At 35.2% G+C, this 57,023-nt stretch overlaps 1 protein-coding gene across 3 annotated transcripts; it reads right to left on the minus strand.

Moving 5' to 3' along the window:
- Window positions 1–11,310: 11,310 nt before the first annotated feature.
- Window positions 11,311–42,855, minus strand: LOC141667150 (uncharacterized). 3 transcript variants are annotated; one of them, XM_074473536.1, is made up of 14 exons: window positions 42,582–42,849; window positions 37,480–37,616; window positions 37,265–37,407; window positions 35,976–36,121; window positions 35,355–35,434; window positions 33,905–34,162; window positions 33,719–33,829; window positions 33,362–33,484; window positions 31,640–31,761; window positions 31,498–31,567; window positions 30,911–31,003; window positions 23,497–23,624; window positions 14,799–14,940; window positions 11,311–11,744 (listed from the first exon to the last, which is right to left on the minus strand). In XM_074473536.1, exons 1-14 carry the CDS (start codon window positions 42,703–42,705, stop codon window positions 11,610–11,612), a joined length of 1,812 nt encoding a protein of 603 aa, XP_074329637.1. In that variant the 5' UTR covers window positions 42,706–42,849; the 3' UTR covers window positions 11,311–11,609. The 3 variants fall into 3 exon arrangements, with proteins under 3 accessions (XP_074329637.1, XP_074329638.1, XP_074329639.1); XM_074473537.1 differs by lacking the exons at window positions 11,311–11,744; window positions 14,799–14,940 and adding an exon at window positions 21,417–22,074 and having other exon boundaries at window positions 42,582–42,855; XM_074473538.1 differs by lacking the exons at window positions 11,311–11,744; window positions 14,799–14,940; window positions 23,497–23,624 and adding an exon at window positions 29,107–29,558 and having other exon boundaries at window positions 42,582–42,855.
- Between the last annotated feature and the right edge of the window lie 14,168 nt (window positions 42,856–57,023).

Below are 57,023 nucleotides of genomic sequence, written 5' to 3' on the forward strand. Positions count from 1 at the left end.
TGGATTTAACATCAGAGTTTATGTTAACATTTTTCTTATCGGAATTTACAGTATCAGACTTTGCATCAGAACTTACACAAGAAGGAATAATGCTAACTTTCTTTAAAGAAGGTTTTATTTGATAATAATCATAGTACAAACTATGATATTCCTTACAAGTATAAATGGAATGCCATAAACTACCACAATGAAAACAAGGATTTTGTGGCTTAAACCTAACAGACTGACTCTTAACTCTTGACTTGGAAGGTAAGGAGTTTATATTCTTATTTTTCCTGCAAAAAAAAAAAGCCAAATGGTTAGAATTTCCACAGTTATATCATTTCTTTCTAGGAGCATTAGGAACAGGCATAAACTTATTGCTTTTATTCACACCTTCCTTTCCATTCCTATTATTCCTAGGTGGATTTACCTTGTTTACATCCTTAATTTCTTTCAGCTTGTACTTAAGCTGCTTATTTGTCATTAAGCCTATGTTAACTTCAATTGTCTTATCATGTTTCAATTTGTCAGAAGTTGACTCTGCCTTAACTTTTGTCTCAGTATCTTTCATCTTTTCAGAATCAAACTTTACAGATTTTGCTATAAACTTAACAGGATTTAACTTTGGCTTAGTAGTCTGTTTAACAATAATTGGCTTAATTTGTTCAGGTCCTGTTTCACTTTTATCATCTCCATAACCTAAGCCCTCTTTCCAGTTTCCACTACTTAGTAAATTTTGAGTTGTTCTGCCAGAGTTTATCCAAGTCCTGATAATCTCTCTTTCCTTTTCTAACTCAGTTTTTAGAGATTGATTCAATTTTAACACTTCATCTCTAACAAAAAAAGCATCATTTCTTTCTTTCTGAGTTTGATGGAACATAACTAACTCTTTTTCTAAATAGTCATTCCTTTTCTTAAAAGCCAGATTTTCAGAAGTTAACCTATCACAAGTTAAAGTCTGATCTCTATAACTAATTAATATAGTTTTAAGATAAGATCTCAACTCAGTAATATCATCAGTATAAAAAGCATAAGTTGTTTGAGGTACCTTTAACTCAGCAGCTTCAGAATTGCTATCAGCATTTGCCATCAAGGCATAGTTCACCTCATGTTCAGAATCTGAAGTGTCTGTCCAGCTTTTCTTCTTTGTGACAAGTGCCTTGCCTTTGTCACTTTTTCCTTTCTTGCAATCAGGAGATATGTGGCCTTTCTCACCACAATTATAGCATTTGAAATTTGAGTAATTTCCTTTGTCAGACTTTCCAGCTTTGCCTTCAGATTTTCTAAATCCTTTCTTATCAGAACTTCCACTTTTCCTGGAAAACTTCTTTCCCTTTCTGAATTTCCTGTAAGCTATCTTTGTGATGCCATTCACCATAAGAGCACACAATCTCATCATCTCTTCATCAGCATCCATCTCAGATAGACTTTCAGTTTCTGAATCCTCATCACTATCATAACCAGATGACTCAGTATCAGACTTTGTGATGAGAGCCTTTCCTTTGCTTTTCTTTGAGACAACCACTTTGGGGGATTCCTCCTCAGCCTTAAGAGCAACTATTCTTGACTTTCTCCCATGCCTCTTGCTTCTTTGATCCATCTCAAGTTCATGAGTTTTGAGCATACCACAAATTTCATCAAGAGTAGTTTTATCAAGAGCATAGTTGTCTCTTATAGTAGTTGCCTTCAAATCCCAACTTTCAGGAAGAGCTTAAAGGAATTTAAGATTAGTATCTTCAAGATCATATTCCTTATCCAACAGTGACAGATCATTCGAGAGTTTAACAAATCTGTCATATAAACCAGTTAATGACTCATCAGGTTTTGAGTCAAAGTGCTCATACTCTTGAGTGAGTATAGTCCTCCTATTCTTCTTAATTGAATCAGTTCCCTGGCATCTTGTCTCCAAGGCATCCCATATCTCCTTTGCAGTCTTGTAGTTAATTACCCTGTTTGACATGATATTATCAATGGCACTATGCAACAAATGCCTTACCTTTACATCCTTGGCAATAGATGAGATATTTTCAGCTGTATATTCACTTTTCTCCTTTGGTACATTCATTGCTGGCTGATCTGCAACTACAACAGAGAGCTTGGTTGGCTTATGTGGTCCTTCATTAATTCTGTCAAGGTATTCTGGATCTGTAGCTTCCAGAAACATAGTCATCCTCACTTTCCATATGGGATACTCAGAAGGTTTCAGTATGGGAACTCTAATAGTCTCATATCGATTATGGATTTGAGTCTTTGGAGTTTCTTCAGTTTTAGTGGGCATGGTTGGAGTTTTCTCTTCTTCAGACATGATTATTTTGGATCTTTACTGTGTATGTGTTAACAGACTGCTCTGATACCACTTGTTAGGTCACACACACTGTAGAAGGGGGTTGAATACAGTGTATACTACAATCAAATCGAATTAAGAACACAAGTATGAAACACAGAATAATCTTATTAATAAAACAGTATTACAATGGAACCGTTCTCTCTCAGTGATGAACAAATATCACGAGAGCTGCTAGGGTTACAATGGATAATATTCTCGATTAAGATAACACTTATAGTGTAAACCCTATGTTGTGTTTATATAGACACACAATTACAAGATAAACTTCTAATTGATATCGAATATAAGTTTGCATCCTAAAATATATCAACTAGTTATCTTTTCCTCCAAGTATTCTATTCTTCATAGAATTCTTCTCCATGCATATCTCTTCTTGTGTTTGTCTTAATCTTCTTTCCTTCAATCAACCCCCTTCTACAGTGTGTGTGACCTAACAGTAAGCTTCAAGCTTAAATCACCAAGGAGATTTTTTGTAAACGATCCTAATTATGACTTCAGTTACATTAATGTAAAGACATTCCCATACGTCAATGACCTCAAGGTGGATAATTCCAAGGCTATCGCTGCTAGGAGGATCGTCTTAGGACTTGGCCACCGGTATGTTCAGACCTCAGGCATGCTTGTTACAGCCAGAAGCATGGTAAGAGTCGTAGCTAAAGCATCTGGTGCTGTCGCGACTGAGGACATTGTTATTTCTGCGGATGATATTCCTTCCACCGTGGGTTCTCCTTTCCTGGACTATCTCCTCTCAACCCTTCGAGTATAAGGGTGTGCTTGCTAGACAGTCTACGTTTTCTGTTCTTCTTATGTGTTTACTTATGACTTTAATGATACTACGACTTTTAAAAAGGTGTGGGACTCTGTAAAATCATTGCAGCTTGTACAAACCTATTTGTTTATCGCATTTTACGTCTAGACTCCATATTGTGTACCTTGTTATTGTTATTTCACTTTTACCTTAAAACATTTTCCTTTTGAAAAAGTTAAACAACCAAAGAACTTGTAACTAGGATAAAGTGACTCGAAAATTTTTCCCTTGGGGGGAACCCTTCTTCGAGCGCACCCTAAGGAGTATATGGCTCCTTCGGGAGGCTTTGTTTCTTGTTTACTTGAACGATGTTTTTATTCTTTGCATGTTCAGAAATTATCTTCGACTTTTAAGCATTTTTTATTTGCACTTCAAGTCTTGAAATAAAATTAACAACGAGAATTGATCTTCATGTCTTGAAATAAAAAACTTCAAAATTTCCTCAATGATGCTCAACACACTTTAGCACACTTTAACTAATAGCTTAATGCGCTCTAGCGTTTGTACTACCCCTCTAGGCTAGGAGGAATTTTATTGCTACTAGTCTACCATTCAGGCTAAGCCCTACTTGAATCAACTATAATATACGTAAGCGAGAACGGGAGCTGAATTCGCGCCTTACATGAGGACTCCCTATTTCTCATTCATAGCTTCAACTTTACGTAAAACAAACGGTATGCATAAACTGATATCAAGCTTTTCTTCCATCTTTTCACCTTCAAGCTCTTGCGTAGATTCCTTATCTTTTTTACGGAACTTCCATTGTTTTACTTTGATTCCTCATCTTTCTTGACGCAACTTCCATTACTTTGCATTGATTCCTGATCTTTTTTATGGAACTTCCATTTGGTGAGGTCCTCTTCTAGTTTTAGAAACATCCAACTATGAGGTTCAACTGCAAAGGCCCAAGGCTCGTCCGTAATTGCAGGACTTCACGAATAAGCACCCTTTAGATAAGCATAATATTCTGCTACCATATATTTTCTTTGATTACAAATGCAGGTATAGCCATGGTTAACCGGAAGTATTAGACGCATCCTTAGCTTGTTAATGCACGGTGCAGAATTACTCCAAAGTTTTTCAAGATCAGGCATACTTCTGGAATTACCGTTGGAGGGAGCTTTCTCTATTAGAAAAGCGTCATACTTCGACAAGGGGAATCATCCTTGGAGGGTGCATCCTATGTAAGAAACGCGTCTACCTCGACAGGGGTATTCATCATATGAGGGTGTGTCATGTGTAAGAGACGTGTCTACCGCAACAAGAATATTCATCCTTGGAGGGCATCCTGTATAAGAGACGTGCCTACCTTGACAAGGGTATTCATCCTTGAAGGGTGCGTCATGAACAAGAGACGCGTCTACCTCGATAAGGGTATTCATCCTTGGAGGGTGCGTCATGTGTTGGAGATGCGTCTACCTAGACAAGGGTATTCATCATTGGAGGGTGCGTCCTGTATGAGAGACGCGTCTACCTTGAGAGGATGTTAATCCTTGGAGGGTGTGTCCTGTATCAGAGAAGCGTCTACTCGACAAGGGTATTCATCATTAGAGGGTGCGTCATGTATAAGAGACACGTCTACCTTGACAAGGGTATTCATCCTTGGAGGGTGCTGCCTGTATAAGAGACGCGTCTACCTCGACAAGGGCGTTTACAATTCAAAATGTTTGTCCTAGTGATTCTTCAAACGAGAAAATCCTTCCTGCTTCCTCTGGAGCTTCATATAGTTGAATTAAATTTTCCTTTTAAAGCATGCTCGCGCCTTTAATAGATTGGAGCATCTGATTGTCTTTGTAATCCTAGATATGATTCTTTAAATGCGAAAGTTTAAGTAAAAATAAAACTTTAAATGTTACCTGGAGAACATATCCTAGATATACGAACATATCCGATCAACGAACTCTTTTGAAAGTTGTTGGAAGTGATTTGAGCCCCAGATATCCTTCAAGAAGAAGGAAGAATATCGTAAATGAGCTAATTTTCATCCAACTTAGATACTTCATAGCCGTGGCCGCAATCTTCTGATTTTGTTCGACCCCCTGGATGAAGATCGTAATATGTGATCTCCGTCGTAGTCTCCCTAACCACAGAGGTGAATGACTACATTTTTTGTGCGGATGTTATGACCTTCCCATCTTCTAATTATGACAATAACTTTCTTAAATCATCCACTTTGACGTTTCCTATTCCAAGTATATTCTGAATATTGGGTTGCGATGAGACCGGAACCGCGGGTTTTGCTGCGATCTGAGTTTGAGTTTGCATCACAACCTGCGGTTGCGGTTCAGCAACAATTTGTGGCTGAGGCATGACTCCTTGCGGTTGCATGGGTGAAACATATTTCGGCTGCGGTGGCACTATTACTTGTGATTGTTGTCGTGTAGAATTCTGAGCATTGATCCTTTGTCGGCTAGCCGACTCTTGATATTTCTCTTGTGACCTTCTTCCACCATTAACTATTGGGGTGTGTGTATCTCTACCCCTCTATCGTTGTCGGTATGAGCCACTCTGAGTATAACCTCTACTTCCCTAATTATGGCTCCTACAGCCGACATCTTCAGGTTCTTTTGCTTTCATTCTATATTCAAAGCTTCTTTGCATTTTTCCGGATGAGGGTATTCACTATCGCGAAATCTTTCTTCCCTTGTGAGGGGCGTATATGTACGCCTAGGAAGCCCTACATCATGTTGGTCTCCATTCTTTTGTGTTTCCAGAATTATCGTCTTCAGATCTTCGTCGCTTAATTGGATGCCAATATGCTCCTTCAAACCAGATAACCTCCTTCGTTGTTTATCAATATCCTGATCATCGCGACAGATCTCTCTATCAATACGTCCTGAGTGATGTGCATGTGGGATTATCATTTTCTCTTGATTTGGCTTTGGTAGAAGCATTTGTTCATCATATAAGATTTCTATAATCGAAACATCTTTAGTGTACAGCAAGCGATGGTGTGTTACCTCCTGAAAGCATCTGTAGTAGGATACACGACCTTCCTTATTTTTCCCTTCATAGTTCTCCTTGGATTTTCCCCGAGCATAAGCTCTCTTATAGCGAAACTTGTGAGAATAGCGTTCATCCTTATTCTTCTCACTTTTTTCAATAGAGCTTAGTTTTTCTCCAAAGTGATTTAGCATATCACCCATGAAATAGAGTTGTTCCATTACATCGGTGTTGCTAATGAGTACTGGTGGCATTCCCCTAACTAGCAGAGTTCCGCGCATATCGTAAAGTATATTCTCATGTTCATGCTGCTGGTAACGTCCATCTTCATGTTCATGTTGCTGATAGCGTCCATCTTCATATTGATCTTGATAATACCGTCCATCTTCATGTTGTTTGAAGCGTCCATCTTCCTGTTGATCTTGATCTTAGCGTCCATCTCCATGTTGCTTGTTGCGTCCATCCGTGTTCTCACCCACGAGTTCAATTATCGGAGCAGTATCCTCAAAATAATTCCATCATCATGAAGTGATTAGTACATTTCTAACCTCAGCCTGTCCACCACCATCTGGAGCACCTCTCTCTACCATCGGAGCTTTCCTACGTGTCTGGCCAGATTGGGTTTTGCGGTGACCTCTTCTTGTCCTACTCTTCCAGTTAGTGCTCAATCTTGAATCAAAACTATTCAATGCATTTCCCATCGATTAAGTTAGTCCGTCAGATCCGCATTGCTGATGAGAACCGGCGAGGCTCTGCTAACTAACAGAGTTCTGCATTCTTCATCGCGTCCATCTTCATTATAGTTATGGTCGTTGTCACGAGAATTTCCATCATTGTTGGACATCTTTTCCTCCTAAGATTCGATTTGATTCAAGCCCCTCATTCTAGTGCCAATTTATTAACGGAGGAATTTGGTTAACAAATATTTGAGGTTCGCGGCCGGAATCAAGATCTGCAGTAATGGTCCTTCACCATGAAAGTCGTCAGAGTGTGGTGATACTGATGAATCGGGGGCTGAGATTGTAAGGGTGTTTGGTGGTGGAGTATAGAGATCTCACTTTCAGTCCCCCATAATGTGCCTACGTACCTCATTTTATAGAGGATCAAGCCCTATGTAGATGGAGAACAAGAAACCTAGATGGACTTGACTTCTCATTCCGTGACCCAATAGGAGTTGTCGAACCAACTTCCTATTATAACTCGAACATTGATTTTCTTTAGAAGTTCCTGACGATGTGGCATATTCACGAAGGCCTAAGGCTCGGTTATGACTTCGGGACTTTACAAACAAGGAAACTCCCTGACTGAAGGATATCCCCATCCGCTACCGCTACTTCCGTCGATCGTAACCGTAGGTATAACCATGACTTACCGCAAATGCCAAAGCGCGTCTTTACCCCATGATGAGGATAACCCACCAGACTACAGGATAAGTGATCCCGAGCATAGAAGTATAACCCCAAAGTCTCCCGTCGAAGAGAACCCACCGAATACGGAGACATGGCTCCCAAAATATATACTGGATGTTTACGACCGTTCCCCTGAGAGGATAAGCCGTAATACTATATAATGACGCCTTAGACATGTTTTTAAGGACGAAGGGCTCTAGGAGGGCCCTTTTCCTTCACGGGGCGCACCCTTCGCGCCCTGTGAAGGGTTGGAGCTCTTCGGCACGCCCTAAACATGGAGAGGTCCTCCGGGGGCTCCTCTTCCTTTCTTGTACAATTTTTATGCTTTGTTCACTTCCCAATTTAGTTTTGAGATCAACCTCCTCGCTAATACTTCCTTGTCACCTTACTTATGTTGTGAAACGGCCACCTTGTGCAGCCATATAGCACGGGGCGCGCTCTATGGGGGTCCGGGGACATTTCCGCGGAGCCCGGGTCGCTTTTCATTTCTTGATCGTTTCACTCCTTCTTCCTGCACTTAATATCATCCCTCATAGGCTCCTTATCAATATTTGTTCCTCTTCGTCGTCTTCTACCATAGCGACCGTCGTGGTACTGTCGTCGTAGCAGTCGTTGCACACTTCCTCCACCATGGTCGTCGTAATGATCTTCGTAAACCTTCATATATAACTTCACCAATCATTTTCATAACTTCTCATCGTCTATAGTCATCATAAGAGACTCCCATATAGGGAGCGCCCTATAAGGGCGCCCTAGGCTCTCTGCGGAACTCGTCCGTCCTCTTCCTATACGGTGATCTGGCCCATTTTCTTAAATATCCGATAAAATACCCATAACGATTTTATGGTATAACACATATAATAAAGCACTAAAACTAGCATGCATAATTTACAGTATGTGGGACTCTGGAACAGAATATATATTGATTATATATTCTAGAAATCAAGCAACAACTGAGCAAAATAAACAAATATGGAGAGAGAAAAATGAGTTGAACAACTGATCTCTGTAAGGCTCTAATACCATTGTAATATTAAATAATATATATATATATATTATACTTACTGATAGAATATTTATATGTGTAAAGGGCTCCGATGATACTATAACAAACAATTTCAAGTGTGCATTTTCAAAGAGATTTTCATCTCTATTTATAGGCCTTCTTAGCATCATTTCCACCCTTTTAATATATAACGACCCCATAATTTCTTCCTTATTTAATCAATAAAAATATGTAACTCCCGTGTAATTAGTACAATATTAATTTTTTTGTAACTCCCAAATTTGTAACTCCTAAGTTATTTACACCACAAATCATTTCTAATTTCATGCAATCAATTTTTTTTATTATAATTTCTATTTATGAAATTAAGTCAATATTACAACACCACTTGGTCTGCATTAGGGTTCCAAACCAACCCTCTCCCATAAAGACGCGACTCAACTTGTTATGGCGTCGCAATTTTAATTTTAATATTTTCGCACAATATTTGCAAGTGAGATCAACTAGCTGCGTTTCGTTTTTTTTAGTTGTTAGTTGTGAATAACGTTTTGAACGATGAATTGGCTCGACATGCTATAATATCACCTTTTTCGAATGTTTTCTCAAGTATTTATACAATTGACATCATCTCGTTGCATTATTTTATTTTTAGTTGATTTTAGTTGGGTATGAGGTTTCCAATGATAAAGTGGCTCGACCTACTATAATATTGTTGTTTTGATTTTTTAATATTTTCTATACTATTTTTTCCAGTTATATAATATGGTTGTCATCTGTTGTTGATAGTTGATAGTGGTGAGCAAAAAACCGACCAAAAACCAAAACCGATACGACACTGATACAAATTGGAAAAAACCGAACCAATAAGTTGAAGAATCGATCTGATCATAATTTTGGATATATATGTACCCTTTATGTCTCAGAGTTCATATGTTTATTTCGTGTAGCATATATATAGCGTGGTCATATATATCAGAGTTCTAAGTGTTTTGCCTAAAAATTGACGCAACAGTCTTTGATCATGAGCAAAAGAAAAATTCTTAGCGTCGGGTAATTCACAGACCAAGAGAGGAGTGAAGAACGAAGGTATCTTAGGAGGGGTTGAGTGAATCCTTCATTACTATGCCCAGTGTTAATTGTAATCAAGAGAAAAACTTGTGACTAAATCTTGAATGCGCCAACGAGTGTGAGTTTTTGACTAGGAGACGTTAAGAATTAAGGAGGAAGATGATTCTTACGACATATGTGAAGAAAACCATTGGCCAAGGTATTGTCCCGCTTACTTTTATGTACTTTTATGTATCATTGTATATCAATTTTTACGTAGAACACACATATATGTGTACACACAAGCCAGAGGTCTTTTGAGAAAACAATCTCTTCAGTCTTTGGAACGAGCTAAAGACGGCATACAGTATACCATCCTAGACACTGTACAAGACGGTATTTATATTTATTGGGCAAGGTTTATCGATTGATATATATAAGGGGGTACTACAATAGAAACCAATATTACAATAAAAACTAGAAACCAAATATTTTATTTTAAAATTACTTCGAAATATAACACACATGGTATCCAAATCGACCGTTGAGAGGGAGAAAAATACAGTGAAGTCGGATTTTTAAAAAAAACTTACGTTTTGACGGGAAAAATCAAATTAAACACTGAGGGGAAAAACTGAAAATGTGTGTGCGAGGGTGTAGATTAGTTGAGTGTTGTACTTTTAGGGAGGACCATTAGATTACATTAATCTAATGGTTTATATTAGTTTTTAGTTTTCATTTTAATTTTAGTTTTTATTTCATCATGTGCATATATATATATATATATATTGATGGTCATTGTGGATAATATTTCATAAAAATTAGTTATACTCGATAGAGAAAATGCCCTAAACATCATATATTAACAGTTGGGTGGTGGCCCTAAATGTCACTTTGGGGTTAAAAATGGTCCAAAATATCACTTCTGAAAATAATGGCTCTAAATATCACTCAAAAAAGTACATCGTGTAACATTTATGCAAAAGACCCAAAATGGTATTTCGTGTAGCGTTTTGACACTTTTGTTTTTTTATATATGCTCAAAACGTTAGATTAAGTAGCATTTTGGTACAAAAGCAACAAAACGTCATATAAAGTAACGTTTTTACCTTTAAAAATAAAAAAATTAAACAAAACGCTACATTTGTTTTCCAAATGCTACACAATGTAACGTTTTAAAGTGATATTTTGGGTCATTTTTTTCAAAAGTGATATTTTGTACCATTTTACGCACCAAAGTGATATTTTGATCCATTTCTTTTAATAGTTGGGGTACCAAAAAAATCATTGTCGGGCATTTTTCCATTTTACCCAATCCGATAAGCATACTGAATATGCGAATATGTGTATATTGAAGACAACTTAACCGATAGATTATACATCAACATATCCGATACAAACATACATTACTGAATATGTCATGAATTCAAGGCCATATCGTGAATGTCATGAATTCAAGGTCATATCGTGAATTCCTAATGTAGCAAAACTCTAGATGTTGTATCGTGAATTCAACGTGTTGACTAGTCCTGGTCAAAGTTGTATATCGACAAGTTATTCAACTCTATCAAACTATGTCGTGAAGTCTATATGTATTTAAAATATATTCTATTTGTTATGCCATGATCATATTCTAAATAACTGAAGCTCATGTACCATAAATAAATGATGGCGCACAAGGGTGATGGGTTCACTAATCGTGCAATCTCCTAATAAAGTGTAAGCAAGTTCAAAAGGAAATAGATAGCATTGACTATTTTGATCACCGTCAAGCAAATAATGTATCTAAATTATCCGGAAAAATATGTCTACAACAATGTAATACAGCATAAAATGCTTAAGGGATACAATAAGACTAACGGTTTCCGTCTCTATTGCTTTGATTTCTATTCGAACAATAAGTCATTATTGACCTGCAGAAAACAAGTTGTAGTGTCCAGGGGATCTAGTAATCGATAATGCATAAACTTGCAACTAATTGAAAAAAAAATGCAAATAAACCAAAGATGATTAATGGTCGTCAGAACAATATAAGAAGAATTGCTATACAGAATATATAAGCGCTTCTCAGGATAATTGTGGAGTTTGTAAGATGGTTGCACCGCTGTTCTCTAATGAATTTTGTTGCCCTTGGAAATAGGGATGAATAGAATGGACTCCATCGAGGTAAAAAGGTGTTTGCATCTCTATTAATCGCGAAACCTACATGATGAGATGTTTGTTAGTTAGTCATCATGACTCATAAGGTTAATGTTCTACAACAAGGGTCATAATTAAGGTACAATAAAAAAAATATATTAACCACTAAACCCTCTGTTTTAAAAATCACCGATTTTACCGATTAATTACCCGATTAATCATTCTAAATTACTCTGCTGATTTGATTTTATACTCCGATTAATCACTGCATTTTTTCTTAAATTAATATATTTAGTTTAATAAATTAATTCTTTGGTATTTTATTAAATATATCCGATTAATGTTCCGATTAATCACCGATTACCCGATTAATCACTAAAAGGTTGCTCTGCCGAACAATGTCGATTTCTGCTTTTTAGAACAATGACTAAATCCCAAAGTTATAACACGTAAGAGGAAGCTACTTCTCAGACATTAGATCAAAGACTATGAATTATATCCTATATATAATTTGAGTAAGGTAGTTTTGATGGTATGGTTTGGTCGTAATGGGTAAATTAGTAATTTAATAGAGAAAAAATAAAGAAAAAACAAAGTTAGGAAGCATGTAACGTGCCTATGTAGGAAAATATATGTTGTTAAACCTAAAACTAATATGAAAAAGGTAAAAATATAGTATGTAAATATTCAATACATTTCTAGATAATTAAATAATTTAGGAATAAGTAATAATAATTTAAAGTCTTTTTAAATATATGATTCGTAATTATTCTTTTTGATTGTATAGAATATAGTTCAAAAATATTCCTAATTTGAGAATCACTTTGCAAAAATAAACGAGATCCAAATATATTTCTAATTATACTTTTAAAAGTATGACTAACAATTATTCTTTCTAATTGTATTAAAAAAATTAAAAATGTTATCAATTTGGAGATAATTTAGAAAATATTATGAATGGAATTTAAAAATATTATTTTACAGATTTTACAAGAAAATGAAAAATATATACATGAAATATAATACATTTAGCGGCAGAAATAATGTATATATATAATTCGATGATTTTAAATATAGAAAAATATGTATATAACAAATTACCAATAAAAACAACAAAAGGTTAATATTAAAAAAACGTGTATAAATATAATTTCACAATTCTTACGAATAAAAAAAATTATATATAATATGAATAAAGTTTTCCGTGCATTGCACGGGGTAAAGCTAGTATGCCTAATAATAGTAATTAATGATAGTGATAATTAATTTTTAGAAAAGGAGAAAAAACTTTGTTTTAGGTGTATTATAGGTTTTGAAGCACGGACACTTCAAAAAGGGCGCCGTACCCGTGTCGGACACGGCCGACACGGCGACACGCGCCCGACACGGCTGAATACGTGTCCGACACGCCATGTGGCGTGTCGACAGAAAAAGACAACCGACACGCGACCGACACGCGACCGACACGGGTTCGACACGCTACCGACACGGCCCACCGACCCAGCCCATAAAAAAAGCCCAAAATCATCTTTAAGAAGCCCAAAATCTTTTTTTAAAAGCCCAACTCATCTTATATTAACCCTAATTTTGTGTCTCTCTCTTTTATAACCCCCCTCTTCATCTTTCATCTGAACACAAAACCCTATCTTTATACAATCAAATATATATATATATATAACACGTATAGCTGCTGTTGTTTTATAGATGATCATTTGAATGAAAACGTAGAATAGATCTTCCACTAGTTTATCAATATTATGAATGAATATTATGAAGGAAACTCTATTATTATTATGAATGAAGTAGTTCAATATTTGACATATACAAATCTTATATTTTTTATATTTTTATTACTTTTTTTTTGCCGTGTCCCGTATCCAGGACACTTCGATAATTGACGTATCCCCGTGTCCCGTATCCCGTGTCCCGTGTGGCAGTATCGGTGTCGGTGCTTCCTAGATTATAGGATTGATCATCTGGAAGCTGGACGAACCAACTTCAATGTTTGATGGTGCTTTGTGCTGTATTTTTATCATGTTGTAGTCTTGGCCCTAATCTAGGAACCGGAACCGGAACCGGAACCAGAAAACATGAGACTATTGTTCAAAACATCGGCCCTTTGCCCCATTCCAAAGGAATAATATCCATGTACTACATCTACAAACCGGCACATATGATTGTGAAAATTGAAAGTTATCAAAGGGTAATTTAGAGCCCAAATAACCAAATATGATGTATATCCTAATTCTATACCATAATTAATTAAAAATATACTTCTCAAAAATACTAGTATGAAATAACTAGCAATTAATATTTTTATCCTTCAAACCACAACTTAATTGGTGGTAAGGGAGTAGGTCACATGGCCTTGGCTAGTGCCTTATGTGGAAGATAACTAATATGTAATACTTAGAATGCCTACAATTCAGTATACCTTTTCTAATGTTGTTTTACAGTAATTAACTGCTTGCCTATATTGCTTGAACAAACATTACTATCCTACTATTTACTGTCTTATGCCTTTTCGCAGCTTCTCAAATAAATAAAAAAATTCAACATCTTCCATTTTTTTTAAACAAGTTCAAAAGTTGAAGTCTCCATGTGAGAGCCTTTTCACTCTTTAAATGGGTGAATGACAAGGTTAGCTTATTTTTTATATAAAATTAACAAAAATGACCATTTTTTGATAAGTTGGTCAACTTTAGCCTATGAGATACCCAACTATCAGTGGAGTATTCACTATAAGATACTCAACTGTTAGTGGAGTATCCCATATATGAAATACCCAACTAGCAGTAGAGTATCTTATACAAATTAGGATACCCAATTGACAATGGAGTATCCAATCGGCTAAAATTGGTCATGTTATTTTGGTTAATTTTTTTAAAAAAAAATAGTTATTTTTGTCATTTTTTCTCTTTAAAATCTAGGCATCTGAATCAGCTCTGCGTATATTACACCCTCTCTGGACCTTACTCTGAATGGGACCGAGTGTCCCTGGTTTGCTCATAGATTATACTTTGCACTGACGCCTCCTCTTTGCTGTTCATTATTTCTTATAGCAATTATTCTGTTGCTATTTAAAATATACCAATCCCAATAGTCATATATACTTACAGCTCTTCGGAAGGCAAACATCTCCTCTTGACCTGATAGCATTGAAACAATTCCAGTTGGGTGACCTCCTGCACTAACATTGCCCTCTGCCAAAACATCTCGTCGGAGTTTTGTGCCTTCAGTTTCTGTTTCAAACTGAAAACTGCAAAGAAAAACACCAAGTATTACATAATTGGTAATTTTTAACAGAGGAGACAACTTAGTCAGGATGATGCTTATAGAAGTTCTACAAGCGATGGATGAAATAAATAAAATGAAGTGGAAAAACTATAACCACTTCAAGAGTGTTTCTGTATAAAGTATTCTCAGCAAACATATGTAACGATGTTTTAAATAATCAGAAACTACGAATGACTTTCATTATTGATGTAGGACAAGATTTCAAAAATATGGATTTATTTATAATATAAAACAAGAACAAAGTGATTAAAGCAATGAATTATATGATTCCCAAGAATAATTAATCAATATTATTCCCAAGAAAATGTATAATCAAAACTAAGTAATAATGTGGGGATTACAATGCTTATACAGGAATAGAACCCTAATAAATAATCTAATGGACTAGGGCTCATAACAATTGGGCTTTATTATAAATAACCAACTTAATTAATAAACTAATAGCCCCACATACAAAATATTTAGATAAATACATTATTTATCTTTGGAATAAATAAAGATAAACTAATTAATAACATATATATTAATTCTTTATTCTCGTTTCTCACCAATTATATATGCGATGGTTCTTTATCTGCATATAAACATGCAAATATGTTGGGGAGAGAGATACAGTAGTAGACCACTTATCGGGGCGGGGGGCTTTGTAAAATAGGAATGTAAATATGTCAGGATAGGATGTCAGGAGTGGAGTAGTAACTAAATAAGAAGTAGTAAAGGGTCCAGTAGTCAAGTCAAGTAGATAGTAGATACAAAGGGTATATAGGTCTTTTACAAGTCCTGGGTCCAGTACTTGACTACTAGTGGGTATAAATACCAGTTGTAATGCTACTTTTGCTTTATGTTGAAATATATGAAAAGGAACATGGTTTCCACCACTCTCTCTCTCCTCTAACTGATTCTATCTATTTCTCTCTCTAGTTTCTATCTTTCTCTGCAAGTTATCTCTATTCTCTATCTCAGATCTGCTTTCTTCTCTGTAATCTCACTCTATTTCTGCTCATTATCATCTCTACTCCTCTGTTATTGCTTGTTTACTTATTATTATATACAAAAATACCAAAAACAGTTGTGAAACAGCTCAGGAACTCACCAAATCCTGACAAATTGGTATCAGAGCTCACTTTTTGATTCAACCACTACTTCATCCTCGATGTGCTAGACAAGGCGAGTTGAACGGTTACAGAAATGTCAAAATCGAAGCTATATATCTTTAGTTATGGCTAAAATCGTGAAGGTACTCTGTGTCTCTCTTACTACTTTCAGTTCTGTAGCTTCGTTGGTCAGATCTGTTGATTTGAAGTGAAGTTTAGTAGATACTAGCTCTTTTAATAGTTGTTACTAGTTTGTGTTTTACTATTGAAAAATCACAATAATAGTAATGTAGCTGAGTTTTACTGGTAAATACTGTTATTCTGGTAAAGACTGTGTTTTGGCACACCAGGTGTTTGAGTAATTGTGTAAGAGATCTGTAGTATTACTGTGCGGATGTTTGTCTAAGTATATCATGGAGTCTGATAAGGATAAGAACTACGAAGAGTTGAACATGAGGTACAACACCAATTCCTGTGCTACCAGGAGAAATCTAAGAGGAGATTTCAGGAGTTAGAAAAGATGTTGGAGCTAGTTGCTCAACAGATGGATAGACTGATTCAACTCAGAGCGAGGAAACATGCTAAGGCTAAGTTTGAGAATCCTTTTGCCAAAACTATAACTAGACACACTGAGAAAAAAGAATCTGTGCAACACCTGAAGCTGAAGTTTCCTAGGTATGATGAAGAGTCTGGTGTAGCTGCTTGGTTACAGGACTGTGACCAGTATTTTGAGATTTACAAGGTAGGAGAAGGCAAGAAGGTGGCCATTGCAGGCATGCACTTGGAAGGTACAGCCAGGAAGTGGTTCAAAGTATATACAGTGGGGAGAAGTAACCGACAATGGGAAGAATTTTGTATGCAATTTACTGCCACGTTTGGAGTGTGGGAGCAAGAGCTGCTATATGATAACTTCAAAAATTTGAGACATACCTCTACAGTAGAGCTGTACTATACTCAGTTTGAGAAATATATGGAGCAATTGAAAGAGAGACTGCCATCTCTTACAGAGGGGTTCTTTGTAGAAAGTTTTATAAGTGGGCTCAAAACTAAAATGAAAGACACATTGCAGTTGCTTAATCCAGCAACTTTGGAACAAGCATTCAGGTTGGCTAAACAATGTGTTGTGCCTAAAGAGGTGGTCAAAAGGATGGACTACAGTTATGGTTCCACTAACAGCACAACAAGAAACTCCATTCCTTCAGGAAAAGTCTCTAATATGCAAGGAGTACCTAGAGGAACAGAGACCAACACAGAGGTTATCAGCCTATCTCCAAAGCAATTGGCCAGCAGAATGGAGGAAGGCCTGTGTCCATATTGTAATGACAAGGATGGATCAACACATGAGTGTAGCCTGGCCTGCGTTGCCAGTTTAGGATGACTCACCAAGGAGAAGAATCACCTTAAGTAAATGGTACCTTAAAAGAATTAGAGCTGGAATCTCAAGATGAGTCAGGGGTGACTTGTGAGGAACTTATGGAGGTGTCAGTGCATGCTATAGAAGGATTTCACAACAACAAGACCATCACTCTCACAGGAAGAAGAGGGAAACAACAATTCTCTATCCTAATTGATGGGGGAAGCACATATAGCTTCTTGGATGAGCAAACAGCTAGCAAGTTAAGGTGTGAACTAGTCAAGACACACCCTCTGAAGGTACAAGTAGCCAATGGAAACCATCTAGTGAGCCAGTTTGAATGTGCTGACTTCACTTGGAAGATTGAGGATAAAGAGTTTCAAACTGCAGTTAGGACACTTCCTATGGGCAGTTATGACCTGGTCCTTGGAGTGGATTGGTTGGGGTCATTAGGGCTGAGTACTTTTGATTACAAAAATCCGACACTTCAATTCAAACTGAAAGACAAGATGGTAACATTACAAGGAAATTCCCAGACTATGAGGCCTAGTTTCCAACAAATGAGTGCTAACGCATTTGTCAGAAGTTGTCAAAGGCAAGGCAATGGTTTCATCTATTTAGTTAATCAAATACAACAACCTACAGGAGTTTGATATTCTTTAGAAAAGAAGGACACCAACATGAAGACTGAAACTGAGGAGAGCTACAAAAGTATGAGAACATCTTTCACACCCCAGCTGAGTTACCTCCTCACAGGACAATAGAACACAACATTTAGTTGAAAGAAGGGGCACGACCATTTTCTATAAGGCCTTACAGGAACTCTTATGATCAAAAGAATGAAGTGGAGAAGCTGGTTGCAGAGATGCTGGAGGCAGGAGTCATAAGACCCAGCAGTTCTCCATTTGCTTCTCCCATATTGCTGGTTAAGAAGAAGGATGGAACCTGGAGGTTTTGCATTAATTACAGGAAACTAAACTCCTTGACTATAAAAAATAAATTTCCTATTACTTGATAGATGAGCTGCTGGATGAGTTGTGGGGCCAGATTCTTCACCAAATTAGACCTGAGAGCAGGCTACCATCAAGTCAGAATGAAGGAGAAAGATATAGAGAAGACTACCTTCAGAATTCATCTTGGCCATTATGAGTTCACAGTGATGCCATTTGGTCTCACCAATGCACCTTCTACCTTTCAGAACATAATGAATCAGGTTTTTGCTCCTTATCTAAGGCAGTTTACATTGGTATTCTTTGATGACATCTTAGTTTATTCTAAGGATGCTAAGGAGCACCTACAACACTTGGAAAAGGTGTTTCAAGTCATGACACAGCACCAACTCTATGCTAAACAGTCCAAGTGTGAATTCATGAGAAAACAGGTTGCATATCTAGGCCATGTTATCACTCATGAAGGGGTAGAAGTAGACAAAAGTAAGGTAGCTGACATGCTAGCATGGCCAATGCCCACCAACATAAAGGCACTAAGAGGTTTTCTAGGCCTGGGTGGATATTACTCAAAGTTTGTGAAAGACTATGGAATTATAGCTAAACCACTGACAAATCTTCTACAGAAAGACAAGTTCCAGTGGAGTGAAGAATCAACCAAAGCTTTCAATGCTCTCAAGCAGGCCATGAGTAGTACACCTGTTTTAAGGCTGCCAGATTACTCTCAGGAGTTCACTGTTGAGACAGATGCCTCAAATTCTGGAATAGGGGTTGTGCTAACACAACAAGGGCATCCTTTGGCATTCTTTAGCAAGGCACTGATACCTAGAGGACAAGCCATGTCTACATATGAGAAAGAATTGATGGCAGTAGTAGCAGCAGTCAAGAAATGGTCATCCCACTTAATGGACAAGCACTTTTACATTAAGACTGATCACTGGGCATTAAAATTTCTAACTGAACAGAAAGTTAGTAATTTACTACAGCAGAAGTGGATCAGTAAATTGTTGGGGTTTAATTACACTATTGTGTATAGGAAGGGTGTAGAGAACAAGGTGGCTGATGCCTTGAGCAAAATGTATGAAGAACCAAAAGATTTGCAGGACTCTGTTCTCATAACTGATGTCCCTGAGGAAATGGACACTGTTAAGGGGAAGGGGATGTCAGGATGTCAGGAGTGGAGTAGTAACTAAATAAGTAGTTAAGGGTCCAGTATATCTATCAGTTAAGTCAAGTAGATATTAAGGGTATATAGGTTTTTTATAAGTCCTGGGTCCAGTACTGGACTACTAGTGGGTATAAATACCAGTTGTAATGCTACTTTTGCTTTATGTTGAAATATATGAAAAGGAACATGGTTTCCACCACTCTCTCTCTCCTCTAACTGATTCTCTTTATTTCTCTCTCTAGTTTCTATCTTTCTCTGCAAGTTATCTATATTCTCTATCTCAGATCTGCTTTCTTCTCTCTAATCTCCCTCTATTTCTGCTCATTATCATCTCTACTCCTCTGTTATTGCTTGTTTACTTCTTATTATATACAAAAATACCAAAAACAGTTGTGAAACAGCTCAGGAAATCACCAAATCCTGACAAAATATGTTGTTTTTAAATGGTTTCTAATTTTTATTTTAAGGTTGGTTTCAATTTGACCACGAGCCTATATATATAGAGAGAGGGGGCTACTCTAGTGAAAACTTTATTAAGATGAGAACTGTGAACCTGTACAGAATCACCAAATCTTAAATCAGATCACCAAATATTAATATATAAACAAACACATATTAACATGTTTATTTGTTGTACTCATCATCATCATCACTATGTCACTATTAGCATCACCCCCGAACTATTACCATTAACACAACTATTACTAAAACATAAAAAGTCCGAAAATTATTGAGCTGATGAGCTCCATACTACCGCCATTACCAACCTAATACAACCACCACGCAAGTGACGTCACTACCAAAACTAGCATCACCTTCGACCATAGGAAACATAATCACTATTGACAACCACCTCACACGAAAAATCACCAAATTTCAGTCCAAATCACTAGAAATTCAAAATAAATCACTAGAAATTTAAAAAAATCACTAAACAAATTGAGCATAATCACCAAAAAAATCAGATATGAAAATAACTATGATGTGCAGAGGGGAGGAGATAACGAAGAAAGAGAGGAAGCATCATCATAATTGAAGGCAATGTTACACAAGCATTATCTGAATTCAGATATGGGGTCGATTTCTAATAATGATGCGAAAATTAAGGAGAAAGAGAAGCAAGATATATATATATATGTATATGTGCAGGAGGAGTTGTGCCCGAAATCGTGGCCAGGAAGGAGTGACCTCTAGTGGGAGGGAGGGAGGTGAACAAAGTATAGGGGTGTGAAAACCAAGGATGACGACCATGTTATTTATAAGGGTGTAAATAAGTGAGATTTTGGTTACGGTGACATAATCGTAAATAAGCTGCAAGCAGAGTAAGGCCTCGTTTGTGTTGGTGGTCGTTGGGGGAGGAAATTGCGGGGCGGGGTTGTGTGTATATGTGTATTATATATTTAGGTGCTAAATTTATAAATAATTATAAAAATGTCATCAATTTCTAGTTTTCATTTTAAGAAAATTTCTAGTGGAATAGCACTCTCTCTATATATATACATATATACATATATATAGAGAGAGAATATGTGTAAGTTAATGCTCAAACAAAAACCAAAAACCTCACCACAACCATCCATCAATCATCTATAATCCAATGGTTTACGTGATATAATTAATGTGGCTGGTGATTTGTACCACCACCACTATGAGTGCAAATTTAGTAATTTGTATTTGGTGTCTAGGGTAAAATGTTTATAGCGAGCACAAGTTCATAAATATACTTGACTTAAAATTTATTTAACCCATTAAATGTCATGTCTATCAATTCGAAATCCAATTATTCCAAAGAACGCATCATGTTTACAAGTAATGGTTCACAATGCCAAAAATCTATTGCCACTTGCCTTACAATAGATAATTGACCAATTACATATTCTTTAGAGACATGGAGTGGGTTTTTTTAACTAAGGGGAATAAGTATATATTCCCACAATTTTACGCCTACCACGCATCCATACAAAAATGTTAAACATTAGATTGAGATGACCAACTTTTATTCATCACTCGGACATACTTAGAATATTTGGTACTTGAAAGCACCCTTTAGCCTTTAGATGATGTAGGGGATAACATATTTCTAATTTCATGCAAATGATATTTGATAATTTTTAACTACTGCAAAATTCATTAATATCAAAATGTTCACAAGTTTTTTAATATTTTTTCATCCGTAGAGTTGAATTATGAGCATACATGTCTTAATGCAAACGAAAATTAAAAAGATAAGAAAAAAATGAAAATGAAGGGACTAATAAAAGTTTAACTGTTACTAGTCAAGATACTAAAGTTATAGTGAAATTAAGAAAGGGACTAGCTTCATAAATATGTCCAAATATCAACTACTCCAGTAATAGCATTAAAAACCACTTTATTGTTGGATATTTTAGTGTAATTGGATTGACTAGTTGATCAATATAATCATAATATTAAATTGAACAAGTCGGGAGAGTGCGGAGTGCACGCTTTGTTCGAGTTTATTGTGATTTTGTTATTATTGTTTACGAGACATGTCCGTTGGCAGCAACCACACCTGTTGAAATAAGATGTGTCTGTTAGTGTTTTAGCCATGACTGTTAGACTGAGATGTGTATTAGCAAAAGACTGAGATGTGTCTGTTGGCAAAAGACACATCTGCTGACATCCATATATAGGTGTTGCATTGATCAATTTTAGTGTTGGTTCATTTTCTGGAAATTCACAACAAAAACACATTCTCTCTTCTTGCAGAATTTCTGACTTTATCCGATTGATTTATTTGGGTGAACCACAAATAACTTCAATTTGACATTTAGGTGTTAGACACAGCATGATTCGTGAGCTTATCACGCATGGTGTTATATCAGTGGAGTTTATTAGAACTCAACATAATTTAGCCGATCATCTAGCCAAAGGGTTGAGTATAGATCTTGTGCACAAGTCGGCGGTGGGGATGGGATTGAAGTCTATCTAAAAGTCTCTCATGTTGAGAAACCCAATTCTCACCTAACATTACATTAGGTGCTGAATTCAATGTGGAAAGCTTATCATCTAGAGATTGGAACACATTAGAAGTATCATCCCAAGGTATGTGTTCAGACCTGCAAGTTGAGGAGGTTGAAGCTTATCTTCTTAATAGTTCTTTTGAAAAATTGCAGGTGCGAGAGTAAAAGAACTACCTATTTGAGCATGAAGTTTAGCCGCTTCAAGAAGCTAGGACTTGGCTTTTATATGCTTATGAAGGATTAGGACACAAGGCTAGTAAAAGATAGTGTCAAGTAAGAACAATTTGAGAATGTAAATTTATGTGTATATTATCTTCGTGTATTCTCTATGAATAGTAGAGGTTCAATCCATAGTGATACCTTGATATTCGAATATATGGAATTTGTAATATACTAATATGAAATTCAATCGTCACGATATTTCATTTATGCATGAGTTTGTTGTGAATTTATTTTAGTTAATCATGGATTACGCTAAAATGGGGGGGATTGTTGGATATTTTAGTGTAATTGGATTGACTAGTTGATGAATATAATCATAATATTAAATTGAACAAGTCGGGAGAGTGCGGAGTGCACGCTTTGTTCGAGTTTATTGTGATTTTGGTATTATTGTTTATGAGACATGTCCATTGGCAGCAGCCACACCTGTTGAAATAAGATGTGTCTGTTGAGTTTTAGCCATGACTGTTAGCCAGAGATGTGTCTATTGGCAAAAGACTGAGATGTGTCTGTTGGCAAAAGACACATCTACTGACATCCATATATAGGTGTTGCATTGATCAATTTTAGTGTTGGTTCATTTTCTGAAAATTCACAAAAAAAACACATTCTCTCTTCTAGCAGAATTTCTGACTTTATCCGATTGATTTATTTGGGTGAACCACAAATAACTTCAATCTGAAAGTGTTCACACGACTTCAGAAAAATCCAAGTTACTATCATTTTTTCCCAACATTTATAACACTAACCTTTCCAGATCAAAAAGAGTCCCCTCTTCAGTTCCCTGAAATAGATCATCAATAGAAGAAGCTGCAGTACAAAATAGGCAGCAATGATGATTGTACAGTTCATCGACGAGGGTGATAAATCTACGTGCCTGTAAATTGGAAAGAAAAAACACATAAAGATGATGCTATCAATTAGCCAAACAAATATTATAGATAAGTAGACCATAGATATGAGAAATCTGATGAAATAATTCCAGCAGAGGGCTGATTGGGATGAATCTAAGTTGTCGAGGTTAACACTTAAAAAATCGGATTCAAGAAAGTCAAACAAGTTTGTATTTTACTTTGGTATATTAAAATATTTATTTGCTAAAAAGCAAGGATACGGGTGCGGGGATGCGGGTGCGTAGTGCGGGGATACATGTATTCAGTAAATAAAATAATATGGGGATTCGGGTGGGGGGATACGGCACATATATTTATTATAAATATATATTTGATGTTATGAATAATGAAATCTATTAACAAAATTAATAGTTTTAAGCAAATTGTATCAAATACATGATATAAGCATCTATAACACAAGAATTTAAACTAAATTACTTATATATGTAGTATAAACATTAAAAAATTTGTATTTTAGTTGAGAATTTTGAACATCGGAGTGTCTCCGAGAATCCGAGTATCCGACACGGGGGTGCGTGGGGATACGGGGGGATTCGTTGGGTGACCGAAGAATCCCTGCTTCCTAGTTTATTTGTATGTATTTTATACTTTTAGTTAGAAATAGATTTAATTGTACTTTAAAATATGGTTATGTTCTATTTAAACATTAGTAAGAATATTTTAGATTATTGTAGAGAATAAGAAAGAATGTGTTTCCTTTATTAGAAAGATTTTACTTGCTGGTCAGGTTTTAGGAGTTTGTATAAACAGTTGTAATCTTATTTATTAAATAGAGTTTTTTTCTTTGCCGGTATGGAATAGAGTTGATTATATTGAAATTGAGATTGTTTTCTCTCTTGTTGTGGGTTACGATCCTAACAAAGTTCTCTTCTGCGGTTGAGAAATTCTAGGGGTAGTGAGGCTTCTTCGGTTGGATCACCTTAGGCGTGGGTATTCTGCTGTTAATCCACATTATCTATATTTTTTACTTGTTTTTAATACCTGTCCTTCGTCAGTACTACATGCAGAGTTAGCAACTGTTAGCATATAGCAGAATACAAAGAATATCTTTTTATTTGAAACTGAAGAAGGAAATGCATACAATTCACTAATCTGATACTGCCTACACATATAAGCTAACATTAAACTAACTCTCCTATAAAACAGGAACTAGTACTAACCTTATTGAACTAATTCTATCAGACTAATTCTATCAAAAACAAAACCTGGAAACATATCTAATCTGCTATTATTTAGGAACATATACCAGCTTAGACTAATTCAATAAGTCATGGCAAATTCTCATAAATATCTATCACTCCTCCTTGAGATTTGCCTTGGTCATCCCGAGCTTCATGATAGATACTTCAATCTAGATTTTGGAAGCGCCTTAGTCATAATATCAGCAAGTTGCAGATCAGTTGAGCAGTGATGTATCTTTATAAGAGCATTCTTCTCGGCTTCCCTGATTGAATGATATTTTACATCAATGTGTTTGGTCCTGCCATGTTGTACAGGATTCTGAGCAATTGCAATAGCCGACTTGTTGTCACAATAAAGGTCAGTTGGAGAGCTTTGTTCTTGGCCTAAATCAGCAAGCAATTTCTTCAACCATATTTCTTGATTTGCAATAGCTGCTAGGGAGATATATTCGGCCTCTGCGGTAGATTATACCACCACCTCTTATTTTTTAGCAGTCCAACAAATAACACCAGAACCAATTGTAAATACATAACCTGAAGTACTCTTCATGTCATCAACACTTCCAGCCCAGTCACTATTAGCGTAGCCATCTAGCTGAACTTCTTTTATGTCAACGTGGTAGTCATCCAACTTAACTCCTCCTGAATTTAAGTACCATATACCAATATCAGTTGTACCTTTTATGTACCTCAACACCCTCTTTGCAATTCCTATATGAACGTTACTTGGAGAACTTATGAACCTTGAAAGTAAATTAGTTGGAAACATCAGATCGGGTCTTGTTGTTGTTAAGTACAACAGGCTACCTACCAAGCTTCTATATGCAGAGGGATCCTCAAGCTTCTCACCATCATGCTTAGATATCTTCTCGTTTCGAGCCAAAGGAGTTGCTACTTCTTTGCATGATTCTAAATAAAATTTTTTGAGAATATCAATAGCATATTTTCGTTGAGAAATAAAAATACCTGAGTTGCATTGCTTTATTTTCATTCCAAGAAAATAGTTCATAGTACCAAGATCAGACATCTCAAACACATCTTGCATTTCCCTTTTGAAAGTAGCTAACATTTCTACATTTCTTCCTATCACCAACGTATCATCGACATTAAGAAATACCACCAGCTGCAAACTATCATTAATTTTCTTCAAATACAACGTAGCTTCATTTACGCTCCTCCGATATTCAAGCTCGATCAGATATGAGTCAATTCGGCTATACCATCTCTCCGGTGCTTACTTCAATCCATATAATGCTTTAAGGAGCCTGTACACTTTGTGCTCGTGTCCCACAACCTCAAAACCTTCTGGTTGTTGTACATATATTTCTTCTTGAAGTATGCCATTTAGAAAGGCTGATTTTACATCTAAATGATATACTTTCCATCCCTTTTGACCAGCAAGTACAAGAAGCAGTCTTATCATGTCATTCCTTGCCACCGGTGCAAATGTATCACCATAATCCACTCCAGCAACTTGAGAAAAACCTTTAACAACTAATCTGGCCTTGTGCTTATAAATTGAACCATCTGAATTGAATTTTGTCCGAAAAACCCATTTTACACCTATTGCCTTCTTACCTTTTGGTAGCTCGATTAACGTCCATGTTTTATTCCTCTCAATAGCATCAATTTCAACTTTCATCGCCTCAACCCATTCTGATTTTTGTGCAGCTTCTTTGTAAGATGTAGGCTCAACATGTACAAGATTACATCTCTCATACACATCAGACAGTGATTTCACCTTTAGCACCAGTGTGTCCGAAGTTCCTTCAACATCCAACAATGAGCTAACCTTAGGAACATGTTGAGTGGTAATCTGAACTCTTTATTTAAATCCCAATTCCAGTAAGAATGTTCATCAAAGTGCACATTTCTACTTGTCACAATTTTCTTTTCGCTCAAGCTATAAATTCTGTATCCTTTTGCTTCTGCTGGATAACCAATAAGTATACCTTTTTCATCTTTTTCATCAAGCTTCCCTCTTTTTACAGATGGCACATGAAGGTAGCATAAAGAGCCAAATATTCTGAGGTGTTTAGCTGAAGGTTTGTCACCAGACCATGCCTCTATCGGTGTTTTGCCCTCAACTGATTTTGTTGGTAATCGATTAAGCAAATAAACAGAGGTATTGACTGCTTCAGCCCATAAAAATTTTGGCAACTTCTTTTCAAATAACATGCACCTTGCCATCTCCATTAATGTTCTGTTTTTTCTTTCGGAGACTCCATTTTGCTGCGGTGAATAAGGGACCGTGAGCTGATGTACAATTCCAGCTTCTTCACAAAAAACCTTGAACTCTCTTGATATATACTCACCGCCATTATCAATTCTGAACACTTTAACCTTCTCCCCGCTTTGAGTTTCAGCCACATTTTTAAAGATTTTAAACACATGAAACACTTGTGATTTTGATTTTGGAAAATAAACCCATGTCATTCGGCTGAAATCATCAATAAATAAAGCAAAATAAACATTGTTTCTCAATGATGCTGTGCTCATAGGTCCACAAATATCCGAGTGAATTAGTTCTAACTTCCTAGTAGCTCTCTTTGCTATATTCTGAGGAAAAGATTTTCGATGATGCTTTCCAAGCTCACAGCTTTCACATATTTCATCGTTTGCTGTAATTTCAGACATATCTTCAACCATACCAGTTTCTTGCATAAATTTTAAGGACTTATAATTAAAATGACCATATCTTTTGTGCCAAACAATGCTCTCATCAATTTTAGCACTAAAAACATGACCTTCAACTATATCAAGCTTAAGATAGAAGCTATTACCATTCACCTTTAGTTTTGCTACTTCTATTCCATTTACGTAATAGATCACACAAAAATTATCTTTAAAGGAGACCTCATACCCATTTCTAACCATCTGAGCAACACTAAGAAGATTTTGATCTAAATCTGGAATGTAAAGAACATTATCTATAACTTTCGTACCTCGTTTTGTGTTAACTGTGACTGTTCCTTTTCCTTTTGCCTGCACAACTTCACCATTTCCCAGCTTTACCTTAGGCTGGACTGATTTGTCGATGAAGGTGAATATCGACATATATTTTGTCATGTGACTAGTACATCCACTGTCAATCAACCACATATTATGTTCATTGGGACTGAGTGCTTGTGAAGCCATGAATAAATGCTCATCATCATTTTTTTCTTCTGCAATTATGTTTGCGTTTTCCTGTGTTGGCTGTTGAGTTTGTTTCTTTTTAGCTCTGCAATACTTCTCATCATGACCCAATTTGTTGCAAAAATTACAACGGAAAGATGGTTTGTCTTTGTACCAACAGTCTTTATCAACATGATTTGTTCTTCTGCAATGAGAACACGCCAAAACTTTTCCCTTCCTAGAAGACCCTTCATATCTCCCTTTATAATTTGCTTGAAATGCTCCTTCAGTAGTTTCGTCGACTCTTATTGAGATCCGTTGCTCTTGTGCATGAAGCTTGCTGGTTATCTCCGCAATTGTCAGGTTTTGCAGATCACATGACTCCTCAATTGCAGAGATCTTGGCTTCAAACTTTTGAGGCACTGAAACCATGATTTTCTCAACTACCTTTTGATTTGTGAATGCCTCTCCCAGTAGCCTCACTTGATTTACAACATCCATTAACCTGCCAGAATAATCTTTGACAGATTCATCATCTTTCATCTTCATCAGTTCAAATTCTCTTTTTAAAGTGAGAAGCTTGACAGCTTTGACTCTGTTATTGCCTTCATACTCACCCTGAAGCTTTTGCTTTTCCCATACCTACTTAGGTGTTTCCAAGTCCATGATTTTAGTAAAAATCTGATCTGCAAGCGCAGAATGCAGGCAAGTGATAGCTTTGTCTTTCTTGAGTTTGTCCTCCTCATGTGTTCTCATCTGAGCTATTGTAGGATTTGCTCTCAACGGTGGTGGATCTGTCTCCGTTAACACAGCATTCCATAACCCTTGAGACTTCAAATAAAACTTCATCTTGACAGCCCATATGTGATAATGTTCACCATTAAACATTGGAATCAAAGAAATATTTCCAGAAGTCGACATTGTACACCAATCTCACTGTCACAGCCCATAGGAAGTAAGCTCTGATACCACTGTTAGCATATAGCAGAATACAAAGAATATCTTTTTCTTTGAAACTGAAGAAGGAAATGCATACAATTCACTAATCTGAGACTGCCTACACATATAAGCTAACATTAAACTAACTCTCCTATAAACAGGAACGAGTACTTCTATCTAAAACAAAACCTGGAAACATATCTAATCTGCTATTATTTAGGAACATATACCAGCTTAGACTAATTCAATAAGTCATGGCAAATTCTCATAAATATCTATTTACGATCCTAACAAAGTTCTCTTCTGCGGTTGAGAAATTCAAGGGGTAGTGAGGCTTCTTCGGTTGGATCACTTTAGGCGTGGGTTTTCTGCTGTTAATCCACATTATCCATATTTTTTACTTGTTTTTAATACCTGTCCTTCGTCAGTACTACATGCAGAGTTAGCAACAACCATGTAAAGAGAGTTACATGTATAAGTCAAACATAAGAAAATCTTACAAAAACTCATGTGTTTATGTTATAAAAATTTGATAAAATGGCAAGACTTTCAGCAATTTAACTAGAAGGATACTATGGTGTTTACTGTAATACCCTAGTAACCACTGGAGTGCCAATATAAGGTTTGATATCTCCTCAAGCAATCTAGAAAGCATCCTTTCTGTAACCAATAAGAATTATTAATTTTAAAAATATTAAGTTAATTCTGGTAATGAATATCCATTTATAGTAATGGTATTTCTTATATGAATAAATTGTAGCCAGAAAGACACACATGTAGGCCATTACAGACATATTAGATCCTAGCTTTCACACGTAATAGGTCCGCAGTTAATCTAAGGCTTGTGGTAGGAGGAACTCAGAGGTCCCTTTTGCAGTTTACAAGTTAAAGGATTGTTATTCCAAAAACTAGTAGCATGGATACCAGATTTCAGTGTTTGCCAGTTTAAAAAGAAAATTATTATTTTGACAACGGTCAAGTACAAAAACTTATTTAATCATGCACTACATGCTTCCACTAGGACTAGAACCCCCAACCTCTCGCTTAAGATTGACCAAAAGCCCTACAAGCCAAAGACTAAACTACAGCAAGTCTATATGCGAAGCTTTTGAAAGGGGCTTAAAATCATTTGTTCAAGCAAAGTTTTAACTTAGCAGTATCAATTTATTCTATAGCACTTATAAGGAATGCATCATAACTGCTTACATATATTAACATCAGAAATTTAAGACTCTAAAAAGAATAAACAAAAGGAAATAAGGTGTCTGTAAAAATCATACAAGACGGAATTCGATACCATGGTAACAAGACACTGAGAAAAGTTCTCATGTGATTGCACAATATGTTATTTTTTCCCTTTTAAGAAAAAAGCGGATGTTATATGAGCTTCTACTTCGACATAATCCTAAAGAAAGGCCTTATATATAATGAAATGTTCAGTCACCTGGCACAGATACAAATTGTAGAGTAAGTGAGTAACATGCAAATAGATTATAATGTTTTCGTTGGTCTAAAATTTTAAAGGGCATAAAGAAAAGAGGCACAAAGCACTAACAGGAGCTTTTCTTTCCACTGCCTTTTCGAGGAGTGATTATTGACTAGAGGGTAACACATGCAATCTTATAAAAAGAATGGGCACAGTAGATTCTCTCCTTCAGAGGTAGGCTCGTTGACAAGTACAGTAAACATTATAGAACACCGAACACATTAAACTAGATTTGCTACTATCCTGACTTCTTATTTCAGTCTGGTCTTGAATTTTTAATATATTAGAAAACAATAGAAAATAATATCCAGAATAATTTTTCACCCCTTTAACACAGCTAAATTACATACCATTTTTAATACTACTGCATGAATTTCAGTTTAAAAAATCACTTAGTTTTATAAATAGCATCCAACTGAAAGTAGGCTTAATAATAATGGGATTGTTGAATTAGCAAAAATAAAAAAATAAAGATATTCATATTGCAACAGTTTCAAGGGATCGGAAAAAAGCATTAAGATGGTACCTTGTCACGAATTCGCATGCTCATCACAGGAACGCCTGAAATAAAGATTGTGTGGTAGTTTCTAGCTATTGCGATATAATCTGCAGCCCCGACCTGATGATACAAGTAACTCATAAAAAGGAAGAAACCCTGGTAGAATATGGAACTTAACAAATACAAAGTTTATGCACCTAGAAAAGCGATAAGTTGCTAACACGTTAGGTGGGTGAAAAAAAACTGAAGTACAAAACAATTATATTTTTCATTGAAAGTATGTCATGTAAATACAATAAAATTTTATCTGACCTATATGCTAATTTTTAGAATACAATTTATTACGTTCGAAAGCTTTCACGGTGTAATTTTATGACAACAAGGTACATCTTGTTATATTTGTGATATTAAAATATCAAGACAGTAACTACACATTAAAATCAGTATTAGTTTTGTTATGTTTCATACTTTTTCCTAATTCAGACAATTTCTATAACTTAAAAATGAATCTCTCATTTTTCCATAGATCAAAATTAGTCATTTTCTTCAGGATACATGGCTAAAAGGTAATTACTGTAGACAAAATACTGAGATGAAAAAAATTAGCATCGTACCGGGCGCCCGCATAGATATTCGAAGCAGAAGCGTGCAACTCCATTACAACATTCAGGAACTTCCAAGGTTCTACATACTCAGAACACAAACCATCAAAATGTATAGTGCATTTGCAGCATAAGTACTGTGATCAACAGGTACCTTCCAAACATCACGTGGACTGTACTGGATGTGATATTTCCACCGTATTTTGATGTGGTTTTACCCCACATGCGGTCGAAATTCTCGATAGAACTGTCGTTGAGAGGCCAGAAGTAGTGGACCTGCAGATATTTGATAAAATTATCAAGTTTATATCATATATCAACAATATATCTGCTTAAAACTTACAAGTAATTTATGTGTCTTAAACTATAAAACAGCAAGGATTCAACTGGCGCATTATGCAGGAAATTAAGCATATCAAAAGGGAATGCATTTGAGATACATTTAAACATACAATTCTCCGAATAAATGAATAATGAGTGTCTGCTTTAAAGATGAACAGAGTATGATATTTTAAAGATAAGATATTTGAATTCTTCCTTACTACTTACTAGCAATGTAATCTTTCAGGCAGAATTAAATTGGGCACTGTATGTTCATTGTGTTGGAAAAGATGTAACTGAAAAAGTAGTGACAGAGGGAGTTAAAGAGGTTAGATTCTCAAAAATCTATACAAAACAGAACTCCTACCAAAATCTCGCTGCATTTCGATTCTGTCTTTTAAAGTTTTAATGTTAATTGGGCATTTTCAAATACCAATTAACTTAATCGCATATTAAAAAGTAACGTCTGTGTCCAGATTGGTATAATTCTAAACATAGGGCAATGAGTCATGTTTCATGTGAGATTATTGGGCAAAGCGATTATTTACAATGCTTGGATTTTCAGAGTTATTTCATATGCAGCTATGGTATAATAATCAAGCAGCGCTTCACATTGTTTCTCAAGATAAAATAGAAGGATGAGTAATCCTTGTATAAGTATAGTAATCCCCACATTAAGAATAGACTTCATTAATATGAAAGTGATTTTGATATTGATTTGGGTCTCCTATACGGGTTGTGATCCATAAATCTTTTCTCCCTTCTGCAGTTGGGTAACCATTGGGGTAGTGGGTCTTCTGCGGCTAATCCACCCAAGCTATCTACTTCACGTTTTTGTTCCATAAATCATTATTCTAACTAGTTATCCTGCATCAGGACTAGAATGGTACCAGTACAAAGGTATGTAAATATCTTTGATGGCGTAAGCATAGTATCAATTTGAACTTAAAGGAGGTACATAGGCATTCATCTCGTTGCTTTATCTTTAAAGAACCAAGAAAGTGCTGTCTAAAAGGAGAAAATTAGTTCATACTAAACAGTAACACTAGTTATACGACACCATAAAGATATCGATCTATTCCTGTATGGCTGCATTCCGTCTAATGATTCTAAAACTACTCTATCTACAATACCAGAAACAGAAAGACCCGGATATCCAACATTGATTTGAAAGAGCAGGATACGTGCCTTCCCAACAACATAATACAGTTCTATTTGCACAAGAGTCTTATCTCATATAGAGAAAACACACTAGAGTGTAAATCTGTCTGAACATTCTGATTACATAGTCACATTTACCCCATAACTATACATGTGTAATCTTTTTTAGTACTTGGATTTATGCTCCTTGACTACTTATAGAACGAATATGACTGATTCCACCTGTTCACTTCTAAGGGTCCTCACTCTCCTATTTTCTTGGAAATCAGTTTACTAAACTACGAAAAACAAAACAGACAAACTGGCCATCAATCAACACACACACACAGAGATCAGTTAATCCATTCATGAGTATACAACAGGAAGATTGGAACTGTATTTTTCTAAAACTAACCTGGTCTGTGGATCTTTGTGCTATGAGACGGCGATAATCGATTTCACTTCCTATGAGGACATTGTTACAATGTTCCTCCAACTTCGCCAGCAATTTTAGAAAGATCCCACGCTGCATTCCATCCTGATTGCACAAATAAAATTTCCAGAATATCAGCAATAAATACAGAGGACTGCCAAAAGAGTTTGCAATCAGGGAGAGGCAGACACAGAAGACCTAAAGACGCTCTCTAAGATTGACAGACAAGAAACATTGCTAAGTTTTAAAATATAGAATAGCAATTCAAGTTTACAAATGGAGTTAAATAACTCGGTAAAAGCAGAGTATTCAAGCTTTGCATAAAATTTAAGTGTGCACCTGGTTCAACTCCTGAGGTGCTCGGTTACTGGTGGCAACAAGAACAGTCCCGGTGCTCAGCAATCTTCTTAGAATTCCAGATAAGGCCACAATAGCAAACACATCAACAGTCTGTAATAAAAAGGAAGAAAATTTAAGCAAAACAATTAATAAAGAAAAACCTTTAGACAATATTATGGGTGTCACCTGTATTTCGTCAAAACACAGAATGCTAGCTCCCCTTTGATCTCCCTGGCAGTTAACAAGAAATTTATCTGCAACAGCCGGAAGAATGTTTTTGATCTGTACCTCTTGCTTATACCTTTCTTCCTCAGCTACCCATTCTTTGACATTTGAGTCAACAGGGAGATTCCGAATCCAACTAGCAATGCTCGACTTTAAAGACTTTTCTTCCACTTGCTTCTTCCAAATTTTATGCATATGTTCATTAATTTCAAGCATGGCCTACAGATTGAAATCAACAATCAGCTTTGCAGAAATAACAAGATTTAAAATATATAAGTAACTTTTAAGGAGTATGAGACTCTAAGTGTCAGAATGATTGATGGAAGAAAAGTACGACTAAAGATAATCCTCTACCAAGAAGATAATGAAAGGGATAACTGAAGAATTTCAGACTGTACACACGCTCTACAACTTGAATATTAATCAACACGCATAACTGAACTCATGCAACTCTTTTTAATTGCAAAATATGAAGCTGGTCAAGCGCCTTTATTGTTGCTAGACCAATATAATTCAGGACATGAGTTTGAATAGTCCAAGGGTACTTCAGAATCAAAATTTCTAGATGAAGTCTTCAGTTAGTTTGCCTAATGGTCAAGTCTCAACATTATTACTTGAAATGGAGATGTCCGCAAGCACAGCCCTTTGTTTACAAAGGCACAAAGTTTTGGTACGTTTAGAGTTTTGTTTTCCTAATTAATAAATGACCTTCAAGGGTTTTTGAAATTCTAGGTATCTCTGCATGATACAAATACAATCTAACCCCAGGCAGTGAGCATTAAACGCTAAAAGAGCTACTAACATAATCCTTTTTTCCGGAAAATAAGTTTTCCCTTCTTATCTCAAAAATAGCCCAACTCACTCCACTCAATTCTTTTGCTGCTTTTTAGAATTTCAATCAAGAACAGAAAAACATATGGGTGCTACCTATGGTTTCATGACTATATATTAGACGGCAAAACTTTTCCTAACTCGATCGTGGGATTCCCAAAAGTCATTGACTCATTGCATGTTAACCCTCATTTAGGATTACGTAGTTAAAGATTCATTTTATTGATGTGAATTAGTTTTGAAAAAGATGGAGGAAATATAACATTTTTCTTTTATAATTTCTTTCCAGTGAGACATCTTAGAAATTTTTTGTTAAGTTTTTGAGGCTCAAATTCTTCTGTAGAGAACACATTCCTATAGTGGATGTTATTGTTATAGGTAAATATATGTAAATCCAGAGGAAGAAAGAGTTGTTATCGGGATAGTAATCGAACATAAACATAGGCAGGAATTATAAATAAAAACCCATTTCCATCTTGAAACCAGAAATCATCCCAGTCAACCATAAAAGAGAGGAAAAGAACTTGGGCGGAGTACATATAAAAGACAATATATGACAGGAAGACCAAAAATTACTCACTTCATGAAAGTGAAACCTCCTCCGATGTTTGACAATTCCTTCGGTGGCACTATAAAACATATCCATTAGCATTGTCTTTCCTGCAAGATGCACGAAATATCTTCAGGTCTGCTTAGACATTCGAATGTTTAGTTTGTTCGATAAATGCAGAAACACCTAAATAAAGTACATGAAATGTTGGTAACTGTTCATGCTAAATTCTTTAAACAAATCATAAACAAATGAGGGGGAAGCAACACTGAAGTTTCCAAATCCAATCTAGGGTGGCTGCAAGAGCATATCTTTGACTAAAATACACTATGCTCCCTAACCTAAACATGGACTTGGAGCTTTACAGCCTAACGTTTGAAATGTGAAATACTGCACCCCAAATAACTTTGCAAGACATTGCATACCAAGCATTTTATATTTCAAAACTGTAACTTTGTACAATTTCAGCTTAAATCTTATACGGCTTGGGGCATTGCAACCCACTAAATAAAAATTACATCCTTATTGACTGCTGAGTATGCATTTTAGATTTAGGGGTGCATAAATCTCAGAAAATGTGAACTTCAGGGTGCAACTTGTAATGTATATTAAGGTGTAGCCTATCATGAAAGGGATGGAAGAGAAACAAACCACTTCCAACGTCCCCATAAATATACAGTCCTTTAGGAGCTGCAGGAAGATTGGGACGGCGACCGCTCAGTGAATCCAACTTCCTCTCTCTGTTAAGGTATGAAACCCATTTACCTACTCCAGGTTCCATTTTTTGAGCTTTTCCCCTGAGTCAAAGAAAATTCCACTAGTATAATAATCAAAATATGTACCAAGAATCCTTCTTATAAAAGTTTCTAATGTAAGTTAATGGCTAAAAATTTATAATCCAGACTACTCAATGCTTAGTTAATATAAGTGAGCAGATAGGAGAGGAGTATAATTCTAATCAGAGTATTTGAGTTCTCCTTGGTGTTACAACATATATATAGATTTCAGTTTTTGACTGCATTCACAATGAATTAATAGCCTGTTTAAGAACTTGGATTTGTTTTGAAATTCTAGATTTGGTCAAATGACAGGTTTGGATAACCAAATAAACTTGAAAATGGATTTCATTTCAAATCCAAGATATTAAAATATTAGTGTAAAATAAGAATTTGAAATGACAGCTCAATTTTCATATTTCATGTCATTTATACTCCATTATAAAATGAAATATATGTTCCTAAGTGCAATCTAATGTTAATTGATTTTAAAAAACAAGATCAAGGCTATAAAAGAAGTTCAAATCACCCTTCTTACACTGAATTGTAACTAAAACTCCCAAAAAATAGTCTAAAACCCTTGTATCCTGAAATTTGAATTGAATAATTATGGAAAACATTTGCACCCTGTACCGGGCCTAATTCTAGATAATTTGAATTACTATTTAAAAAATTCAAATAGACTTTACCATAATCTATGAAGGATAAACTCTCTGCTTAGAGTAACTTTAGATAGTGTTTATCATCTAAATGGTCATCGTTTCATGGACTCTATTTGCTGTTTGATACTATAGCTTCTGTTCCGAGCTCATTGAATGCTAAATTTAATTTCAAAAGGACTTCATAAAAATTCAAGCTATTTTATATTAAAACAAGTTATCACTCTGAGTTAGCTCACTTTGATACTGAATAGCTGTTCCAATTTGTTAATTCCAAGTATAGGTTCGTGTTGTCATCGACCTAGTACTTATTTCGGTTTAGATGATTATTGTGCAACTATTTCTCCAGTTTCTTCGACTTAAATATTAGGAATAAAAACCTCAGGAAATGAGAAAAATGTAATAGTGATCTAAATCATTATTTCTAGTCCTCCCAACAACTACATATCTACAAGAAGCAGTAAACAAATAATTTAGTATTTAATACGTATTTAATAGAACTTACCAAGACATCAAATTTTCGAAAATTCTGCTCCGGCTCTTCTTAACTGATGCCATTGCACCTCCTTCTTGCTTGAACTCAGCTTCCTTCACTAAAATTCTACGCCGTTCGTTCTCTCTGGTCTCTTCCCATTTGCTCAAACTTACCTAGGAAAGATGCAGAACATAAGAAAAGTAATACTGGCCTCATAAAGAACAGTTCTCGGAGTTTAAACCCACATGGTATTCCTCCATCTCCTTATCATATTGCTCCAGTTTTTTGACCAAATTTTCAAGCTCGGAAGCAATAGTTTCCTGGTAAGGATCATATTGAAGCTTTCCTTGATCAACGAGAGACTTATATTGTGTAAGAGGTCCTGCACAACACCAAAGACTTATAAAACAGCTCAGAAACAGAAGAATATGATAATTATAAAAAAAAAAAAATGCTTCTGTGTTATCTTAACTGGACTCTAGCTCACTAACCAGAAACTTAAATTCAGTAATGGCTTGATTCAATCATACTTAAAATTAATTAAAATCACAAACAATCATGATAACACACAAACAACCTCCAGAGAAGGAGCCCGCGCCATATGATAAAATTAAATATATGAGGAAGAAGAAAATAACGAAAAAGTAGTGCAGGGGTAGAAGAGTATTTTGAGACAGGGGGCAAAGGACAGGTAAGTAATTTAGCAAGAGAGAAGAGAAAAAGATAAAGAGGGGAGAAAGAAGAGGGATCAGGATATCGAAAGAGAAGTGAAAAGTGCGAGTTTATACTTAATTCTCAGGAGACACAGAGCCTCTCGAATGCTTCGGGTTGTATTGGATTAGTGTAATTGGTTCAGTGCAACTATTCTTATAAATTAGTTATTAGTTACCATTAATAGCAGTTGAGTTGAGCAGTTGTGTGTTAATTTGTTGTTATTGTGTGAGTTATCAGTATTTAGTTCTAGCACAACCACATTAGCAAAAGCCGAAACGAGTTAGAGTTCTAGCACAACCACATTAGCAAAAGCCGAAACGAGTTAGAATGCGTGATACATCAGTAAATCACAACTTCAAGCAACTAGTATATTTATGCTTATAAATTTCTCCCAGAAAACAGTTATAAAATAATTGTGACTTCAAAATTAGTTTTCTATGAATAGAAGAACCTCAAACACTGTAAAAGAGATAATGTTTATCTTTCTGTAATGTTTATCATTTGTGTAGAGTCATAGTCATATGTAATCTCTATCGTGTAATTAGGAGTATAAAGATACCAACGATAAACCGATAATAAAATGCAGGCTAAAACATTCGTTTTACATGGTATCAGACTTCTTCTAATCTTGGGACCTTAAATGGCATCTTCCTCTTCCTCTTCTTCTTCTAATCTTGGGACTGTAATGGCATCTTCCTCTCTATCTGCTTCTATTCTTAATGTCAATATCACTGATTTTGTCACAGAAAAACTTGACATGACCAATTACCTTACTTGGTCATATCTTTTCAAGCCTATTCTGGATATATATGATCTAAAAGATCATATCTCCGCACAACCTACTATTCCTGAGCAAACTATTCCTTCTTCGGATAAAACAACATCACTCCCTAATCCTGAATTTTTAGCTTGGTCTAAGATAAAATAATATTCAGTTGGATTAATGCCACGGTGAAGCGTGAAGTCCTTCCTCTTCTCTATCATTCTAGTACTGCATCTGATGCATGGTTGGCTTTGGAATCTCACTTTCTTGACAAGTCTACAGCCAGGGAACTTCAACTCAAATTCACTTTAAATAAGTTAGTCAAAGGTACTCTTTCAATTGACGAATATTGTCAACGTCTTAAGGAAATCGCTGATGCTCTCGCTGCAATCCAGCAGCCTCTCACTGATCGTGAACAAGTGAGTCGTATATTACAAGGACTTCCATCTTCGTATGAGTCTATTATAACTGTTGCTAGTAATCAGAAACCATCTCCTACATTTGCGGAATTATGGACTATGCTCTTGAGTCACGAATCTCGGCTTGCCAATCTTGATTCTCTTTCTTCTGTAACTCCTGCAACAGCTCTTGTTACAACTCAGTCTTCCGAAAATTATTCAACTTCTCATCCAGGCTTATCTTCTAATGTACAACGTGGTAGGGGTGGTTACCGTGGTCGTGGTCGAGTCAATCGTGGTAAAAGTCGTGGCTCTTTTTCTCCTGCATCCTCTTATTATAATTCAGGGCGTGGTGGTATTTTGGGACCTTCTCCTCTTTTTCCTTCACAAAATCGATTTAGCGGCACAAGCTATTCTTGTGGTGGTTTTGGACACATTGCTGCAAATTGTTCAATGCGCTCTACTGGATCACAATCAGATATTGCAAATTCATTTGCAGGTCTCACAATGGAAGACTCTTTTGATCCCTCGTGGTACCTTGATACTGGAGCATCATCTCATATGACAAATAATCCCGGTAAGCTTGTTTCTTTATGTCCTTCTGTATCGAATTTATTGATGATTATTCTCGCTTTTGCTGGTTGTATCCTATGCATCACAAGTCTGACACACTCAATTGTTTTTGAACATTCAAATTACATGTTGAGAAATTTTTTTCTTGTGATATTAAATTTTTTGGCTCAGATAATGGTGGTGAGTTTATAAGTAATAATTTTACTCAATATCTTCGTGATCATGGAATTTTCTTTCAATCTTCTTGTCCTCATACACCACAGCCGAATGGGGTGGCCGAGAGAAAGCATAAACATATTTCTGAGATGGGTAGAACATTGTTAGCTCATTCTTCGGCGCCTTTATCATTATGGGTCGAAGCTTTTCAGACCTCTGTCTACTTGATTAACAGGTTGCCAACACCCGTTCTACAAAATGTGTCTCCTTTTCAAGTTGTGTTTAATAAACTACCTAATTATTCTTTGCTGAAAGTTTTTGGATGTTTATGTTTTCCCAATCTCAGTGTATATAACTCTAATAAATTAGAGTCTCGTTCCACTCCGTGTATTCTTCTAGGTTATAGTCCACATCAAAAAGGGTATAGATCCATGGCTATAGCAACTGGACGAGTCTATGTCAGTAGGCATGTGAGATTTAGTGAAACAATATTTCCTTATGCAATGAAGTCCATGACTTCTCATTCAGCAGCTCCAACTCCTGTATCACGGTCACGAAAACCAAAAAAATCCGATATTCCAAGTACACCATTGTCTTTATCTACCCCTGCAATACCACCTATTATACAATTATCTTCACCATCGTATTCTCCATCATGTTCTACATCCAGTGACCAAAGTCCTTGTTTACCACCATCTCCTCCGAGATTAAACACACATTCTCCTCCGCGATTAAACACACATCATATGCAAACACGGAGCAAAGATGGAATTCATAAACCCAAAACCCAATTTTCCTTAATGGCAACCTCTTATGATTCTCCCTTAACCGAACCTCGCACTTTCAGAGATGCACTAAAGAACTCTAATTGGCGTACAGCAATGGCAGATGAATTTAATGCACTTATTGAAAATAAAACCTGGACTCGTTCCCCGTTGTGCTAATATGAATGTTATTGGTTGTAAATGGGTGTTTCGACTTAAACAAAAGGTTGATGGCACCCTCGACAGATACAAGGCGCGCTTGGTTGCAAAAGGTTATACACAACAACCGGGTGTAGATTTTTCTGAAACCTTTAGTCCAGTGGTACGTCACTCTACTAAACGTCTTGTTCTTGCTCATGCTGTTTCTCATAATTGGCCAGAAAGGCAACTAGATGTTAAAAATGCGTTTCTTCATGGCAAGTTACAAGAAACTGTTTACATGAGTCAGCCTCCTGGTTTTGTTGATAAAAGGTTCCCAGACTATGTGTGTAAATTACAGAAATCTATATATGGTCTTAAGCAGGCACCTCGTACATGGTTTCAACGATTTAGCAGCTTTCTTATTGCTTTTGGTTTTCGGAGTAGTACATCTGATTCATCAATGTTTGTCTACCATACTGCTACAACATGCCTGATATTACTTGTTTATATTGATGACATCTTGTTAACCGGTTCTGATTCACACTTTAGTTCTAATTTCATAGACACGCTTAAGCTTGAATTTGCTATGACTGATATGGGACCTTTACATTACTTTCTTGGCATAGAAGTGACTCGATCCTCTAATAACATGTTTTTATCTCAACGCCGTTATGCTACTGAACTTCTTTCCAAGGCCAACATGTCCCAGTGTAAACCTGTTATGACGCCTATATATGATTCAAAATTATCTGCATCTGATGGCATTTTTTTAGAGAATGCCACTGAATATCGAAGTCTTCTTGGTGGACTTCAGTACCTTACTTTGACTCGTCCGGACATTTCTTATGCGGTTAACAGTCTTTGTCAATTTATGCACAAACCCACCACTACTCATTTACAAGCTATCAAGAGAGTTCTACGTTACGTTGCTGGGACATTGGATCATGGTCTTTACATTAATCCTTCAAAGTCTGAAGATCTTATCGTTTTTTCTGACTCCGATTGGGCTAGTTGTCCCGATACTAGACGATCCACAACAGGTGCAGCTTTTTTCTATTCCGGTGTTCTTGTCTCTTGGCTATCTCGAAAGCAACACACTGTATCCAGATCAAGTACAGAAGCTGAGTATCGTGCAGTTGCGAGTAGTGTTGCAGAGTTGTCATGGTTGTGCAATGTTCTCAGGGAACTTGGCACACCTCTGCAAAAACCACCTATGCTTTTATGTGATAATGTGAGCACTATCTATTTGACAGCCAATCCTATATATCATGGGCGCATTAAACATTTGGAAATTGATTTTCATTTTGTTTGTGAGCGGGTGGCAAGTGGTGCTATTCAGATTCGTTATGTAGTAGCAGATGTTCTGACCAAGTCATTGCCAGTTCATCAGTTTCAGCATAAGCTTCACGTCCGGTTCAGCTTGAGGAGGAATGTAAAAGAGATAATGTTTATCTTTCTGTAATGTTTATCATTTGTGTAGAGTCATAGTCATATGTAATCTCTTTCATGTAATTAGGAGTATAAAGATACCAACTATAAACCGATAATAAAATGCAGGCTAAAACATTCGTTTTACAAACACTTGGCTCTGATCATTCGATTATCGTGCTTACAAATTTACAATCAACGGAAACTGAACTAAGCATTAACAATTCATCAACATCAAAGTATAACCGTTCCCACAATTCAGCCAATTAAAAGTATATATCTATCTATAATCAATCAATCGAGCATTTCATTGAAATTCAGTACAATCTTACAAAAAAACGCAACAAATTAAACATAATTCAACAATGTGTATGTGTGTGCGCGGGATAGAGAGAGAGAGAGAGATGTACCTGGGCGTTTGGGGAGAGGGTTGGGATTATTGTGAGGAGAGCAATAAAAACGAAATGCAGTAGAGAGAGATTGATGAGAGCGAAATCGAAACCCTAGAGAGAGAAAGCGAGAAAGCCTTGCCATCTTTTTTTGGGGATTTTTTTTTTATCAAAAAAAAACAACGAGGCTTTGAATCAAATGTAGTAGTTGCGTAGCGCCAAGTCGCCAACCTTTTGTTACATGCAGGAGGACGGGAAGGAATGAGTGACGTGGCCAACTGTGCTGCCATAAGCTTTTGTCATTTCTTTAGGCCTAACTTTTGGTAGCTTACAAAAAAACACTTTTATTTAGTAGGTTTTAAACAATCCACCAACATTTTTTCATACCATAATTTCAATTTGAAGTTCTTATATTAAGTTTCAAAAAGTTAAAATATTATTATACTCATCCGTCACAGTTATATTGTCCATCTTCCTTTTTCATGAATTTTTAAACGCATATTAAATATAACTCCATTTTTATTTTTTAAAATTCATTTTATGAATAAAATTTTAAAATCTAAACTTGTATTCAAAAGAAAATTTAAAAAAATGAAATACAGAGATATGTTTAATATGTGCATAAAATACGGGTGAAAAATAAAATGGGCAAGAAAAGCATGACGAGGAAATATTTTACACTCTACCCGCATCCAATCCAATTGTTAATATTTTCTAAAATAACATATATTTTTCTTAATCTTAGTATATGTTATTTACCTATTCATTTTCTCTCATCTATTCTTTACCTTTCTTAATTTTTGCGGGTCAGTATTATTGATTAAATGGAACGGAGGAGGAAGTATTAAATTAGCCTAAATATATTAAATCGGATTTATTTGTATTATATATATAAATTTAAATAAATATGATATTACGAGGACATAAAGATTCAATTGGGTAGAGCTCGGGCTCAATAATAGATTATACAAGATTAAATTATCAATAAACTAAGTGATTACGACTTATTTACAAAATTATAATTATACAATAAAACTTTTATCAAAAAAATTAAAATAAACATGCACATTTTAAATACCGAAATTGATAAAATAATGTAAAATTCTCTCTGTTTCATTTTTTTATCCATCAATCAAAATTTATATTTTATTTAATCAATTAAAAAGAATGATAATTATCGTAAAATAAAACTGGGACAACAACATGAACAATTTACTTACATTTTATTTACTGTATTTGTTGAATTTGTTAGATATGGAATACACATAGGGGTGAATGTGTGTTTATTGATTTTTCTTTAAAAACTTTTTCAAGTTATTTTCATTAAATCAAGTTTAGGTATTCGTGGCTTGGTTGAACTTAACAGTTTGAGTATGTTTGTAGTGATAATTAATCAACTAAAAAAGATAGATAAAACAATTATCAAAACTCACTTGATATTATTCAAAATCAACTGGGTTGCGCTACAAATCTAATTTTCTTGAATATTAAAAGCTTAGCTTATACTTTAGAGAATACAAAGAGTTCTAGACTATTTTGTTACCTTTAAACCAAGGACCTATGACATGCTTTATAAAACAACATGCAGTTTACAAGAATAACACAAAAATAGACTTACGCAATACTTAAACCTCTTTTGTCTATTTCTATTTTAAGCACTACAGATCTGCAGATCTTCCAGAGCTGCTATTAGGGCTACTCATGGGTTGTTAAACCTGTTAGACCCGATCCACCCGTTAAACCCGATTATTGTGCAAAACATGCCTGTATAATAACAAGACTAAGTCAAATTGACAACCCTAAGATTAAGTTGTATGATAATCTATATTTGTATTATGTATTGTATTTCTCGAGTCTGTATAAGTGTTTAGTAGATTAGACTGGTGGATTATTCTGTGAACAGCTTCAAGTAAGGAATAAACTCTGGGAAAATATCAAGTCATGACCATGCCTCAGAGAAAATATGTAAAAGTTTGGAGTTGAATAATGTTATTCTAAGAAAAATGTTCAAAGTCGAGATATTGACAAGTCACAGATCAAGGCATATCGAGAAGTCATTTAAGAAGTTTAAAATGACTTTTATAGAAGTCCAAAATGGCTTATAGAGAACTCACAGAGATATCGACAAGTTTAATGAAGACATAGAGAACTGAAGATATCGACAAGTCATTTCTGCATGTAGAGATCTCAGAGATATCGACAAGTCCATGAAGATGTAAATAATTAGAGTTATCGACAAGTCAATTTCTCATATAGAGATCTCAGAGATATCGATAAGTCAAATGGTATCTATAGAGATCTCAGAGATATCGACAAGTCACTTCTATATGTAGAGATCTCAGATATATCGACAAGTCATTTCATACATAGAAAACTGGAGATCTCAACAAGTCAAATATAACTATAGAGAACTAAGAGATATCGATTAATCATTATGTTTATCGATATGTTATTTCTCTATAGAACAATTAGAGATCTTGACATACTGTCTTAAATTCTAAAAAAAAGACAAGATTCAAGATTACCAGTCAACAAATAATTCATTCACTGAATTGGAAAGTCTACAAAGCAGCTTGAAGAATACAAGATCAAGGGCCAAGATTAACTGGACAAAGGGTGGTCATAGATCTACAAGATTCTGCACATATGTGCTAACACCAGAAAACATTGCATAATTGTTATTACAACAGTTTATTAGTGATTTTTAAATTCTGCAAAACAATCTCTTATGGCCAAGACATGAATTTTCAATAAATGACTAATAATGTACTACTATAGATAATTCTCTACATGTTTATTGAGTCACCTAACTAGCTTGTTATAAAATCAGCGATCTGACTTAAACGTGTTGCAAACTCAAGAATTGCACCCCAAAGTATACAACCCTGAGGGAATTATTAAGGTTCATATATAATGGTGTACAAAAGCTTTTTATCGACTTCAAAACTCCCAGCTTCAATTACACTTGTCAGTATAACTACATTTTCCATTTGTGTGGACTATGTTAGGAATCTCAACCAGCACTATGGGCCCGTTTTGCTTATCTTAAATTTCAGGAATAAGTACTTATATTCTGATAAAGGTACATATTTACATATATTTTTCTAGAAATAAATACTTATTTCTAAAATACAAGTGGTTGGCTTACCTTTAATATTAGAGATAAATACTTATTTCTAAATTTAGTACATCTCATGTACTTTTTTTCCCCGAATACAAGTACATTTTGTTTTACTTTAATGGAAGCAAAAAGGAAACTATATTTATAAGAGGGGAGCTCATGTTAACATGTTGATTAGTATTATACTACTAACTCCGATTAACACTAAAACCTTGTGTAGACCACATATCATATCAACTCATCATAATCATAACACCACTTTGTCCAACAAAGACGGCTACCTTGGACAAGTCCATATCACATGAAAGATATACATAGTGGAAGTGAAGCACACATTTTTACAAAAATAATATAAATAATTACTCGTGATTATTAGGATAATATGTAAGATTTAAATAATAATTTAGATGTAAATAGTGACTGCTTAGGCGCAAAGGTTCCTTAGGCGGCTGACAAATGTACATAGATGACACCTACCATTAAACCTAAGTATGCAAGGAAAGTTAATAACTACAAAGATAATCCCATGATAAGATCTACTACACACTGGTTGTGATTATATTAATGCATATATTACATGTTATGTATCTCCAATCATAGACGAACTGACCAGTTTCATGCTACTCCCTCCGCCACAAAATACAAGTCCCTAAATTTTTTATGTGTACTTTAAGGTGTATATAAGTCATAGTTTCACGTATTTTTTTCTAAAATTTCATTTCTTGAATTAAAATTTAATATGTATACTTTTATTCAGAAAAAGAAAATTTGAAAAATAATTTATGGAGCTATACTTTTTATTCACCTTAAAATACGCGTAAAAAGTCAAAGAAACTTGTAATTTGGGACGGAGGCAGTATAAATTTATGTAAACAATATGTTTGGGTCGGCTCGACTATTTGGAACTGCTATGATTGTACAGACTGCAAGCAATCAGGTTGTTGAGTAACTTCAAACAATCCTACTATCCAATTAATGTAACGACTCGTATACTTTTATATTATTTAAAAGTGTAATTAATAAATAATTACTTAAATAAAATGTGTGTAATGGTTTTAATCGTTATGTGTTGTTTTATTATTATCTATGTGTGATTTATGGTGTACCAGGTTGCTCGCATAATTAATTATTGAGTTGTACTGAATTGTTTTCACCTTTAAAAGTGGATTTAATGCATATTTAGTTGCATAAATACTTGAATTGTCTCTAAAATTATTTTCATGATTTTATAATTACAATGATTATTTTTAGGATTTTATAAAATTTAGAAATCAATATTTCATTAACTATTTAGTCATGCATGATTTTTCGATTGCATTTATTTGTAAAATCCTTATTTAATTCCAGAATATTTAAAAATTATGAAACTTATATTTATTTAAGTTTAGAATATTCTGAGAATTTTAAAATTATTTTGGGAATTTTGAGATTAATTTCACCCGCGCATTGATTCGTCTAATTATTAAAAGCGGGTATAAATCGCGTTTCAAAAATTGTCCTAAAATTTTGAAATTTATATTTTATTAGCTTCGGGATATTTTGGAAAATTTAGAATTATGTTGGGATAGTTCCGATTTGTTTTTATCAGTAAGTTGTACCGTTAAAACGCGATAAACGGAACAGAAGCGGGCTAAAATAATAAAAAGGGGATACGTGTGCAACTGTTTAACTGCCACGTGTGAGCTGTTATTTTTTTAAGCAAATAAAATACAGATTATCCCAACCGGGCTTATCTCCTTCCCTGTAGTTCATCTCTCCCTCTAATTTCTCTCTGATCTCTCTACTCTCTTCCTCTCCTTAAACTCCAATCTCTCTCATCTCTCCCTCTCCCTCTTTTCTTCTTCATTTTTCTTCCCCGGTTTCGTCGATTTTGGGTAAGTGTGTCGGCTCTTCTTCTCTTTTCCGGCCATGACTCCGCTTCTCAGTTGGATATGTGGGTTCTGTGATGTTCGATTGTTACTAATTATATACATATACACTCGTATGTGCATATGTTTGCTTCAGCTTTGTTGATTATGTGTTGCCGCCTCTCGGATTTTTCCGAGAGGTATGGCGGCATTGGCAGCGCGTGTGACGCGTGGGTTGTTGCATCCGGTGTAGCTCATGTTCGGTTTTTGGGCTCTGTGATTTTTTGTTGTAATTTTAATTACTTATTTATTAATTTATTCATTTAGTTTCTGTGAGAAATTATTTGAGTATATTATGAGAAATAAATATTTTTCGTACAGTAATCAATACCCTCTTGTTGAGAGTAGCCTTTAGCAACCAGCCTTACTTTATTCCTTGTAATTATGCCCTCACTATCAGTTTTGTTTCTGAATACCCATTTTGTGCCCACAACAGATCTATTCTTTGGTCTTGGCACTAGGGTCCAGACTTTATTTCTTTTAAAATCATTTAACTCTTCCTGCATTGCTTGCACCCAATCAGCATCTTGAAGAGCTTCTTCCACTTTCTTTGGTTTAGTCTGAGATAGAAAGGAATGATAGAGACATTCATTTGATGTTAAAGTTCTTGTTCTGACACCTGCTTCAGGATCTCCAATGATTAAATCAGGTGTGTGTGATTTAGTCCACTTCCTTGCAGATTGAAGTTGACTTTTAGAACTGGATCCTCCCCATGATCCATGCTGTCTCCATTAGCATTTTCTGATGCTTCCCCTGTAGTCATGCTCTCTGAGACTTCAGAATTTGAGTTTAATTTTTCAGGAGTTGAAGAATCAGAGCTTCGAGAACTATGAAAATTTAGCTCATCAGAACTAAATGAATCAACACTTGAAGAGCCAGTGACAGGTTATGATGCTTCTTTAGAGTCTTGAGATGTGGTAGGATCTTCAGTTTGCACCCCTTGGACAGGTGCATTTTCCTTTGGAGTTGTTACCACAGATTCAATGACATCAGTACTTACAGGTTCAGAGTTTAAGTCATCAGAATTTACAGAATCAGAATTTAAGTCTTCATTCTCAAATCTCAGCTGATCATGATCATTGAAATCTTCAAGTCTAGTAATCTTCTTATCATCAATAGAGACATTGATAGATTCCATGACAACCCTTGTTCTTAAATTATAGACTCTGAAGGCTTTTGTGGAAAGTGGATATCCAACAAAAATTCCTTCATCAGCTTTTAGATCGAATTTTGACAGCTGCTCAGGATTAGTCTTAAGAACAAAACATTTGCAACCAAATAAATGAAAGTATTTCAGATTTGGCTTCTTTTTCTTCACCATCTCATATGGTGTTTTTCCATGCTTGTTTATGAGTGTTGCATTCTGTGTAAAACAAGCAGTCTACACAGCTTCAGCCCAAAAATAGGTTGGAAAGTTTGCTTCATCAAGCATAGTTCATGCAGCTTCAATGAGAGTCCTGTTCTTTCTTTCTAAAACTCCATTTTGCTGAGGAGTTTTAGGTGCAGAAAATTCTTGTTTGATTCCATGCTCTTTGCAAAACTCTTCCATATTTGAATTCTTGAACTCAGTACCATTATCACTCCTTATTATTTTAATAGAATCTTTGACCAACTTTTCCAGCTGTCTGACATGATCAGTTAGAGTAAATGCAGTTTCATTCTTCTTGTGTAAGAAGTACACCCAAGTGTACCTTGTGAACTCATCCACTATAACCATAGCATATTTCTTCTTTACAATAGACATGACATTGACTGGTCCAAATAGATCAACATGCAGTAAGTGATAAGGCTCAAGAATTGATGACTCAGTTTTGCTCTTGAAAGAAGATTTTCTTTGTTTTGCCTTTTGACATGAATCACAAAGGCCATCAGTAGAAAATAATGATTTTAGTAGTCCTTTCACAAGATCTTTCTTTACAAGCTCATTTATGTTGTTGAAGTTTAAATGAGAGAGTATTTTATGACAATTCTAGCTTTCTTCAATTGATGCTCTACTAAACAGACAGATTGCAGAATCATCAGTACTTGTTGAAAGTCCGGCGAATTTTTGTTACCATGCCTATAACCTTTCAAAACCACTTTGCCTGTAGAATTGCTTATAACTTCACAGTATTCTTCAAAGAAATCCACATGATAACCTCTCGTATTTGGGTTGAGAGCCAAGCAACCTAGAGATAGAGCTGGATTAGGTTCTGATGAAGAGAAGATTCAAACATGAGTAGAAGTTACTCTAAGAGATCCTTTCATGTTGACAGACAAACCATATGAACAAATCAAATAAAAGCACCTTGACAAGGTGTTGTCTGCTCAAGTTCTGATAGATTCTCATGATAAGGAGAATCTAAAAGAGAAATTGATCTTATTTCCCAATGATGGAAGGACTTATAGACTAGCTAATACTGATGTACTAAAGAAGTCTGTCAGAGAACTTCAACATATTCACTATCTTCTGGAAGTAAAATCTGATGTTACAAGAAGATGGTCAGAATACATTTTGAAGGCTATAAAAGATCTACTCAGAATCTCTGGTACAAAGACTTATCATTATAGTCCAATGATTACTGAAGATGATGGAAGAGAAATTCCTATGCTGAAGAATTCTGCTAAGGTGGAAGTAATTCTGAAAGAAAAATGCCTATAAACTTAACAGGATTTACCTTTGGCTTAACAGTTTATTTAACAACAATTGGCTCAATTTGTTCAGTTCCCTTTTCACCTTTGTCATCTCCATAACCTAAGCCTCTTTCCAGTTTCCACTACTTAATAAATTCTGAGTTGTTCTGCCAGAGTTAGTCCAAGTCTTGATAACCTCTTTTTCTTTTTCTAACTCAGTTTTTAGAGATTTATTCAATTTCAGCAATTCATCTCTAACATAAAAAGCATCATCTTTCTCTTTCTGAGTTTGATGGAACATAACTAACTCCTTTTCTAAATAATCATTCCTTTTTCTTAAAAGCAAGATTTTCAGAAGTTAATATTTCACATGTTAAAGTTTGATCTCTGTAGCTAATAAACATGGTTCTAAGATATAATCTCAACTCAGTAATATCATCAGTATGAAAGGCATAAGTTGTTTGAGGTACCTTTAACTCAGCAGTTCCAGGGCTGCCATCAGTATTTGCCATCAAGGCATAGTTCACCTCATCTTCAGAATCTGAAGTATCTATCCTGCTTTTCTTCTTTGTGACAAGTGCCTTGCCTTTGTCACTCTTTCCTTTCTAGCAGTCAGGAGTTATGTGGCCTCTTTCACCATAATTGTAGCATTTGACATTTGAGTAATCTCCTCTGTCAGACTTTCCTCCTCTGCCTTCAGATTTTCTGAATCCCTTCTTATCAGAACTTCCACCTTTCTTGAAAAACTTCTTTCCCCTTCTGAATTTCCTGTAGGCTATCTTTGTGATACCCTTTCACCGTAAGAGCACACAATTTCATCATCTCTTCATCAGCATCTACTTCAGGTAAACTTTCAGTTTCTGAATCATCATGATCAGAACTTGATGATTCTGAATCAGACTTTGTGATGAGAGCTTTTCCTTTGCCTTTCTTTAAGACAGCCACTTTGGGGAATTCCTCCTCAGCCTTAAGAGCAACTGTTCTTGACTTTCTCCCATGTCTCTTGCTTCTTTGATCCATCTCAAGTTTATAAGCCTTGAGCATACCATAAATTTCATCAAGAGTAGTTTCATTAAGAGCATAGTTGTCTCTTATAATAGTAGCCTTCAAATCCCAACTTTCAGGAAGAGCTAATAGGAATTTTAGATTTGAATCTTCAAGATCATATTCTTTGTCCACCGGTGATAAATCATTCAAGATTTGACAAACCAGTCATATAAGTCAGTTAATGACTCATCACTTTTTGAGTCAAAGTGCTCATACTATTGAGTGAGTATAGTCCTCCTATTCTTCTTGATTGTATCAGTTCCCTGGTATCTTGTCTCCAAAGCATCCCATATCTCCTTTGCAGTCTTGTAGTGAATTACCCTATTTGACATGACATTATCAATGTCACTATGCAGCAAATGCCTTACCTTTGCATCCTTGGCAATATATGAGATATCTTCAGCTGTATACTCAATTTTCTCCTTTGGTATGGTATTTACTGGTTGATCTGCAACTACAACAGAGAGCTTGGTTGGCTTATGTGGTCCTTCATTAATTCTGTCAAGGTATTCAGGATCTGTAGCTTCCAGAAACATAGCCATCTTCACTTTCCATATGGGATACTCAGAAGGTCTCAACATGGGAACCCTAATAGTCACATATCGACTGTGGGTTTGAGTCTTTGGAGTTTCTTCAGTTTTGGCGGGCTTGGTTGGATTTTCTGCTTCTTCAGACATGATTATTTTGGATCTTTACTGTATGTGTGTTAACAGATAAGCTCTGATACCACTTGTTAGGTCACACAACACTGTAGAATGGGGTTGAATACAGTGTAGAATACAATCAAATCAATTTAGAACACAAGTAACAGAAAATAGATGTATTCGACGTAATAAACTCTGTTATAATGGAACTGTCATCTTTCAGTGTTGAATAAATATCACGAGAGCTGCTAGGTTACAATGTATGATCTTCTCGATAATGGTAACTCATATAGAGTAAACCTATGTCTGTGTTTATATAGTACACAGTTACAAGATAACTTCTAATTGATATGGAATATAATTATGTCTCCTAAAATATATCAATCAGATATCTTATATAATTCTTCTAGTCCTCTAACTCTTTCCATGCATATCTTCTTCTGTATTAGTCTCGATCTTCTACTAGTAATCAGCTTCCTTCCTTAACTGTAAGTCCTCTCATACTTAAGTTCTAATATGACCTTAAGTCCTGATATGACATTAAGTTCTGGCTTCCAGTAAGTACTGATTCCAGTAAGTACTAATATTTCCTGTTTGTTAAGATTTGAAAACTAAACATGAAATATATTAACCATGACATCTTAAATATATCCAACAGAGTTGCTGTATTAAGATAGTACTGTTCAGATTGTTTGTAGTAGGTTGGTTTTGTAGCAGAGATAACCTAAGTCATACTTAAACCTGGAAAAGGTCTTGGTAAAGGGGTCGTAGTTATGTACTAATAATGATTTGGATGATATTACGTGGTTATTATTGTTGTTGGTGACGTCAACTCTTGACCCCGGGGTTAAGGCCGTCACAATTAAGCTATGCTATTTTCGTGGAAACAAAATTATTGTCGATTTTTCAGTGTCTTGCTATACTGTCTTTTTGAGGTGTGCTAATATAAATATAGTAGGATTGTGTTGAATCTCTTTGCTGCATATTCTTTTCAATTTTATTATCTCGACATGTCATATTTGATTTAGTGATATTTATTCAGAGAATAGAATTAAGGGGTACTTGCCTATATCTCACCCACCCTCCTTAGGAATAGGACACTAAACATTTATAATTTAAATGCAGCTTTCACACTATTATACTAAAATAGTTTAAAAACATTTAAAGATTTTCGTGCGTGAACTTACATTTGACAGTCATAACATAGTTTATTTTGATTATAAGACAAGTTTATGGACATCATCACTCTAGGAAGGTATGGGTTCCGCGTATTTTACTCAGTCCTTTGGAAAAAATCTATGAAGCCCCAAAAGCCCTTGCAAATGGATGAATATGTTTTTGGTGTAACACAAAAGGTTCAGTTTTTCGTCCATCTTTCAGGAAAATTGCTGATTTTTAACATGCTTACATTCTCTACCCATCTCTTAATAAAGTGATGCATATAAATACTTTAGGGTTATTAAATTATCAACAAAACAGAGCATGTTGTTTCACCTCTAGACAAGGTTAAGAGTTTGATCTCCGGGTGTGCGTGCTTCAAAAAAACAATGAGCATCGTGCTAATTTTTTACTAGAATTGATATAAAATATGTTCACTCTTCTAATTTTAAAGATAATAGGAAATTGTGTCGTACTACGCGCGACTTAGAAGTTGTAACTTCAAAATTTAATACCTATTTTAGGATTTAAAATATTTTACAATTTTTGTTTATTTTAATGAGACAACACTGTCATACCAAATATGACTATAACATTAGCTTTATATATTTTTTAAAAACTTAATATTAAATTTTACTTACATTATTTTACTTACATTAACCAACACATTTTTTAACCGATGACTTTAGCGTTATCTTTAATAAATTAAACAATGTATTTAAAATTAAAGAAATAATAATTATTAAGACGTTATATATCCTTTTCCAAAATATAAGTATATTATTTACGATTCAAATATTTTGTTTGCATGAACAAAAATTATAACACTATTTCAAATGCAATAATATTTATTATATAGAGCTCATAAGGAAAATATTATTTTTGATATTATTATTTCTTTAATGTCGTGCACCATTAGCATGGTTATTTAGAAAATTATGAAAATAAATTTCCTGCAATTATATATATATATATATATAGGTTTTTACTCAAATGAGAACCCCTTATTATTGTGAGATATGAGATCTGGTATCAGCCACACATTTTTTTATTTTAAAATCACAGCCACCCATTTTACATTTTATATTTATTTAATCCCTCCTCATCCCAATCTTCTGTCTTCGAACTCTTTCCACCTCTGCTGACCAGACCCTCGTCGCCCCATCGCCGCCGTCGGCGGCTCAACTCTCTCTCTCTCTCTCTCTCTCTCTCTCTCTCTCTCTCTCTCTCTCTCTCTCTCTCTCTCTCTCTCTCTCTCTCTCTCTCTCTCTCTCTCTCTCTCTCTCTCTCTCTCTCTCTCTCTCTCTCTCTCTCTCTCTCGCCCCCTCTCTCCCTCCCCCTCTCTCTCCCTCCCCCTCTCTCTCCCTCTCTCTCATACATACAATAGACACACACATCTTTATCATCCTCCATACCTCTATCTTTCTTCACGTCCTTAAAACCCATCGTCTACTCGCCGCCGGACAACAACGCTAAGTCATCAACGCCGGAATCTGCAGTGATATTTTATCGAACCGAATTATGTTTCAGTTTTAATCAATTTTCGGCAATTTTCCGGTATGGCACAAATTTAGCTTCGACGAGTTCAATTTTGGCTTCTTCGCTGATAATTTTTTTTTTAAATTTCATTTTTTTTCTCTATTTTTATTGGCTTATGTTTAATTTCAGGTGATTTTAGGTTGTACTTGTAGTCAGTGATTTATTAGATATGGGGAATTTGTAAACGGTGGTGGTGGTAATTGTAATTTAACTGTAGTATTTTATAATTAAATCTGGTGATTATTATTATGATGTTGGTGATCGAAATTTATAAATATAGTTGGTGGATGGATCTCGTGGGTAGAAATAATGGTTGGATGTGGTAATTTTTTATTTTTTGGTGGTGATTTTTCATTTTCCGGTGGTGATTTTTGATTTGACGGTGGTAATTTTATTTTGACGGTGGTGATTTTCTGGTGGTCAGCGGAGGTGGTGGTGGCCGGAAATGGAGGTCGGCGATGGTAAAGGGTGGCAGCCGGTGGAAATAGAAAGAAGATGAAGATAAGATATTTTAATATTTAAAATTAATGTGTGGTGAAAGATTAATATAAGCTATAAACAATGTGTGGTTATGATTGGATCTCATATCTCACAATAAAAGGGTTCTCATTGGAGTAAAACCCTATATATATATAGTGGAATGATCAAATAAAAACTAAAATTAAAATAAAAATTAGAAACTAATCTAAGCCATTAGATCAATATAATCTAACGGTCCCCCTAAAAGCACCACATCCAACTAAAATGCACCCTCCCACACACAATTTCAGCTTTTCCCCTTCGTTTTTAATTTGATTTTTTTCGTCAAATGATATTTTTTTAAAATCCGACTTCACTGTATTTTTCTCCATCTCTCAACGATCGATTTGCATACCATATATGTTATATTTCGAAGTAATTTTTATAAAATATATTTGGTTTCTAATTTCTATTCTAATATTGGTTTCTATTAGAGTAGCCTCTCTCTCTATATATATATATATATTAATGTGTAGAACGTATTATATATATATATATGTTTGAATGATATGGATATATTAAAATTCGATATTAAATGAATCATGATATGTTATTTCCATCAATTAAACTGGATTAAGGACATGACACACTTATATTTATTATTTATAAAAGTAAAATTAAAAATTCTAACAAAAAATTTGGGTAGCACGGATGCTTTTTCTGTTAATCACATCTCTTTTTTGTTATATCATTTTTTAGGAAAATACTAAGTTGAGTTTATGGTTCTTTTGTGTTATCGGCAGTTGTGAAGAACGCATTCAGAATATTTGAACAATTAAAATGGGTGAAGGGATTTTGATATGTGCTTCTCCTCAATATTTCAAGTTTTTCCTTAAAAAGATGAATTCGAATCACATGTCCGTAGGAACCATGGTAACCTTCTTAGTCCAGAGACAATGAAAGAAGGAAATGAGTCGGAGGCTGCCAGTGCTAGGAAACCAGCGACTTCAGAATCAGTTGTTCAAGCACCAGCAAAGTAAGTGTTATAACCTAGCGCAAGCTCTCATTTCCTGCTACTTATGTATGTGTGTCGAAGGTCATTACTACAAAGTCCTCCTACTAGTTTGCTACTATAAAACAAAACAACAATGGAGTATTTTTATTTTCATTTTAATTGGTTAAAAGATTCATTTGTACTTTGTCATATCGCTCATATCCTTTGAAAGGCCACTTACATGTTGGTATACTGATGCTTAATCTATTTTGAATGTTCTATCTACTAGCTAGGTTTCAAATATTAGCCTACTTGTCCAACTACAATTTTGGTGCATCATTTTATGGCACAAGTACTATCAAGAAGGTAAACTGCCAAGCATGTGGATACCAATAGACATTCAAACTCATCCTTGATTACAAATTTCTTAGTCACAAATTCTGCAAGTAAAGATCATTTGACAAAAATGCTAAATTGCAATTTTTGTTCTAACAGAATAATTATTTATTCACATCTGAAATGATTCATAAGTAGTTGAGTGCTCCAAAAGTTCTACTCAAGCTCCTTACAACAACTCAAGAAATAATTGTGCCAAACGAAAACCAAAAGTATGAAAGCTTAAGTTAAGGATCCCTACCACCTTAAGGTTTTAGACTGACTGGTTACTTAACATGGTATTAGAGCTCGGTTTAGGGAGGGACTCGGGTTCGAGTCCTCCCACCCCCATTTATTTATTTGAATATTTTTTATTGGTATTGATATTGGTATTTGTATTGGTTGTATTTGTTGTTGTCAATCGTAGTGAAAAGTATCGTACGATTGAGGGGGAGTGTTAAAGAGCATAAGATCTCGTTCGGGCCTTCATCTACCACCTTAAGGTTTTAGACGAACTGGTTACATAACAAATAATTGTCAACACATACAATTTTAAACCAATCCAATTATATCTTCTTTCACCAATCCCATATCACATATTGGGTT

Source organism: Apium graveolens, chromosome 6, assembly GCF_009905375.1.
Source record: "Apium graveolens cultivar Ventura chromosome 6, ASM990537v1, whole genome shotgun sequence".
NCBI classification, from domain to species: Eukaryota; Viridiplantae; Streptophyta; class Magnoliopsida; order Apiales; family Apiaceae; genus Apium; species Apium graveolens.

Coding starts and splice junctions, on each gene's coding strand:
- LOC141667150 (XM_074473536.1), bottom strand. CDS start 42,705: ATGGCAAGGCTTTCTCGCTTTCTCTCTCTAGGGTTTCGATTTCGCTCT. Junction 36,122..37,264: donor TTCGAAAATTTGATGTCTTG/GTAAGTTCTATT, acceptor TCTTTGACTCAG/GGGAAAAGCTCAAAAAATGG. Junction 34,163..35,354: donor GGAGGTTTCACTTTCATGAA/GTGAGTAATTTT, acceptor TTCAATCTGTAG/GCCATGCTTGAAATTAATGA.